The sequence below is a fragment of the Ruditapes philippinarum genome, unplaced genomic scaffold, assembly GCF_026571515.1.
Source record: "Ruditapes philippinarum isolate M1 unplaced genomic scaffold, ASM2657151v2 ctg5132_1_1_1_1, whole genome shotgun sequence".
Taxonomy (NCBI): Eukaryota; Metazoa; Mollusca; class Bivalvia; order Venerida; family Veneridae; genus Ruditapes; species Ruditapes philippinarum.
In genome coordinates, this window is record NW_026859547.1 from 29,800 (window position 1) to 101,888 (window position 72,089).

Here is a 72,089-nt window from a genome sequence, read left to right on the forward strand (position 1 = left end):
CTTAAAGATTATTGTCAAGTTAATATTAAGCAGACACTTGTTAGAAGAACGCTAAGTGCTTGTTTAACCTTCCTTAGAACCAATGCAATTAATATCTGAGAGATACGCCATATATGGTATTGCAATCTATTGTACTGGTTTAAAACACACAAACAAGAAGTTTTCCTGAAATGATTATTCTGTTTAACATGATATAATATTTTATAGCGTAGAACACGGATGCAGAATACTAATAATTGTGTATATATGGCTGGTAAGTTTATATATATTACAAAGTTAAGACAAGACTGTGTTTAAGTGCGTAAACGTATATATCAGTTGCCTATTTACTAACTACCTGCTATAGAAAGAATAATTCTGAAATACCGCCTGTATGAAAAACAGATATGTTAGTACATTTCTTTTGAGCGAATGGCGCATGCGCGATATCATTGCTAAACTGCTAAAATCCTTCTTAAAAAGCAGCATAATATTTAGTTCCTGAACATTTTATTCAAAATAGGCAAACTTTTCAATGTGAGTTTTAAAACATTTAACATTTTATATAAAACTTTTTCGAGTATCAGATATAAGGGTATGGAATTAAAGTAATATTTTCATAATTCATTTTATAAATTTTTATAAAACATTTAATCAGATATAGCTAATATCAGAAAAATGTTATATAAAATTCAAACAATACAAAAATCTTTTCTATCACAAGACGCGTCGATTTTATAAATGATTTCCTCAGATATTAAAGTGTCATTATGCTCACGATTTAGTAAATCTAATATATTGCAAATGATTGTTTGACTTATAGAAGATAATGGAGATTTTATATGGTACAAAATATAATGCCCGTTGGTGACATTGATTATTAGGTATTTTGTCACTGTAAAATATAGAAGTAAGCACAATAACTACAACATGTCAAGTTTATTTATAGTTTACCTGTCATTTGACCATCTACACTTGAATAGGCATAATGTCACTTTAACTTGGTTATCGTACTATTTCCAATACAACAGCAACGACATCTGTTAGCAGACGGCATCAACACGCACATTGTATATCGAACGTTTATTGGCTAAGAAGCTATACTTATAATCAGAAACATTGTATTTCATGTATTTAAAGAAAACCGATTTAGTAATGAAAGCGAATGGTACAGTGTTGTTGATATGTTTATAAGTGTTAAATATACTGGATAGGATTTTGAAAGATGGTGAGAATTGTTGAATGTTAAATTTTAACTAGGATAGACATATAAATATTAACAGAATAGTGCGAACAATGTGTGAATATAACGCAGAAAGGACGAACGTGTAAGCTAACTGTTGTTGTAATATTTAATGACTCGTTTGAAAAGGACTTCAATGTTTCATAATTGATAACTCAAAGAATTATTATAGGAAAAGAACTGAAAAATAATAAAGTTAGGCAAAAACGTTTGATAACAAATAATCGTGGCATCAACAAACATGAATGTGAAATGAATTTAACAGAAGCGCCACCTGGTGTTTCACAGACGTATAGCATAGCATTGTCAGTATTCAGTATTGTAGCACCTTTGATATTTATCTTGGTTATAATAATGCTTATTCTGTTTTTCTTTTCTCGTATTTTACGATTATAGCAAAAACTCTACAAAAGCGGACAAGTGTATTTCATAAAAATGTAATTGTGAAAGTGCAGATACGAGCATGAAAATTGTTACTTAATTCGGAATAGTGTGGATGATTTTATAGCAATGTCAACAAATTAAAATAATTCATTGGTTATGCTTACAAAAACGTGTTCTCAAAACACAAACAATACATGTCGCGAGATTGATACAAATTGTTAAACCTATTTTGAAATTAGCAAATAGATTGAAACTTTACTAGAAATAAAATAAATTATAGTTATTTTTTAAAAAAAAGAACTTAAATTTGCTGAAATCAAATGCCTTGTCGTCCTTATGGAAGAAAAAAAAAACACGATGGGAATATAGAAAAAACATATCAAAGAAATGGTTATAATGATACATGTACAGTCATGTTGATAACAAAAAATACAAATTGCGCGAAATCATTTCATATGTGTTCATTATTGTACAATAATAATAAAGAACTTCTTCATAATTAATAGGGATATTGCCATGTGGCAATCGTGGAAATACTATCATGGAACTTAACATTATAAATTATTTAACATTTTTGTGTTTAACCAGCTAAAAGCCAAATAAATTATTGACATATCCGGAGTATGGGTTGTTTCTTACATTGACATTTCTTGAAAAAAATGATTCTTGTTCTGACGAAAAAGAAATAGTTCTAAAACTTGGGGAAAAAGCAGTTTAAATTTAGAATAAACTTTTCATTTACGCTCTTTGTTGTTTATACGAAAATAACAAAGAATTCCCACATTGTAGTACGTAATTTAAAAAGTTTGTTCTTTCCGTGATCAATCTGTTAAAGGTTCAATTTCACGTTCTCTTAATTACGTTTTGCCGATCTTTTTATTTTTCTTAAAATATGTAATTCAAGTTTACGTCACAAAAGTGTTCACATTCAAAATTTTATAAGGCACATGAACCTAAAATTATTTTTTGTTGAGTATCCATTAAAGTTCACTATCAAATTTGAAATTTATTTAAAAATGGCAGTAAATGCTAATAAAAATTAGGTCCCTTTTCACTTAGTTTGATTGACTTTTGCTGAAAAACTACGTTACAAATATTCATTTCAAACGTGCAAAGATATTATTTTAACTATCAATGGCAAGCCAAAAGCGACCATACGCCGCTTTTCATGGAATGGCACTACTGTGTCACATTGAAGGTTCCATGATAACTGCCGTATGAAAACATCTGCAGATGTTTCTAAATTCAAAATTTCACCATTTTCGTGTTAAATGTTGAATTCTGCTTAAGCGGTGCTAGGGGGCAGTGGACGCGTAACTTGCACTTTCCAGTACCGTCCATGGAACACAAAAACTCAAACCTAGTCTGCCAACATTTTCAATTTTTGTTGTGTTGGACTTTCTTTAGGGATTCTTGTTTTTCTGTATTTTGCAGGATTTCTGCTCTCTTTTTTATTGTTGCATTTTGTTTTGTTTATCAAGCATTAAGTGCAGTGAAGCTTGTAGTTCGCGGAACACGTTTTTGGTTGATTTAGGTCTGTTTACATGTACATAAAATGTAAGATCTTGTTTTGTCAGACTGTAAGTATATTAGCGCTAAGCAGGGGCAAGTCGACAATTTTCGACGTTAGCTTTATTAGATTTATCAGCTTCATTTACATTCATTATTTCTGGAATAGTAAATTTGTCGATAAGACAATTTTTTGGTCTTCAGTTTTGAGAACTGAAAAAATAATATACATTCATTATAATGAGTCTACGGAATCAGCGTATTTCTTATAGTATAATATAAGTATATCTTACAGTATATTTTTGCTTGGTGAATAAATACAAGAACATTTTTACAATTCCAGCTAGTTTGTTATTCGAAGTTCGTAAACCATTATTAATAATATTAAATATAATTGATAAAAAAAAACTCAATGCTCTGAAAGACTTTTTCCGGTCATGTTGTAAAAAATAGCTCTGCTAATCTGATATCATTTAGCTGACAGGTCAATTAACAATATGTTAAACAAGATCAACAAGGAAAGGCGGCGTTCAATGGACGCAACATCCACATTACCCAGCAACAAGAACTAGTGGCAAGGAGTCCAGGCGGACACCAAACAAAAACAGGACAGGGAATAAGTCAGCACGGACAGTTTTAGAAACATCAATATGTGAAGAAGAATAAAAGTGAAACAGCGTTGAAGGCAACTAGATCGTCTATGTTATGGAATCAGCAAGCACCAGGTATAGTATATAGGAATCTTTCACAAGAGCAAACTGCACTTATCATGGGATCACTTTACTTTGAAGTTAACATAATTAGTGCAATATACGATTGTTACTTTAAAGTTGGTACGCTGTTTCATAAATGTTTCATATCCAAGACAGGATATTGTTACATGTTAGGCGCTATTGAGCGTTAAATACTTTGGCATTGACTGAAGGGCCTGCATTGATTTCTTCAGAAAATGGAGAAATGTTGAGGGAAAGAAATGAAAAACGAGTCTGTGAGATTTTTGACAGCACAAACATTTCAGTATCCATAGTAATAGTAATAAATATATACAAAGCAAATAAAACTAAATTTATAAATCTAAAATGAATACATGTAACAAACGTTTAAAATGGAATTAAACTACGTATAGCATTTAATTGTCAGAATTCAGATGTGCAATGATAACAACTATATAACTTTTAAGCATTATTGTAAAATTATACAGAATGATTATGTAATAGAAAGAGCATCGAAAGACGAGGCTATCTGATTTGTCGAGGGGACGTAGCCCCCGAGTATAAATCAGATTACCGGGTGTTTTTATGTTTTTTCTCCTTTGTATCATAGTCAAACATAAAAAAGCGCTTACTGGTACAAATGTGGTATGAATCCGGCTGTCATGGCTTAAAAGTAAGCAATGATTATAATACACTCTGGTAAATAACAAATCAATTCATCTGAGCTAAAGTCAGACAATAAATATACAAAATCAAAAAAAAAACACTACCAATTTGTTGCATGAGATGGAGCCGTTTATAGTCAAATCATAACGATCTGGGTATTACATCTTACAAACATAAGGATGGACAGCTAATGAAACACGTATACGTATACATTTGTTTTATTTCTACTAGAAAGAAAATAAATATTGAAAATACTTAAAGTGTAAACTGGCAAACAGTCGATGCGCGCAGGTATACACTAGGCGCACTAATATCTTTAAGTATCTGTAATGGGAAAGTCTAGGACGTAAAGTTAGAGTTAATTTTGTAATTTTTACCCACACGGAAGGAATAAGCGCATACAAATTTCAACACTTGTTCATGCAATACATGCAGTTATAATGCATATACACCCACAGGCACGAGTATCGGACCTGGAAAGAAAAATTATGACCAGTTTGATAATAAAATAGATAAATATAGAATCCCTAAAGAAAGCCCAACACGGCAAAATTGAAAATGTTGCAGGCTCGGTTTGATTGAGCCTGTTCATAAACGGTACTGGAAAGTGCAAATTACCGTCCACGCCCCCTAGCACCGGGGGCGTGGACCTGTGCACCTGTGTTCATCCTAAAAGTGTCAAAAACCAAAAAAAAATGTAAATAATGACCTCCTTTAAAAATATACTATAAGTTAAGAGAAGGCCGGAAACTCCAGATTCGAGCCTACGAGCAAGGGATTCATTTCCCGGGCCGCTGTGAAAACAATTGGCAAGACAAATAAAAAAAACCTTTATCACTATTTCACGTTTGTATTAAGCTTCAAAATGAGACCAACCCCAAGTCTCTAGCCCTACCCGTTCATGAAATATCTCTCAGGAAACGAGCGAATTCGTGCTAAAAATCCTTGGTAGACAGAATTGCGGCACAACGATTCGGTACGTAAACATAGACTAATACATGTATGCCAGCTGAGTACGGGTCAAAATCACTTGAATTTACTAAATAATATTACTAAATACATTAAGTTGGACCACACACAACCGTTATTAGCATCTGATACACGCAAAATTCGAATTTTAAACCTTTCCACGGTCTTTAGATTCCTTTCTACGCCATTGTCAATCAGCTGTTCGATATTTTGTAACGAGTCTTCTGATTGGCCAATAGCAACGAAAACCGCAACGTTTCACACAAGGATGCCTAATGGCGTAGAAAGCGATTGAAAGACCGTGAAAATGTTTGAAACTCGAATCTCGTGTGTATCAGATGCTACTGACAGTTGTGAGTGGTCTTATTCAATGAATTTAGTAATATTATTTAGTAAATTCAAGTGATTTTGACCCGTACTCAGCTGACAAACATGTATTAGTCTATGTTTACCTGTTTACGTACCGATTGTGCCTTAAAAAACAAAAGTGAAAGAAACATATATTTTGTATTACATCGTTAAACGTTACGGAAATACAATTTATGAACGCATGTACTGTATCGTCAAAAAACATGGCTAATCTATGTTATGATAAAGGCAATAACAGGATGTTGTGCAATTATCACACGGAACAGGTAACTATAATGGCCAATTCGTGATATGTCTTTTGCTTCATTCTATCTCGCGAAAAATGCAAAAACACAAGGGTTTTATAACACAGGCTTCATAACCTCTGATCCCCTTTCAAAATTCCATTTTATTTATTTCCGCCCATTGTTTTCTCGTTTAGGGCACACGCATTTTATTACTTGGGGACCATACGCCGCTTTTCATGGAATGGCACAGAAGTGTCACATTGAAGGTTCCATGATAACCGCCGTATGAACACATCTGCGGATGTTTCTAAATTAAAATTTTTACTATTTCACGTTTAAATGTTGAATTCTGCTTAAGCCGGTGCTAGGGGGCGTGGACGGTAACTTGCACTTTCCAGTACCGTCCATGAACAGGCTCAATCAAACCGAGCCTGCAACATTTTCAATTTTGCCATGTTGGGCTTTCTTTAGGGATTCTGTATTTATCTATTATTCTATAACAGTTTTAGAAAATACGAGACATGACGAAGATCAACCGATACCAATTTACACCCAAATAAATAAAGCCACATTCACTGCGAAAAATGTATGGATAAACTGATGTGTACGGAGTTCGGTACATCATAAATATACGGGTAGAAAAACGGGAATCATGAAATACAGAGATGTTATGGAAGTGCGTATATGGTTAATATACGGTGATCCGTACACTCGCTGAATGTGATATTGTGTGTCATTAAAGTATAACACTATATTAACAGTACTAATTGCCAGAAAAACTTACAAAAGCAAAAGAAGGTTCAGCTAATAAGCCTGTGAGTTACTTTTTGAAAATTATAAAAGGACTTTACAAAAAGAGGTTTTTGAAAATAAAGATAAAAGCATTACTTATGCATGAGCCTGAGGCTCTGATGTCTCTAAAACGTTACATTAAAATTATAATGAAATACATGTCCGTGCTTGAAGCAATACAAGTTGTATATGTTAAGATGTTTATCGTCCAGCCCACAACCAATGGGGTTTCAACTCGACCAGATAACATATTCTTTATTAAACGAACAACAACTTAAGAAGAACTAGGAACTCCACTAAATAAATTAGGATTGGTATTTCATCTCGAATGCTTTGGTTGATTTCTGTAAGTGTTTTTTTCTAATAATATGCCTTGAAGTTTCGGTAACAGTGTTATATTCTTGACATAAAGATATCATATTATATCAAGTTTGCGATAAGACTGGTTTGAACAATAGTCAGAACTATTGCCGACATGTTTATTTATTTTGTTGATTGTTTGTATGAATACGTAAATTTATGGGAATATGGAAAAAACATATCAAAGAAATGGTTATAATGATACATGTACAGTCATGTTGATAAAAAAATACAAAGTGCGCGAAATCATTTCTATGTGTTCATTATTGTACAATAATAAGAAAGAACTTCTTCATAATTAATAGGATATTGCATTGGCAATCGTGGAAATACTATCATGGAACTTAACATTATTAACTTATTTAACATTTTGTGTTTAACCAGCTAAAGCCAAATAAATTATGACATATCCGGAGTATGGGTTATTTCTTACATTACATTTCTGAATAAAAATGATTCTTGTTCTGACGAAAAGAAATAGTTCTAAACTTGGGGAAAAGAGTTTAAATTTAGAATAAACTTTTCATTTACGCTCTTTGTTGTTTATACGGAAAATAACAAAGAATTCCCACATTGTAGTACGTATTTAAAAGTTTGTTCTTCCGTGATCAATCTGTAAAGGTCAATTCACTTCTTTAATTACGTTTGCCGATCTTTTTATTTTTCTTAAAATATGTAATTCAAGTTTACGTCACAAAAGTGTTCACATTCAAAATTTTATAAGGCACATGAACCTAAAATTATTTTTTGTTGAGTATCCATTAAAGTTCACTATCAAATTTGAAATTTATTTAAAAATGGCAGTAAATGCTAATAAAAATTAGGTCCCTTTTCACTTAGTTTGATTGACTTTTGCTGAAAAACTACGTTACAAATATTCATTTCAAACGTGCAAAGATATTATTTTTACTATCAAGGGCAAGCCAAAAGCGACCATACGCCGCTTTTCATGGAATGACACTACTGTGTCACATTGAAGGTTCCATGATAACCGCCGTATGAAAACATCTGCGGATGTTTCTAAATTCAAAATTTCACCATTTTCGTGTTTAATGTTGAATTCTGCTTAAGCCGGTGCTAGGGGGGCGTGGACGGTAACTTGCGCTTTCCAGTACCGTCCATGAACAGGCTCAATCAAACCGAGTCTGCAACATTTTCAATTTTGTTGTGTTGGACTTTCTTTAGCGATTCTGTTTTTCTGTATTTTGCAGGATTCTGCTCTCTTTTTTATGTTGCATTTGTTTAGTTATCAATCACTAAGTGCAGTGAAGCCTGTAGTTCGCGGACACGTTTTGTTGATTTAGGTCTGTTACATGTAATAATAAAATGTAAGATCTTGTTTTGTCAGACTGAAGTATATTTGGTAGCAGGGGCAAGTCGACAATTTTCGACGTTAGCTTTATAGATTTATCAGCTTCATTTACATTCATTATTTCTAGAATAGTAAATTTGTCGATAAGACAATTTGGTCTTCAGTTTTGAGAACTGAAAAATAATATACATTCATTATAATGAGTCTACGAATCAAGCGTATTTCTTATAGTATAATATAAGTATATCTTACAGTATATTTTTGCTTGGTGAATAAATACAAGAACATTTTACAATTCCAGCTAGTTTTGTTATTCGAAGTTCGTAAACCATTATTAATAATATTAAATATAATTGATAAAAAAACTCAATGCTCTGAAAGACTTTTTCCGGTCATGTTGTAAAATAGCTCTGCTAATCTGATATCATTAAGCTGACAGGTCAATTAACAATATGTTAAACAAGATCAACAAGGAAAGGCGGCGTTCAATGGACGCAAAATCCACATGACCCAGCAACAAGAACTAGTGGCAAGGAGCCCAGGCGGACACCAAACAAAAACAGGACAGGGAATAAGTCAGCACGGACAGTTTTAGAAACATCAATATGTGAAGAAGAATAAAAGTGAAACAGCGTTGAAGGCAACTAGATCGTCTATGTTATGGAACCAGCAAGCACCAGGTATATTGTGTATAGGAATCTTTCACAAGAGCAAACTGCACTTATCATGGGATCACTTTACTTTGAAGTTAACATAATTAGTGCAATATACGATTGTTACTTTAAAGTTGGTACGCTGTTTCATAAATGTTTCATATCCAACACAGGATATGGTAACATGTTAGGCGCTATTGAGCGTTAAATACTTTGTCATGGACTGAAGGGCATTCATTGATTTCTTCAGAAAATGGAGAACTGTTGAGGGAAAGAAATGAAAAGCGAGTCTGTTAGGTTTTTGTTTGACTTGACAAACATTTCAGTATTAATAAAAATAGTAAATTAATAAATAAATATATACAAAGCAAATAAAACTTAATGTATAAATCTAAAATGAAGACATGTAACAAACGTAATAAACACGTCCCCTGTTGTCACAATATGAAACCCAAGAAAACATAACCAATGAAAGAGCATCTGAATGTGATATTTCTATCGCTATTCTGTTCTCTGTCGTCACAATAAGTAAACCCCAGATTAAAATGAGCCAAACAATGGGCATGCTCTGGAGTGCGGGTAACTATATAGCTGATACTAGAAAGAAAATAAATGTTGAAAATATTTAAAGTGTAAACTGGCAAACAGTCGATTCGCGCAGGTATACACACGGCGAACTAATATCTTAAAGTAACTGTAATAGGAAAATCTCGGACGTAAAGTTAGAGTTAATTTTGTAATTTTTACCCACACCGAAGTAATAAGCGCATACAAATTTCAACAATTCTTTATGCAATAAATGCAGTAATAATGCACATACACCTGGTGTTTGATATATTATTTCCTGGAATGAGCTTTTATCAGCAATAAACGTCTACTTTTAGCTTCTTTTAATTACTCATTCGTTGTAGTAGTTATGTCAATTAGAGAGTAGTCAAAAGCGTACGTAATGTTTGATAACTTTCTACTTTGCTATTTTGTGTCCTTTCTGAGAAAAGGAGAAACAGATATTTACTGTAAAATTTCAAAACAATTTCTCATTTGACAATAACCTTAGACATGCTTTGCTTCCATTACCGTTTGGAATTTAGTTTAAGTGATTTGTACTGCAGACAGTCGAATTATTGCATTATTTGAATTGTACCTCTTTTAAGACAAATCATTTAACTTTCAGAGCTACGTAATACTTTAACTTGCTCCAAAAAACATTATTTAACATTTATCGAACTTATGCTTAACCATGATTAGGTTCTGAGAAGACATTATGTGTCTTAACAAACGTAATAAACACGTCCCCTGTTGTCACAATATGAAACCCAAGAAAACATAACCAATGAAAGAGCATCTGAATGTGATATTTCTATCGCTATTCTGTTCTCTGTCAGATCTGCGGATGTTTCTAAATTCAAAATTTTACTATTTCATGTTTAAATGTTGAATTCTGCTTAAGCCGGTGCTAGGGGGCGTGGACGGTAACTTGCACTTTCCAGTACCGTCCATGAACAGGCTCAATCAAACCGAGCCTGCAACATTTTCAATTTTGCCGTGTTGGGCTTTCTTTAGGGATTCTGTATTTATCTATTTTAAAAACAAAAATGATAGACACATATCATTTGTATTTACATCGTTATGATATAGGCAATAATAGGATGTTGTGCAATTATCACACGGAACAGGTAACTATAATGGCAAATTCGTGATATGTCCTTTGCTTCATTTTATCGCGCGGAAAATGCGAAAGCACAATGGTACTATAATATTTTTAGAAAATACGTTGACATGACGAAGATCAGACCAATACTAATTAACATCCAAATAAATAAAAACACATTTACTGCGGAAAATGAATGGGTATACGGAAGTGAACGGAGTTCCGTATATCATTAATATATACATGTAGAAATACGGGAAACGTGAAATACGGAGATGTACGGAACCACATAATATACAAGTTCGTATATGGCTGATATACGGTAATCCGTAAACTCGAAAAATACAGGACTTTGTTGTACGAAATCCGTATTTTACTAAAATAAGTAATTTAATAACAGGTTCCTATATAACTAAAATATGAAAACCGGTATTCTTGCAAATACGGATTCTATATGTAGAAATAGCGATCTGAATTGCCCATTTCTTATAAGAGGAAATCTAACATTTGTCAGGATAACAAAAAATAGTAAATTAAAGCTTAAACTCGATGTATATTTGCTGGTTTTATTTACATGCTAAAATACATCGTTTAATGTCCTTGTTTACAAACATGGCAAATATTACCTTCATAACCTTTAAATATTCATAGTTTTAGAGCATGATAGATTCGCATCACCTGCATAATGTTGCGCTGAATGTGATATTGTTTGTCATAAAAGTAAAACGCTATATAACACTACTAATTGTCAATAAAAAACTAATAATAAAACAAAAGAAGGTTCAGGTAATAAGCCAGTAAGTTACTTTTTTGGAAAGTATAATAGGGCATCACAAAGGCATTTCAAGCATAAAACCCCGAGGTTTTGAGGATCTAAAAGGTTTTTAAAAAAATAAAAATTCATTTTTCCAGAAGAAAAAACAAATTTTTTTATGTTAAAATTTAATCGCCCCACCCAACCACTTGGGTTTTGACTGGACAAGAAAAAAGTTTTTTATTTAAAACGAAAAAAACTAAAAATTTAAAAAAAAACAAGGGAAAAAAACTTAAAGGGGGGGATTGTTATTCTCGGAAAAGCTTGGGGGTTTTTAAAGGTTTTTTTCCCAAAAATATCTTTTAATTTTTGGGAAAAGTGTTTATTTTTTTCACTGACTTTGGATGCCCTTTTCCGTCGCCCCTCGTCGTGCTCCTTTCTCGTCAAATTTTTTAAAATAAACAACTCCCTCTTGAAAAACCCAAAGACTGCACATCAACCAAACTTTTCAGAAAGATTCCCTTGGGGGGTCCCCTTTTAAAGTTTTCAAATGGTTCCCCCGGGCGTTGCATATGAGTCACAGGGCCCGAAAAAGGGTTTTAAAAAACAAAATTTAAAAAAACTTTCTTTTCTGGAAAAAACAAAGGGCCCGGGGTTTTATTTTTTTGGTATTTAAATCTTTTGGGTTCCCCTACCAAATTTTTCCCAAAATTTTCCCTAGTGGGGGCAAAAAGGGCCCCCCCCCGGGGGGCATAGGTTTTTTTTTCCTTAAAATTAATATAAAAACTAAAAAAAAACTTTTCCTTTATTTTTCAAAAGGGTCAGAAAATTTGAATTGACATGAAACTTTTTAAGACCCCTATTTTAAAATTTGTTCAAATAAGGCTCTAGGGGCAAAATTTGGGCCCCCCCCCGGGGGTAAATTTATTTTCCCTTAAAATAACCCTATAGTGGAAAAATTTTAAAAATTTTTTTGGTCTGAAAGTTAAAAGGGCCCAGAACTTTAAAATTGGGCCATGACATTGAAGGGCCCAAAACCAAAATTGGTACAAATTTTGTCCCTAGTGTCAAAATTGGCCTTGGTTGGGGTTTTTTGGTGCCCCGGGGGTCATAGGTTTTTTCTAATATGTCTATAGTTAAAAACATAAAAAAAAAATCTTCTTCTCTGAATTGGCAAAGGCCCTACAGGTAAGATATTTGGCACGAAACATTGTGTGGTAGACCTCTACCAAGATGGTTCAAAATAATGGCCCTCGGGTCAAAATTGGCCCCGCCCTCGGGGTCATTGATTTTCATTATATGCATATAGTGAAAACTTGAAAAATCTTCTGGTCTGAAAGTAAATGGCCTAGAGCTTTGATATTTGGTCTATGGTATCATCTATAGGTCTAAACCAAAGTTGTTCAAATTTTGTTCCTAGAATTAAAATCAGCCCCGCCCTGGGGGTCATTGATTTTCCCTATATGTAATATAGTATAAACTTTAAAATATCTTTCTTTCAAAGAACCCAAAGAGCTAGAGCTAAGATATTTAGCATGAAACATCTTCTAATGGGTGTCTACCAAGTTTGTTCAAATAAAAGCCCTGGGGTCAAAATTGGCCCCGCCCCAGGGGGTCCATTGATTTTCCCTATATGCATATAGTAAAAACTTAAAAAAAATTTCTTTTAAAGAATGCAAAGAGCTAGAGCTAAGATATTTAGCATGAAACATGTTCTAATGGATGTCTACCATGTTCGTTCAAATAAGAGCCCCTGGGGTCAAAATTGGCCCCGCCCCGGGGGTCATTCATTAGCTCGACTTTTTTTTTTAGATATATACATAATTATATATATACATACATATATATATATACATATTATATATATATATGTATATATATATATTATATATATATATATATATATATATATATATATATATACATTAAAAATCTTCTTTTAAAAAAACCCAATAAGCTAGACCTTAGAATGTTCAGCATGAAAACATCTTTCTAATGGTGTCAAACAAGTTTTTCAAATAAAAGCCCTGGGGTTTAAACTGGCCCGCTCCGGGGGCCTATATACAGGTGAGGCGACTTTGGGCCATCATGGCCCTCTTGTTGATATAATAGATATCATTTTATATAAAGTATGCGATAAGACTGGTTAGAACAATAGTCAGAACTTTTTGCAGACCCAAATTTTATTTATTTTGTTGATTGTTTGTTATGAATACGTAAATTAAGATATCCATGTCGCCTGATTTATCCCTGCGTAATATTGCTTTTTATACATAATTTTGTAAAACTCCTGTGTCATGGTGTATATTATTAAAACACTACTGTATATTTGGTTTCCCAAAAAAAAAATTTTGCAATTTGGTTTTTGGCGAAATTTTTTTTGCCCCTTTTTCTTAAGTACTTTTTACCAAAATCCCAAATCAGAAAAGAATTTAAACGTGACTTAAAACTTTAAACCCCGGGGTTTAATTTTATTGCTCGAGAATGGAAAAGGCCGAAAATTTAAAGTTCAAGAAAACCTTTTAAATTTTCAATTTTCCAAAATTTTCATTTTTATTCGCTGAAAATTGGGAAATTTGGTTAAAAGGGGGGAACCCAAACCGAGACATGGCCCCCTTACTATTGATGCCCCCAAGGCGAAAATCGCCCTTTAAACCTTTCGTAACTTGCTACGGTTTTTTTCCCTTCTTTAATTAAGGCGCTTTTCCCAAAACCCTAAAATTTGTAACTTCCCCCCTACTCGAACATTTTTACCCAAAATAATTCCCCGAGGTGCTCAAACCCGGGTTCCCTTTTTTCCCCCTGACACGACAGGGCCAAAGGGAGTACGTTAAAAATTTTTTTCTGTTTTGAAACTGCGACATATCCTTTCCATGAGGGCCTTTCATTTTCATCATCAAAAATTGCAGGGGCTGCCTTTTAAGGGAAATGCGAATTTTGGTTTTAAAGTAACCCGAACATTTAATTACCTTGCACAACAATGAAATTTTTTTTCCCTGCCCCTTTTAAAGCCCCCCAAACCCTAAAAACCCCCCTTTCCCCCTCTCCCCCTGAAAGAGGGCAATTATTTAGCAAAACCTTTCCCCCCTTCTTCTAAAAAATCGAATTCGCCGTTCATAATGATTTTGGTTAAACCTAGATCTTTCCCAGAATAGAAAACCCGAGCCCCCCTGCTGGCCCCCAAAAGGAAAAAAATCGTTGTCCCACTTTCAAAAAGGGCAGCCCGATGACTTTCTGTTAAACACTTGCCCCCCATAGGGGCCCCCTTGGGCGAAAGGGTTCCCCGGGTTTCCCAGGGGGCGCAAAACGTCATTTTTCGATAAACCCTACTAAACCTTTCAACTTTTCGGGGTTGAAAAAGACTCAAAGGTGCGCAAAAGTAATAACCCGCCCTTGAAGGGTTTTTAACCCCTCGGGTCTAAATGGGTCACGACGATCGCTACCCCCACCTTTTGGGGGGTAAGCGGGCCAAAACCCAAAAAATTTTGTTTCGGAAACCGAACGCTCACGAGTTTGGGGATTTTCGCCAACGGGCAAGCAGGGTTTTTTTGAATTCGCTGAAATTTTGGGGGTTTAGTCAGGATGTTAAATGACAAAATTTAAAATAAATTTTTTTTCCCCCAATTGTTTGGATAAGGGGTTTTTCAAAACATTTTTTTGACCTTTCCCTTTGCCCGGGAAAGCATGCAAAACATGTAAGGGATGTTGCCCCTATAAAGCGAAAAATTCCCGGGGGCACGGGAAGGTTTTTATTGGATCCCATTTTTAGTGGGACTTAGGATAAAAAATGTTTAAAATTTTTCAAAAAAAAGCTGCTATTTTTTTTTAAAATTCAACAGTTAAAAATCAACAAATTTTTTTGGAACCCAGTAATTTTTTGGATAAATTAATTTTTTTGGAAAATTTATTTTAAAAAAAACCATAACAAAAACGGGAAAGGTGAACAAAACATTTCATTAAAAAAAGCTTTGGGCAATTTTTACTTAAAATTGGTTTTTCCGAATTTTGTTAAAAAATTTTTAAAAACGGGCAACCAAAGAACCGCCAAAGACAATAAAACAGAGGAAAAGCGTTGATTTTTCTAATGTGTTACTAATTGATTGACGTCATAGTTGCGTGACATCCTTTTTCATAATTATATATAACATTGTAGTCTTACGATAATATTTTTCTATCTTCTAAGTATTTTGTTCATCCGAGAAAATAGTATTTAGGTATAAAACATTATGCACTGAGGCAGAAATATATGACTTTTTTATATAAATAAATATGTGTGTTACTTTGTTTGTGAAAACAAGTTCTTCTAACACAGCAAGTCATACTGTTAAATGTTTTGACATTGAAATTAACATGTTTTGAGATTTTGTGAATATCTTTGTATAAATGTTATTTTATCTTCTACGGAAAGGAGACCACACACTTCCAACGATTGATAAATTTTGTTTTGATTAAGTCCCTTAGATTATAATTACGTTTTTCACTTTGTTTCGGTTTAGTTATTCATGTAATATTTATAGATACATATCGGCATGATTTAATAGTTCTTTGTATATTAAATTTTATATAATAATTTCAAATCTCATCTGTATTTGTACAACTTTTTAACCGGATTTTTCTGAAAATGTTTGATAGCAGATGAAAGAAGTTAAACAAGAAAATTGTAAAATATTTGAATTTATGAAGTTGAACTGAAGTACAACAGTTTTAATTGTCTATTATTTTGTTATCTTGTCTTACGATTTCCAACGATGACTTTCGAGTGTTTCATGAGGAAGCTCCCCATTAATTGTATGGATGGTCGGTGGTTCTACATAAGTGCGCGGCAATGCCTAAACTAATTACAGAAGAGATTCCTCAAGATTTTTTCTCCCAGCAGTAAAGCTTTATGACCTTTACAATGTCTACGTAACTGCAAATCTACCCCCAAAACAGGGTCATATGTCTTTTATTACATTCATAAAATTCTTCATGTAATAATCAAGAGTCGAGAAATGGTTGTACACGTGTTCAAGCGCGCAAAATGATTTCAAATCTGATGAAATGAGGACCGTGTCATGAAAAAATGATATTGCAGTATTTATTTTCATGAAATATAAATAATTATTTCAATACTTTAGCTGTGTTTAACTTTTTTGCGCATCGTACATATATTTCGTCAGGTTGTAAAACCGTAAAAAGATAAGCATGGCGCTTAATCTTACCCGTAGCAGACTGACTTTTATTCGTAAAGCCTAAAGCAACAATCGTAAAGAAATGGAAGGAGGTGAAAATGAATGCATACCTGACAAAAAGCCAAAATGCTATTTGTTTTACGACATTTTCAATAATTCAAATTGAAATGACTAAGAGCCAAATATTTTAACTAGTATATGATTCTGTTTTCAAAATATGTACAAAGCAGTGTAGCAGTTAAAAACTCATATCAATGTGTGTTCATGAAGTTCCGCTTCTATTCATATATATTCTAGCTATGAATGTCTTGTGCTGTCCTTCTGTTGAGAATGCACAATTTTTATATTCATATCAAGTTCAACCAGAATCAGTTTATATTAATAATTCCATGTATAAGAAGGAACTACAATTATCGTTTTTGCATTTTTACCATAAAAATGGTCTATGGCCCGTAGAAATATTCAGAAACTTAATGTTTGCCTACTGTGATCAGAGGTGTTTATCGCAAAGTACGATATTGTATGTTTTTCAAAGCAATTATTTTACACAAGAAAAAATACTACCAACTGAACAACAATATGTCTTCAATGTCATATGATTGTACTTATAGGAAATATTTAATTCCATTGAATGAAATTTCAATTATGGTTCTAATAATATTGCAAAATTGTAATTGTACAAAAATCTCATATTTCGATAATAAAAATCTCATAATTATCAAACTTAATGAAAGAAATCGAAATGGCGTTTTGAACGTTCATATTTCAACAGGTTTGCTTCCGAGTCCGTTTTTTTTCGCCATTGGGATCAACCTTCTTTTGAAACTAACACGTGATTTGAGCTATATAAGCTATATAAAATTTCACACTTATTACTTTGAAATACGATGTCGGATCATAGGTGTACCTACTAACGTTTTTCACAAAATTATTATCCTTTAACGTTTCGAGGGATTTAAACGCTGTTTATCAATTTTCGGTTTACTCCATAAATCATATATTTATCCTCATATTTTCACGGGAGTACCGAATACCGAAAGATTCGTACCATTGGATAGGCAAACACCTTTTAATGCTTTTGACAATGGTTTCAACTGGTTCAGTTGTGAACATACTCAAACACCTGTTAATTGTTGTATTTTTAATAGTAATCTTAGTTTTTTTTAATAATGTCAGTTTAATTACCTTTTAATTAAATGTATGTTTATTTAGAGCACTTCATTGAGTGAAAACAATCATAACAGTGACAGCAGTTATTGCAATGACAGTCCCCCCGACCACTTCCTGTCCCATGAGCAAAAAATCCTATCACAAAAACAGCTAGGCATAATAATCCCAAACCCATCATGAAAAAACTGCTATGTTCTGAGAATTTGCAGCATCTTGGATTCGCTTCGTTACCACAACATCCAAATGTGCATTCAGTGTGCTCTGTATTTGTTGGTCTACATGACCTTGTGTTTTCTTTGTTTTGTGATGATCCTGCAAAACAAAAAATGTATTTTTAAGATTCAAATATATTAAACAAGGATAAAGCTAAAGGCGTTGGCTGTACTTAACACCTTTTCATTTGCCTATTTATTGAATTTACATTAGTCAGTAGAGACTGTAAAATCATTTTGTGGCCAGGGGGTTTGGAACTTTAGTCCCTCGCTACCCCAAAAAGAAAGGAAGCCTAAGGAGGTATTCCCTTCAAACAATTATAAAAAAACCAATAAAAAAAAAAATGGCTGAAAAAGCAAAATATTGAAGGGGCATCTTATATAGTCGGTTAGCCTTTTTACTTTGACCCCAAAGGAGAAGAAATTATCCTCATCCAAATTTGAAACGTCTTAGCCAGATATTTTACTTCTGTAAGAAAGACACCAGTCACTTAATCACCATTACCATTTATAAATGTTGAATTCTGCTTAAGCCTGTCCTAGGGGACGTGGATAAAATCTTTCACTTTCTTGTACTGTCCTTGAAAATGCTCAATGAAACCGATTGTAAGTTTGTAGTTTTTAGATTTTCTTGGATTCTTTCTCTCTCTTTTTAACATAAGTGTTAGACTTATTAATTATATCACACACAATGAGAAGATCATCCAAAGTATCATCATGCTTAATATCAAAGAAATTAGTGAATAAAAAAAGCTGAATGAGTTGAGTGTAAAAACCTATTTTAAGCATCTGTGGCATTAACCTTAACCAATGTGACAAAAGTTTAAGGACCATCCGATGTATTTTTCTCATAGAAATTTAAGACATCGCGATTGGCCAAGAAACAAAGGCCATTAATTATAAAACAAAAATAGAAAGCATGATTCAGTATCATAAAGGTGCATAATTCTGTACCAATACGAATTCGTGTTGTCTGTTTGTCAACCTTTTAGACACCGTTGTATTTAAATGAAAACTAGACTTATCACTAAAGGTGATTAATACCCCTCAACAGCGACCTTGACTTTTTGAAAAGTAAGTAGTCTGAAGCAAAATTTGAAGTATATAATTTATGAAGTGTCAACTGTGTACAAATAATTATTTCGATTAGTTGCAATTCCATCCAGGGTCTTTATAAAAGCTTGCTTTATACTTATTCTGATGATATTCTAGGATGTCTCATCCCTAATGCTCGCTAATTTTTCTATTTTTAGTTACAGTGACTTTTACCTTGAGCAACGGAGGTCGAAAAGTTATTTTCATTATATTATAAGCTTGCTTTACACGACGTTTGATAACAATTACTCATTCTTATCTATTGTTATAGTCTGGAACACATTTTTCTATTTAAAGTAACATTGACCTTGACCCCAGTGGGCCAAGTGCAACCCAAACGGAATCTTTATATTAGCTTGTTATAAATAAAGTTTGAGATACAATATTTCATTCATAACTATTATTATTGACTGGGGACCAGTTTTCTACTTTTAGAAATGGTTTCCTTCACCTTGACCCTAGGGGTCGAAAGGAAATAACAACCGGGGTCTTCACATAAGCTTGTTATATACCAAGTCTGATTTTAATATCTTATTCCAAACTTAAGATATTGTACGGAAACAGTTTTTCTATTTTAGTAACAGTGACTCAATATAATGTTCCTTACGATTTCATTTCCATGTTTCCTTAGATACGATATGCAAATAAACCATTTTTTAGTTCGGCCGAGTATTTTTAGAAAGATAATTTTCGTTTTGCTGCTTTGCCAATTTGCATGGTCATAGTGATTAAGTATTATGTTTAGAACTACTACTGTGTAAAGTTTTGAAAGTTAAATAAAAAGAGAGTGTGACACGTATCGCAAGCATGCTCGTAAATAATTATTTGATCGATATTAAACTTATGTTCGCCCGTTCGAAAGAAGTGGAAAAGAATTTTGTTTCTGAACTCAAAATAGAATTAATAAAGACTGTTTGGGCTTCTTAATGCTGTTCGCTTTGTTGTCATTCTGCTTAATTGAAATGTATATTCGGAAAATATTTTCAGCAGGTAAATAAACTGGTAAATTGTACAGATGTATATCAAATTAAACAAAATTTTTGTAAAGGGTGTCAAAAGCCGAGTTCTCAAATACAGTGACGTCAAACAACTCAGTCCTCAATACTACCATCATTCTCTTATCAGCCAGCGTGCAGTGATAAATCGGTGAAATCACTTGACTTGTAATCTGGACATTGTGGGTTCGATTCCCGGGATGACCAACTGAAATAATTAAAATCTTTCGGACGAGACTTTAAAGCGAGGTCCTGTGTATGAGTGCTTAAGCACTTGGATAGGTAAAGAAGAAGAAGATTGTTTGGTGTCCTGATTTACTGATCTTGTTGTTCATATTTTTTTCTGAAATTGGAGCATTTTGCTATCTGTAACTTGCGCTGTCCTCTAAGATCTAAAACGACTAATACTTTCTGGAGGACTCGCCTGTACGGGCAACCGATGGAGAGTATACAGGAAACTCCCAAATTAACACACATATATTTTATCAGTTTCACACACCGTCAGAGGTTTTCTTAAAGTTTTTCAAATTTTCATTTACAATCTTTTATGGAAAACATTTTTGATTCCAGAGTGTAATATTACTTCTTTAAAACAGCAGAAAGTAAATTAAAAGGGGTGGGAAGAAAATCAGAAAGGATAGCATTAAACCATTCGAATAACCGTACGACATGTACGACAGGCGACCGATATTCGAGGTTACCTGTTACCCGAGTACACGCCCTTTACCGATTGTTGCAAAATAGGTCAGATAACGAAAGGGGCAATTTCGACTTTTATCGTACAGGTAGTCTTGGCGAATACCTTAAGAATATCGACCGCTGTCGGGAAAGAGGATGCCAAGAATTTCCGCCCGAGTGACCGGGGAGTTTAACCTTTTTCGGAAACCGTCCGAATACCTAAAAGGGGCCACATTGGAAAATGACCCCCCACTTCGTCCCGGACATGATTGAAAATTTTTTCTCTCCGATCTCCAAATTAAAACCGGGGGTCCCCAAACGATTTCCCCCTATTGCCGGGGGGCCCCGCCTTGTTTATGGGGACGGTAAAAAAAGGTGGCTGGAAAACGGAATATTTTAAAATATTTGGGCAAAGTGGTTTAAAGTGTTAAAAAGGGTTTTTTATAGTTGATACTTGGGGTTACTTATAAAAATTTTTGGGAAAAATTTTCTTTAGGTATAACTCAACTTTCATTAGCGGGGCTTTTATTTAGTATACGGTATTTTCTTCCGGTTTTGATTGGGCCCCTTCACAGTACAAAGGATACCCTGAAAACCTTTTACACCCAAATTTACCGGGGGGGGATTCGAACCCCAAAAACGATGAGGGGCAAGTGATTCTAGGTCCGCGATGTCCAAGAAGCATGGAATTCAAACGAATAACAGATAGTCTATATTAAACAAAATCGTGATTCCTGTCATTTTTTTTAATTCATATGTAAGTGTTGTGTTTTTCTTGATATACATCTTAATAAGTTTATATACTTTCTTGTTTGTTGTTTTGCTTTGTCTGGTTTCATGCAATTCTAATAAATTAAATAAAAGGATTTAACATTTTACAAGCGTCCGACAGTCAAATTTTGATGTTTCATATTATGCGTTTTTGTTAAACCGTGTACAGAGAGCATTGTTAAGAAAAACTTCATTCTGACTTGTTTTTCTAAAATAATTAGGGTCTGTATTACACGCCTGGTAAATGATAGAGCTACCTCTTTCGGAGGTATACGGTAAATTGCTCTATCGCTACTTCCAAACTAGTGCATGTCGCTAGAATCAGCTGTCAAAAAAGGTAAAGTGTTTTCTTTATTATATCTTTTGTAAACATCACATCAAATATTGAAATTATAAGAATGCGATTCCATGTAAATTTGATTAAATTTTCTAGGAAGCGTAAAGTTGATAATTTTTGTTTGGATTTTCCTAGTCAGCGAGTTAAGCGTTGAAATGGAATTTTTTATCATGAAAGAGATGAATTATCCTCCTATTTTAATTTAAACAGAGATCTAGATTAAAATCGAATACGTTTCATGTAGATATTAGGTCTAGAATACAAATAATTTTTTTATCGGAACAAAATAATAGTTATTAAGGAAAAAATATGATATTTATTCTGCGAGACAGCTCTGATGTGAAGGAGGTAGCTCTATCATTTACCAGGCGTGTATTAATATCAGTCTCAAGAAAACCTCATTTAGATATAATTTGCGTTAACATTTTACAATTGTCAGACAGTCAAATTCTGAAGTTTTATATCATACGTTTTTGTTAAACTATGTTCAACATAATTTTAACAGAAGCTTGATTTTTAAAAATATCAGGGTCTGTATTAACATCGGTTTCAAGAAAACCTTGTTAATATATAATTTGCTCATATAATGGTTGAATAGATTCATTGCAAATATTTATTGAAATAGTGTTATTAGGTACTGAACATGTCTTATGTGCATGAAAGAATGCACAAACTATGCTTTTGAAGCTGCATTCCACATCAAGTTCGTGTGAAGGGAACGTTGACAGTATTCTTAAAACGACACTAGGTACTCATATTTGTTGATTTAAATTTGTAGAGTTGAAAAGTAAACGCATTCTTTGTATGAACTCGAACTATATTTTTTTTTTTAATATTTTAAGCATTATTTTCTTATATCAAACTTTAAGCATAATATCTATATCATTATTTTCTTTAATTATGTGTTGTTCAAATTAGAAAGAAATATTTAATTGAATTGAATTTAGATATGAAGCAAAATACAATAAATATAAATTTCTTACTGCCGTCACAGAAACAGAGGAGCATAAAACAAATCCATATTGTAAATAAACTTTCCGACATGGTGTACACTTGAAAAAGCTACACCACTATTTAACGAAATACTTATATAGGTTTTCCGATTAATGTTACGCACCTTTTTTCCTACCGGAAGGAAATTAAAGCATTTAAATGTATAGACTTTTAATACGCTTCAATGATATCGTAATAAAATCTAGAAACAAATGATAATCCCTCGATCTTTATGACTGAACTGTAATGTTCAAAAAAAAAAAAAATATGTTATGATTGTAAACTTTGGTTGTTACTCGTTTAAGAAGCTGTTTTAAAAATTAATTCTGCCATTTTCATTAGGTAATTTTTAAGACATACCGCTTTTCCATTTTTTTTTAAAATAATACGCCTCAAAGTGTCATTCAGCTCATTGTGACAGTGTTAAACTTATTAAATAAGTATATTTGAAAACGTTGACTATTTAAAGGTAGATGAAGAAACATTCACACATGTTAAAGATAAAATATAAAAGCTGTCACATTATTTACTTATTATTATAACGACTGCCCACTTTATTTCATAAATTTAATAATACGATATTTTCCATAAGATATTAAATGTGGGTCAAAATGGTTGATTACTCAGGCAAATTATTTTTTTTTAATTGAAAACATTTATTTTTATTTTTATCTTTTCCATTCAATTGAAAAAAAAAATGATAAAAAATGAAAGATAAGCAAACATGTATTCTCAAAGGTTTGCCATTCAGATTCAAAGTGTTGGACACCACCTGCAGGAGTCATATTTCGCAAAGTAATTTTTCCCAATCGGGACTTTATCTATTTTGTTATAAATTGCCCAAGTATATTGTAAAGGGGAAATATTTAACAGCGTTTGTATTGAGACCTTAAAGGCAAAATGACTTACACGATAAAGGGGTTAATTTTCAGTACTATAAGAATAAAAGATACGATCAGATAAAAATAGGTTAGACCTATAGTATATTTTACCTACTAGTATTTCGTAATCGATATCCGTTCTGAATATCTACATATATACGCGTAACATTTAATTGTCCAATGTATTCAAATTGAATGAAAATATCAACAGGTACACAAATAAAGAAATATATTGAATACTTTAAAAAAACGAACAATATACTTCTAACGCTTAACACATGTAATTTTACTAACATACTGTCAAATGAATTGTACTAAAACAGAACTTGAGGCAACTGTTGCTTATATCAGGCCTTCTGTTTAGGTTCAGTGCTATGAATTTTTGCAACGGCATATCAAAATAAGCTACGAAATACACACACGTCAAAAATGATATTTATCAAACTTACTGTTTTCTAATTATTTCAAATAATACGTATGCTCTCTGTATTGCGCAGTTTTCTGATATCTCTGAGGATTTGTAGAGTTGTATCATTTCAATATTTGTCCCGTCTTAAAAGCGAAATTATATAAAAAGAAATATAGCTCCCTACAAAGTATTGGTTTCCTAAATCACAAAGGGTACATAATGGCCTTTTTATTGCTCACCTGATTGCATTCTACACTGTTTCTATGGTGCTGAGGAATTCCATTAAGAATCAATTGTTGCGATGACCAATGAAAAATTAGTGATTGCTACTGAAGTTGCTGGTTGCTATGGGAAATAAGTCGTTGATGTTAAATCCCGTCACTTGGGTAATATATTTGAATGAACATGACTCTGTTTAAACTTATACAATTTGTGTAAAGGTAAACACGGCACATTTTATGACTACCTAAGCTCTAGACACTGTCGACTTAAATTATTTTTCTGCATAAGTCACTATCATCAATTTAAGATGATTATAATATATAACAGTCCATTTTGACACAAGGGCAATAATTGGATCACACTAAGTTAAAGATCCTAAGTGGTTAACCACACTAAGTGAAATTATATACATGTATATGTACATAATTGTGCAAATAAAGCAATTTTCAGACATCGAAGTATATCTAAAAACGTACTACAAATATTTTTGCATATTACATGTATTTATTAAAATATGTGCATGTATTTCTTATTGTAAAATTTGACTTAAACTTTATAAACAATACATTTCTAATTACCTCCCTTTATTTACATGAAATGTTAAATTCGGTAATATCTTTATAAATAATGATTTTTGGAACCTACAATATTGATAAATCTTAATTTGATCATCATATTTATGATTTAAAACCCTGAACAATTGTGTTACATGATCTTTAAGGTCTACTTGACAGTTTTCTATGTCATAGAAAAAAGCTTTAGCCTTTGATGTTTTAGAGAAAAGGTCATATTTTTATAGCCTAATTATATACATACAAGCAAATTGTATAATTACTTGGACAGGCTAAATTTTATTTTAAAGGCTATAATTTGCTAGTTGTGTAGAAGTAAATGTTTCACCATGATAAAACCATAGAAGGTGGTTTAAAGTTTTAATAGGATAAAAACCAATGACTTTAGGGGCGGGATAATTATGAACGCAGAGCTATTATTTGAAAAATGTTTTCCAGAGCTTATTAGATGATTATACTCAAAAAGAATATCAGCTCTACACATTGCACTTTCAGAGAATATTTTATTAAGATTTTATTTTAAAAAATCTACTTTTGCATTTCAGACCCAATATGTTAAAATGATTTCCATGACATTTGAGCCTAAAGAGTTACATCTTCAGTAGAATGTTAACGAAGTTTTTTTTATAATCTATACACTGTGACTTAGTAACAACCTTTAATTAGATTACACATATTAGAACCTGTGTAAGATATCATAGAAGCAATATTTCTTCTTTTATATTGTGATACCATCATCAAGGCATGAACTTAATAAATCTTTGTTCAGGTACAGTATATGGCCCGGATACAGCCCTGTCCGAAAATGTGGCATGCGATCTGTCGGTAACAAAAGAAACATTATATTGATATACATTTATTCTACTTAAATATAAAAGATACAGATTTTATTCATCCATTACAAATCACTGCAGATACACGGGGGTGTACGTATATGGTGTAAGCATTTGAAGATCCTGATTTATCTGGCTAAAATGCATTGTTCTTCGTATGACTTGCAGTAGCCTTAATTGATTATTGTTGAAGTTTCTGCATTCTGTTTGAAAAATAACGCCTTCCGGGCTACAATTAAATTTTACAATCAACGACATATAATAATATGAATAAAGATTTATTTTAGAAATGATTGCTTTGAGCAATGTACGATAATTCGACCATAGAAGATTTTATCGTGCAATTGCGGAACTGCGACCAACCAGTTTCTAGGATTTCAGAAGAACTTTCCTGTATTTCAAGCAACGTATGACAAATAAGCGCGAGCGCTCTTTTTGCGCATTACTTTAAGATAAACTTACGCTACAGTACTATCTCTTGAATAATTTCATCTTTTTGTCCACGTTTTTATCAGATTTTTTTCTATATAAACAAAGAAGGCCCGAAGCGTGCATTATTCTACAACAATGCACTCGCCGTTCTTATTATCTCCCTGTGTATTTTTACATTGAGGGCGCCATTTTGTTTGAAAAATCTTATAAATAAAAAAAAATATTTGTCGAATTTTGTTGTGAAAACTATCTAGAATGAAAAAAAATGGTCTAACTTAGAAAATGAATCCGAACACCAATATCTTTAATTCAGTCGTTAACGCTGTACAGACGTTTAAAGTGTTGTTTACGTGACGTCACAATGTAGCGCCGAACAGCACGTGCAAAACAATCAAAATCAAGTACGCTATTTTAACGTCGCAGACGAGTTAAGTTTTACATTTATTTCACTTTTAATAATTTGTATTTCGCTTGGAAAATTATAGAATGAAATAAAATAAACAAACAAAGTTTTATCAACGTTTTCAAAATTCGTAACAAATTTAACCGCCAAACATAAAGTCCATCTTTATAATAATAATTATATTTTTTCTTGACGTGTTAGAATGGAAATAGATATTAATTCTTCGTTCAAATGCTTTGTAATTAATCACTCAGGCCTCTCGGCCTTCGTGATTATATTACTACGCTTTTGAACTCAAACCGTGCATTATTCTACAACAATGTACCCAGAATTGATATCTATTTCCTAAATCTATAATATCCCACAGTAAAACATTGGTCTAAACATACCGCTATACTTTAAAAATATTATATCAGACATAAATGGAGCAAAACCTTACTATAAAATATGAAATAAAAACAACTCAAAGCCCACAAGTACCGAATAATGGACAAAGTTGCAATGGTTTCAAACAAAAGTTTTACACATGATTATTTGAACCAATCATCTTTTATACAAAATTAAGTATAAAAGAAAGTCCTTTATGTTCTTTTGTAGTAATGATGTTGAAAGAATTGGGCATCTATTTTGGATGTGTCCCATTGTCAAAGAATTTAGAATTTATAAATGAATTTCTTAAAATAAATGAAGAATTTTTTTTATCTGTGGGTATAAAAGAAATGATGTTTGGCTATAATGCAAAAGATAATCGCAACAAAACTTATTTTAGTTTACTTTGAAATGAATGTTTGTCATTGTAAAATGTTTGATCTTTCTTTATTAATGATTGCAGCCAAAAGCTTTATAACACAAAAGCTCAAGACAAATAAAGAGGTAGCAATCATAAATAATAGATTACAAAATATTGGTAAAATTTTGAGTCTTTTAGAAAATGTATGTCTTTATTTTAAAAAGAAAAACGTCAGCTGAGAAAATCTTATTTCTACACTGAAAAGTATTGTTTTGAGTTTATGTAATTAAGAAATAATTCAAGCCAAAATAGCATGCATTGGACTTTATATAATGTTGATGCTTTTGAAACTATTTGTTATAAATACAGTTATGAGTGCGAGTGTGAATGCATTGTCGTCCTCGTCTCTTTTTATTGTTGATGTTATTTTTTGTGTGATTTTTTCCCCTTTGTTTTTTTTTTTTTGTAAGTGTTGTTTTTCTTTTCTTTCACTACATTGGTTTCACATCTTGTATACCCGTTCCTATGGATTTTTTTAAACCACTGTAGGATGTGCTTCGACCCACAAATGGTTATATGACGCAGCGAATAAATTGGGTTACCCCATGTGGGGCCTGAAAAAAAAACACAAAAAAACAATCACGGACTGTAGCTTTAGACTCGAGGTAACCGAAAGCAATTATTAGCTAGAAATAATAATAAAGAAACAACAAATAAATATATTAAAGTTATACATGTTTCCTCTAGAGTATTAAGCTTTTTTTCAGTTTTAGTTATGTGACCTAGTTATTGACCAAGATAACCTATATTTGAACCTTATCTAAATGATCGTAGAAACCTTGCTGACAAATGTCAAAGATATTTAAGCTGCAAAACTTAGTCCCTGAGTGCTAATATGATTTTTTTATGTTTTGACTGTGTAGCCATATGACTAATATTTACACTGAGGCAAGTTAATCATTATTTCTACAAAATATTAAGAATAATTATGCCGTGTCCAACATTCTTCAAGGATCAAACATTGAACATCTCTGATTGTGAGTCCGTAGCGACGTTCGATTGGTCTCCATATGAAGTTTCTCCTTTGATAAAGATAAGAAAAGCTCACATTTTGTTTGAAGATTCATTTTGTTAAAATATTTAGATCTAGTATAGTAATAGTTCATGGTAATTTAAAAGCGTAACATGTATAACTGTATTTTTTACTTGGTAGGATACTCTTACTGTTATAAACAAAATTATGGTTTATTCATAAATTTACTACAGTGTCGGCATAATGAATCTTACCGCTCAACGTTATGTTACCAAACAACGAACAACGGTAAATTGTTTACAAATAAAATCAAATTTTGAATATAATTACATTATGATAGCTACATTGGCACATTAGTAGTTTTTTACAAATTCAATATTAGCATGACTAAAAATGTGTCAATGTATCAAGCAATTAAAAAGTCGATTTCCGAAATTGAAATTATATAATCTTTCCAATCTTGAAAATAGAAACACTCGCAGATGTATTTATACAGTGGTGATTTTGGGACCTTGTATTAGCAGCAAAACAATGAAAAGCTAACTTGCTCAAAATCTAGGTCAGTTGATATCAATACTCAATTTTGCATCGGATACAGTTTTTACGTCAATATCTAGGTCAACTGAGAAATAAACTGATGTGCATTTCAAGGTAAATAATCACAAGAAAACCTCATTATAATTTATAGTACTTTCAAATTTAATCATGTATGTCACAGGTCGAAATCCAAGTTTACTTAATTTATATCAATTTAAAAATATGTATCCTGAATTCTGCACATTTTTATTCAATTTTAATGCTTTTTTTATATAACATATAAGGCACAAAACTAACACAAAGTCAACATTTGATAACAGTAAAACACTAAAATGTATGACACTTGGTCGAAATGTCGGCCAATTGGTATCAAATCAAATTTGCATGTTCAACTGGCATGTTAAAGTGTGCATATTGTCCAAATTATATGGCTTGTATGATTTCCTTTATTGAACTGCTAATAAGACTGCACTCTCATGTTGGTATCATTTACTCATCTTGTTTTCCGATTTACCAAATAAAAAATGTTACGATTTAATACAAATACAGAAATTGTATCAGAAAAAAACACTTTGAAACACTTAACTTCTCTGAAATAACATGACACATATGTAATGCTGACTATTGTAAATAAATACAAACTCAGTTTGTCAAAGACGTGCTTAATTGTTGTTTATATAATAGTGACATTTTCTTCATCATTTAAAACAAGAATTATTCTTCATACAGTCGTGACAATGGCAACAACCATTGTCACCATTTTGTTCGCTAGAGCTCCCTTTGTCTTTTTCGCCTCCAGATACAGCAATGATAAGACTTATACTCAAAACAGCTAAACAGATTACTCCAAAAGCTATCAGGGAAGGAGTGACATCCTGTGAAAATGTACAACATCTAGAAATTCCACTATCTTTACAGCATCCAAATGCACACTCCTCGAGTCGCTCTTTATCTTGACTTTTACATGAATACTGGTTGACATTGATTGAAGACGATCCTAGACATCAAATAAAGTTAAGAGAAATTGATTGTGAGAAATTTGAGCTCGTCAATAACATTTCATTTTATTTTGTAATTTTTGTTTGATTCTTAAAAATACAATAACTTACTTAGGAGTTTCATTTTGTTACTGCTTTCATGTTTAAAATGATAAGGCATGTTTCGTTTGAATAAACATGTTATATTCTATACATTTTTATGTTGTATTACATCTAGGTACCGCTAAAGCCGGACTGCATTAATGTTTTAAAATTGAAGAACAACAATGTATGCAATGAAAACAACACGAAGTACATGTATCACAGATGAAATCATTTAAATTGTGTTCTCCAAAATATTTTTATCTTAGGCCAGAAAGTTAACTTACTGTAGCCGTACCTTATTTAATAACGTCATTAGATGACCGAGAGACATACAGTACATAAAGGTGCAATACACCATGGGGAATATTTTTTCAATCTATGCTTCAAAGAAAATTGTTTTCATTCAAAATACAGAAAATAAGAATCCCTAAAGAAAGCTCTAATCGGCAAATTGGAAATTGCTACAGACTCGGTTTGATTGAGACTGTTCATGGCTACCGTCAACACCCTAGCACCGGCTTAAGCCGAATTCAACATTTCAACACGAAATGGTACAATTTTGAATTTAGAAACATCAGCAGATGTGTTCATATGACTTTTATCATAGAACATTCAATGTGACACTTCCGTGCCAAAAAAGCGGCGTATGGTCCGCAAGTACGGTAATAGAACGCGTATGCCCTAAACGAGAAAACAATGGACTGAACTAAATAAAATGGAATTTGGAATTGAGAGAGAGAGAGAGAGAGAGGGAGATCGTGCGTGCTTATGCGTGCGCACGCGTGTGTGTCATCTTTTTAACGGAATGGTCTGTTTTAGCTACATAGGCCATATGTCATCTTTTGCTTTTTTGCCATGAAAAAAGAGTGTGTAATTTAACATTTTGAATAAAAGGAAAAGTACTGCTTTCAGGATTCCATCATATCTTTTCAAACTCAACGCTGTTATTTACGAATACTATTAAACATCTATCATGCCCTCATCTAACATCATAAAAAAGGTTTTTATTAATTTTGAGATTTTTTTTGTGCCTTAAACGCACGTGAATCTTATGTTGTTCTCCTGTCCCGTTTTTAAAGTTTGAATATTGTTATCTATGATGTTAAGACATCACATATCTACAAAATTTAATGTTTATAACACCATTGTAACTACGATTTATTTAAACTCTCTTTTAATTATACAATTAAATTTTGTGTAATACGGTGTGCATGGAATTGTCAACTTGTTTATTTAAATCATGAAAATTAACCAAGTCCTCACCAAAATTGTTAAGGAAATTAACGTTTTTTCGTTTCAATGTTAATTTTTAAAATACTGCCGCTAAATAACTCTAACAGTGACAACGAGTTTGTAATATGTATTTCACAATCAATCATATTTATTTACAAACGTTTTTGTGCAAATTGTATATTCATTCGTTAATATATATAAACATGAAGAAAATCAATTTTAAGGTACAGGTATTTAATGACTGTAGAAAATATAACACTTACTGACAACACCGCAGCAGAAGAAAAGCATTAGAAAACCAAACGATATAATCCGGCGTTTCACCATGTTGTCAATCTGAAGAGATTTGCTAACCTTATACGTCAAGAATTACTCATAAGCGATTTTTTTCGTTCAATTGGAAAACCTAAATTTGAAAAAAAAATCGGATATTATTTTTCCCGCTTAAAATGTCTTTAAAAACGTTCATGCGTTGGTTAATTCATTATTCGTTTAGAAGTAGCGTCTGTCTGAGGGAGAATAAAATTAGGACAAAAAACGTCATTGTGTAAAAGGGCTGTTTCATTAATAATTCATAATTGCAGTCAAATTTAGTCTTTGCGTGAGGCGGATAAATAGGTTCGAAGTACAGTAAGCTATGGCGGTAATTGGATTTCTTTTCAAAGCTAAACAATTGATTTATGCTTACATTGACCTTTTATTCGATTAACGTTAGATGGTAACTTAATAAAACTGAACCACGACCGTTACTATACTCTCTTTTGTTAACAAATATGTGAATTTTTATCGTAAGCTATCCATTTATCTGATTTAATACAAAAGGTCAGTATGGGAGCTATGCGTTGGTCTCCTACACGCATTGGTACATAATTTAAAACGCACAAGGCAGGGTATTCTGATAATTAGATACACATAAAATAAAATAATCATGAATGAATGACGGAACATTGACTTATGAATTGTTCTGTTATTGAAAGAACAAAATACCAAACTATGACTGGTATATGGGGTGATGCATTTGGAGAAAAGCCCAATTTTACAATTACAAAAGCAAACACATTCAACACTGTTTTAATAAAAATTATAAAGATTAAGTTAAAACGAAACTTAGTCTTGCAGAAGACAGTTAAATGTATATGTCAGAGATGAAATAAGTTATAATTGCTCATTGTACATTTTTATCCCCCACCGAAAGGCGTCCGTCCGTCATTTTTGTCCGAAGCATATCTCAAAAAGTATTTAAGGTATCATCCAGAAACTTCATAGGTGGATAGATCATATTGAGGAGCTCCACCCTGCATAATTTTGAGTTATTGCCCTTTGTTATTTTTCAAACTTTATTTTTGTCCAGAGCATACCTCAAAAAGCCTTTGAGATATCAACATGAAACTTCATAGATGGATAGATCTCACTCAGGAGGTGTGCAGTGAACAAGAATGATAACTCTAGATGATAGAGCAAAATTGTAATAAAAATGTATAACATAAAATATAAACATTAAGAATATAAAACATTAACATAAATACATATTGTATGTTTACAAAGCTAAAATTCCATTCCATTTGGCAAGCTGTATCGCATTAAGTGAAAAACCTCGAAGAATGCTAAGCGACTTTCTAGGGAATTATGAATTATTTAATATGTTAATAGGTAAGGTCAAGTTTATCGATTAACTGAAGAAATATATTGTCATTAAGGAGATAAAGTTTGGTTTCGTCAAAATAGCTTTGGCATGTATACCTTAAGGTTATTTCAATAGGAGACAATTCACTATGGTACAGATTGTACTTCTGCTGAATGAATCCAAATATTCAAATGTGTTTTAGAATTGTGCTTTTATTGAAGGTGTTATGCGATTCACGCATGTCTGCCAACTACCTGTTGTATATATTTTTACCACGAAGGCCGTTGTGGCCGAACTGATATATGTTTTTACAACAAAACAACAAGAAGATATTATTTCGATTCAAACATAACAAAATAGGTTGTTTTGTTTTCAAACAATTATTCAAGAATGAAACAAAATTTCTTACTACTTTATTTGTGCATACAGCAAACATGTTAGGTGCATGTTATTAAGATAAACTTTAATGTAAATAATGATAACATATTGCACCAGAATTTACTGAAATAGAATGGATTTGTTGAAACTGCATAATATTTTATTATGTTGTTCATGAAACTAAATTATATATTTAGCGATTTAGAAACTGCTTTCTGTTGCATACGGACTTTATAACATTGTATTTATATACATTCTTGAGGTATGTCTACAATGCCATACATGTCAAAGTAATGTAGGCGTTTCAAGTAATAATACAGTCTTTCTGAATAAGGGCTAGACATCTGCTTTGCAAAATCGCCATTGTAAGGAAAATGTAAACGTCATCTGTATTAACAGTAAAAGTCATCTGTATTGGATAGTACTTTAAAAACAATGAACTTTCATATTACTAAACAATGGCACTTACTTTGTTTGATAAGCCGTCACCTCTCCTTACAATGTATAGTGAATGTATATTATTTTTCAGACGAATATTCTAGACTAGCATGGATTATTTAATCTTGCGTAATACCGAAGACTTTGACATATATGTCACAGGCAACTTTTATACGCAACTTTTGAAACATGTAATATGATCATGCAATATCATTGATTAAATTTTTATTAACAACTGGATTTTCCAGAATTGTCTTTTTTATGTATAAATATGTTCGAGAAAACCCGATTCAATATATGTTATACTATACATGACGATTTGATAGTGTATATATACGGTGTTCCGTTTGGACAATAGTGATTTTTTATTCCTCCCTTACCTGTTATGCACGATTGTACGGTGGTGAAAATGCGATAGTACGATGACACGATGATAAAAAAACGATGGTACGATGGTGAAAACACGATGGTACTGTGGTGAAATCGCGATTTCGCGATGGTACGATGGTGAAAAAGTGATATTATATCACGTTTTCACCATCGTACCATCGAGTCATCGCGCTCTCCACCATCGCGCTGTCACAATCGTACCATCAAAATGGTGTAATCTTGAGCCAAAGATCAAAAGGTGTCATGCCAGAGGGCTCATCAGTTTTTTTTATAAAGTTATATAGGGAAATCTTCTTGACTGTCAAAATCCTAAAGGCCTAGAGCCTTGACATTTTGTACGTCACTTGATCTAGTGGTCTTCTTTAAAGATTGTTCAAATAATGCACCTAGGGTTAAAAGGGGCTCCGCCATGAGGGTTATTCAAATTTTCTAAATTCTTTTAGTCAAAAACAACAAGGCCTACAGCTTTGATATTTGGCATGTAACATCATCTAGTGGTCCTCTACACAGATTGTTCGAATTTTGGCACTTGGATCAAAAGGAGCCCTGTCAGCAGGATTATCGATTTAAATGTTATATAAAAAAATCCTCTTGTCAAAAACCACAAGGCCTTCACCTTTAGTATGTAACCTTAGGGTCATAAATAGTATTGTGTGCCCTTTATGAAACATAATTTCACTTTCAGAACTATGTTATACTCTTAATGCTCTGTAAACATTATTTTAACTTTATCGAACTTATGTTTGTCTTCATTTGTCTGAGGCATAATGTGCCTTAAAACGAATGACATAGCTTTTGTTTTGCACCCATTAACATACACTTTAAACCGTTTGGAACGTACACTAAACGTACTGTACAGGGTTGTTCTTTCAAAACGATGGCAAATCTATGTAGTATAAGCAATAAAGATCTCTTGCTGACTGTTTGTCATGTTTATTTATTTGTTGTTTACAGTGCATATGTGTACGTAAATATAGTATCTTGATGTACTCGCTTTTATTACTATATAGCTCCATAATATGCCTGTACCATATTGTATGTGATTGAGACATTATATGTAATCTTTTATAAGTTATATGCTGGATTTTAAATTCATAGGACTTAATACCATGACAATAACAACTGGAAGATTTAAAAAAAAACATTGTATAGCAAGACAGCGTTGATACCACTTAATTGTTTTGCTGACCCAGATATGACAATTTAGAAGCAATCTGTCACATTTAAGTAGGAATTTTGAGCTGAATATATCGTTTTGTACGACGATAATGACTAATTGTTAATAAAAAATATGCATATATTAACATCTGAACCTCTGTCATTTTCATCATATCATTTTTGGACAATCTGTGTTAAGAAAAATTTTGAACAATTAAGCACAATGGCAACCACTGCAACTTACTAAGGACAATAAGCCGCAGGAAATACGTTTATTTCTCTAATGTGTTTCTAAGTGATCAACGTCATGGTTGCGTGACATCATTTTACATAATGGTATGTAACACTCTATTCTAACGACAATGTTTTACTATCTTTTAAATATTTATCATCCGAGAAAAAAGTGATTTAGTAGTAGAAGGTATGCACTGACGCAGAAATATATGATAACATATCTTTATTATAAATAAAGATTACGTGAATGTTTTCGTATCATAAATTCTTCAGGGAAAGTTCAAGGGTCAGGCCATGAAGATGTTGCGCACTTGTTAAAGCAAGCAAGCAATATTGTTTTAAATCTGACCAAATGAAGACCATGTCATGAAAAAAATATATTCATGTTTGTTTTTTCTAAGAATATAAACAATTTATTAAATAATTTACCTGAGGCCAGTTTTTTTGCGCATCGTATTTAAAGTTGTGTGATGACTTTTATTCCTCTGGACTAAGGGCTTACGCCAAAGCATCAATGGTAAGGACATGGAAGAATCGGTAATAAATGCATTTGTGATCGACAAATTTATGACGTGAACTGTTTGCGACATCAAAATTTGGCACAATTCGTTTTCGAGGATCTTTCAGTATTTTTGGTCTTGCAAGTACTTTTTAAATGTGTCGACACTGATTTGTATACCAAACGATACCCTAAGGGGCTTACAAGTATACGACGGACGGCAATAACCCCAGGAACAAAATGGCATTGGAGGCAACTGTTTTAACAAGTATGTAGTTTCGTTTTCAAAATATAAACAAAACATTGTTTAAAGAGTATTCATGAATGTCCTAGCCTATTCGTATATTTTCTAGTTATGGCATAAATTATAATATTCGGGATCTTAATGTGTGCGTAATGAGATTAGAAAATTGTATCCAAGGTAGGTCTTGAATTTGTTTTTAAAGGAATTATTTTCGTTCAAGTTGGAAAAAAATATAATCAAAAGAACATGTCATATGGTTGTATTTAAAATGAATCGTTTGATTGACATGAATTAAAATTTCAATAATTTAGCAATATATTAATTGTACAAAATCTCATGCAATCAAAAAATCAATACAATCAAATACTACAAAATCCTTCGAGTTATATCGATATATAGCAGAAAGCCTCCAGAAGATAATTGAACAAAACATCAACCTTTGTACTTCTTCTTCGCATTTCCGCCATTAGGTTTGGTCGGAATTCTTCCATCAAGGTTATTCCTTGTACCACAAGATGATATAATCCGTGACACGAGACCAACGATATTCGGGATAGGATCAAATGTAAAGTGATATGAATAAAGCGTTTTCCCGTTAATATTTGTCGTTATTTGTGATACTTAAATGATTTTGATTTTTTTTTTATTATATTTACTTCGTATATAATGTTCACTATACTTATTTTAAAAATACTTGAAGGCGACTTGTGCTCTATCAACTTTAACACTTTCTGACTTTGAAATACGATCTCGGATCACCGGTTTACCGAATCCAGAAATATTCGTACTATTGGATGGCGAAAATCTTCTTATGTATTTACAAATGGTATCGTATGTATAATCCTTTAATTTGTAGACACTTATGTCTAGCTTTAGTCTGATTCAGTTGTGTAGATACTCAAACACCTGGTAATTGTTTTATTTTTAATAGTAAGCTTTGTTTTTATCTTGGTGTCATTTTACATTTTCATTTAATGAATGTTTATGGACAACAACAACATATACTTGCTTTAATAGAGTGACAACAATTGTAACAGTTACAGCAGTGATTGCAGTGAGCTTCCCTTCCACTTCCTGCTCCATAAGCAAAAAATCCTATCACAAGAGCAGCTAGGCATAGTAATCCCAAACCCGTTATGACAAAACTGCTATGTTCTGAAAATTTGCAGCATCTTGCAGCATTCCCTTCGTTACCACAACATCCAAATGTACATACAGTTTGCTCTGTATCTTTTGGTCTGCATGACTTCGTGTTTCCACTGTTTTGTGATGACCCTGCAAAACAAATAAAAATGGCCTAATAAGATTCAAAATATTAAACAAGAATATCGCTTAAAGCTGCTCTACGAACCTACTCATTTGCCTATTTATTTGTTTGTTTGTTTGGTTGGGTTTTACGTCACATCGACACAGTATAGGGCATTTGGCACGAACGGGCACCTGTGTAGAACCACCGACGTCCCGTAGGCTATCACATTATTAAATAGAAGCTGTAAGACTAAATATGTAACAGTCTGTTTATGCATCAGTAGCATGAACTCATGTCATACCTCACTACACCTAAAGTACGAGGATGGATCAAAATGTTCTTGATCCGTTGTACTTTCGGTAGCAAGAGAACCCAACTATTGGTCTTACTTTTCCATATAATCGCCTTCTACTTCAATGCACTTTGTTTACCTGTGCTCCAAATTGTTTAACCATTCAAAATAGAACTCTCTACTTTGGTCCTCAAAGAACTCATTAACTGCTTTCACGACATTTTCATTGCCTTCAAAACTTCATGACGGCTCTGATTCCATCTTTTTCCATTTAGTCTAAATGACACACCCCTCTACTGATCAATGTATGTTTTATGTTACTTAATCTGTGTAAAACCGCGTTTTACTCGGTCAGTAATCGTCAATAAGATATCGGTATCGAGGTATCATGTGTAAATGTCAGTGTAGTGGCTAGAAGTATATCGGGCCGAGAATTTTTGGGTCATACCTCGTGCCTACCTACCATATATTGAAAACACAAGTTCATAAATAAAGGTGGAAAAAGCAAAATTGTAAAATTCTTTCTTCTCAGTCTGGTTATTTTGACTTTGACCCAAATAACAACTTCTCTTCCTCAAATCTTAACAGCCTCACCAAGATATTTACCTTCTGTATTAGAAAGACAACAGTCAAATATTAAACGTTGTACAGGCAAATGTATAAAAATCATTTTAGTTCCGGTAACAGTGGATATAAATAAATTTGAAATAGCATAGTTTCAATGTTTAAATATTTAATCCCGAGGACGTTGACAGAAGATTGCACTTTCTTGTACTTCCATGAATAGTTTCAATCAAACTGTTTTTTTTTAAGTTTGAGGTTTTTAGATTTTTTGTGATTCTTTATCTCTCTTTTTAACATTAATGTCAGACTGACCAATTATATCACAAAGAATTAGCATGCTTTATGTCAAAGAAATTAGTGAATATACAAAAGCTGAATGAGCTAAGTGTCAAAACCTATTTAAAGCATCGGCGGTCATAACTTTAACCATTGTGGCCAAAGAGCATCCGATGTGTGCTTTCTTTCCTCATTAAAATTTAAGACATCGGCCAATAAATAAAGGTAATTTATTATAATTAAAAGTTTAAAAAGCATTGTTAGCATCCTAAACGGTGATTCTTCAAAATTCAATCGAGGTATCATAATCAATCTTACACAACACGCATCGTCGAACACATTGCACAATTTTGTACTCAATGAAATGTCTGTTTGCCAACCTTTAAATCAAAGCTGTATTCAAATAATCATAAAGTTTCCGCTTCTATTTTCAGATTGTTTGCTGCCTTGCCAATTTGTACGGTCATAGTGATTAAGTATAATTATATCTTGAAATCTAAATACTACTTTATTACATTTATAAAGTTTATAAAAAAAGAGTTTCACATTTAGCGCTAACATGCTCTTAAATCATTACTTAATCGATATTAAACTTATTTTTGAAAGAAGTGGAAATAGTTTTGATTCTGATAAAGATTGTTTGAGCGATTACCAGCCCGATTAAATTTTAATATTTTAAATTCTGTTTGCTTTAATATCATTCTACTCATTGACAATATCTTACTTTGTATTTATTTCTTTATTCTACATTTTTACATAAAATAGTAGAATATTAATCAACAAATCATCTTTTATAACTTTATAAAATAGTATTTCGTGATAACAATTATATGCACATGGCCTTGTTTTTATAACAGTCCACGCATGTTTAAATGAACATGACATCAGTCACATACTCACATAGTTTCGTGATCAAATATTTTGGCAAATTGGCTTCGAAACGGTGCATATTTTCAACTATCGGAAATTATCAGGTAGTTTACGTTCGAAAATTAGAATAAAAAGGAGTTAACATTTTCCAACCGTTCGACAGTCAAATTTTGCTGTTTAATATCATGTGTTTTTGTTAAACCGTGTACAGAGCGTAATGTTCAGAAAAGCTTCATTCTGATTCTCGTTTAGCTATATATATTTTTTTTTTAAAAATCAGGGTTTGTATTAAATGGAGACACAAGCAAAATTTTCATTTCTTCTTTTTGAATGTTTCATTCATTATTCTGTAAATGTCCTCAAAATGAATACACTAGGCAGTCAAAGGAACAAAACTTTTCTCCTTATAAAGAATAAAATGGCGGTGTCCTAACTTGACCCACATGGGTCAGGTTAGAGTGTTTAGATTTAAAATATTTGACACAGTGAACTCTAGAAAGTTAACGAACATGACAAATGATTGGCTTTGACTTGTTTCAATCATACAGTATCCACAATATCTGTTTTTTTTTAACTTCCTGGATTTATTCAAGTCACATGACTTGTTTTAAAACTATTTAGTGATTATGCCGGTGTTTAAATTTCGTTCAACATATGTAACTATATTTACGCTTCAACCCAAAAATATACAAAATTCATACAAAAATCCAAGCTGGGACTTTATAGAAATGTCATTTAGTGTAATTTGAGTACATGAGATCATTTATATATATTTTTGTAATATATTTGTCATTGCATGAGCATTCCTTTAATACAAGTTTCAAGAAACTCTTGTTAAGATTATTATTTGCTCATATAAGAGTTAAATAGTTTCATCGCAGTGATTTATTGAAATAATGTTATTTGTCACTGAACATGTCTTATGTGCAACATATGTTTGGGAAGCTTATATTCCCAAAATTTTCAAGTTCGTGCGCTTTGTTTAACAAAATGAACACAGTCATTTTTTAACGTACTCATATTTTGTTGATTTATAATTTGTAGAGTTTAAAAAGTAAAATGTATATTTGTATGTACAAACAAAGATGGTTATTCTACTTTTTAAAAAGGTGTGTAGCAGTATTTTCAAATATCACAAATTAAGCATAATATCTATATACTTATTTTCTTTAATTATGTGTTGTTCAAATTAGAAAGGAATTTTTAATTGATTTGAATTTAAATACGTAGCAAAATATAATAAATATAATATTCTTACTGGCATTACAGAAACAGATTAACATAATAAAAATCCATATTGTAAATAAAGATACCGCCATGATGTACACTTTAAATAGCTACTACACTATTGAATGAAATACTTATACGATGTTTTAATTCACGTATTTCTCGTAACCAGAAGAAAATTAAAGCATAAAGCATGGAAAAGTTTAAACTTTGTAAACGCTTCAGTATAAAGTGATATCGTAATAAAACCTGAAAAGAATGCTGTCCGAATAAATGTTATTTGAATTATAATATTCAAAATGAAATAAAATATTTAATGTATGTAATTTTCTTTTGGTTGTACCTCGTACAAGAAGATTTTGTCAAACGAATCCTGCCATTATCAAATAATAATGTTAAATTTTCAGGTTTCCTGATTTTTCCAGATTGTTTGATACAAGTTAAAATGTGTTTGTTTGTTTGGATTTTTACGGCACGTCAACACATAACTGGCCATATCGTGCCGAGTTAAAATGTGGGAAGCATGCAAGTTAAAATGTGGGAAGCATGCAAATTGAATAGTATTCAATGATTTGCCTCAAAGTGTGTTGTAAAGCTCATTTTGACAGTGTCAAACTTATTAAATACGTTGTATATTTCAAAACGTTGACTATCTAAGGGCAAATTATATTCATTTTATTTTCATCTTTTCCATTCAGTTGAAAAAAAGAAATGAGAAAATATGGCAGATACGCAAACATCTAATCTTAAAGTTTAATATTAAGATTTAAATTTGTGTACACCTGCAAAAGCCTTATTCGAAAAGCAATTGATTCAAATCGTGACTTTATTTTGTTATAAATTGGCTAAGTATATTATATAACGAATATGTAAAGAGAAGATAATTAATATAAATTGTTTAATAATCAAGTATTAATATTCAGTACTGTTTGAATAAAAGATTAGATCAGATAAAGAAATGAAGTCCTATGGAATTTTACCTACTGCGTTGTCGGTATCTGACATTTTACACGCTACATTTCATTAATTACTCCATTGTATTCAAATTCAATAAAAAGAATCAACAGGTACAGCAATAAAATATTATTAACACTTTGAAAAAACAAAGAACAATAGACTTCTAAAGTTTAACAGATGCAATTGTTTTACTGATGAAACAAATTGTCAAGTGAAATGCACAAAAACAGAACTTGAAGCAATTTAGTTGTTTTAGCCCTTCTGGTTAAGTTAAGTGCTATGAATATTTGTGACGTATACGCATATTAATGTGCTACGACATACACAAACGTCAAAATGTGTTTTTTATCAAACTTACATCCGAGTCTGCAATTTTCATGTAATTTTGTTGTGAATCCTGCTGCTTCTCAGGGATCACTTTGTTTCCAGATTATTATTTTACTGTTTCTAATTATTTTAAATAATACGTGTAAGCTCTCTGTATTGAATAATTTTTAGATCTCTTTGAGGATAAATTATAATTATAATTTACCTAAATTAAACTTTACCTTTCATAATCAGCATACCAATAATTTAAAATAAAGATAGCATTTTGAGTTGATATTAACAATTATGGTTTTGTGCCTTCAGTAAACTTCAGACCTGTAGATTTCTCTCATATCAATATTTGTCCCGTCTTTAAAGCCGAATTAGATGAAAAAGAAATATAGCTTCCTATAAGGTACTGGTTTCCAAAATAACAAAAGGAACAAAATGGCCCTTTTATCGCTCAACTGACTGTATTCTACACTGTTTGCTATGGTGCTGTGTAAGTCACTTTTTGCCATTGAAAGTCAATGGTTCAGATGAAATTCACTAGTTGTTATGGAAGATAATGATTACAATGGAAAATCAATGATTTCTATTGAAGTTACTTGTTGCTTTTGAAAATCAGTCGTTGCTGTTGAATCCATGACCACCCCGGAACTTGGCCAATAAATTTGAATGAACTTGACTATGTACACTTAAATAATTTGTGTGGAGATCAACACGGCAATTTGATTTGACAATTATCTGAGCTCTAAACACTGTAGACTTAAATTATTTTCCTTTATGATTTAAATAATAAATTTAGTATATAATATATAACAGTTATTATATATAATAATCTGGACACACAAAGTAAAGGTCCACTAAATAATGTTTCAAGCCATAAAAACACTGTAGCCCTAAATATTTTTAGAATGTGCGCATAATTGTTTATCGCGTAATTGTATATATAGAATCAAAACGCATAATCAGCGGGACAGGGTCAATTTTGTCAGAAAGGCTATGATTTGAACATTTTGTTAAGGTAAATATCTAACATAAATCCATTGCATTAATATAACGAAAACCCATGATCACTAGCGAGGGACAATTTCGACCACAGGGCTATTATTTGAAAACAGTTTTGCAGAGTTTTATTAGATGATTATACTCAAAAAGAATTTAAGCTCTATGCCATCCACTTTCAGAGACGATTTAATTAAGATTTTACTTTACAAATCTCCTTTCAGCATTTCAGACCCAGATGTTAAATGGAGCAGGACATTTAAATAATAAGTTTCAGTAGAGCGTTTTAGAACGTCCCAATAAAATTTCATCAAATTTGGCCGATTAAACGAAAAATCTTCATGAAATCGTTTCACGCAGACGCAATGACGTACATACGCCTTGACGGACGATGTTCTCCAGAAAAATTGTGATCATAAGAAATCACATGATCGTGGGTACTTTGCGCTCCGGTGAGCAAAATACCTTGTTAGGCAAGACGATTCGTAGAATTGTTCAAGCACCTGTTAAAATGTAACCTTCACTGCCTTTCTACGAAAAGCGGCGTATGGTCCCAAACTAAATAAATTCGCGTGCCCTTAATTATAAAACAATGGCGAAACTGAATTAAATGAAATTTGAAAGAGAAAATCTTAATATTACAGACAAGCTGTCGAAAGGCAAATTTAAAAAGTAGGCAGCATATTATAAAGGGATGTTGATAGCACTAGAAACCAAGAAGGACATCATGGCACATATATCTCACATAATAAAGGCTATAAATAAAAAGGTGCAATAAATATTGTCAACTTTGAATAACAGAACAGATATAATGGCAAAATCTTCAATTCATATTACATATATAGAGATTGTAAATCAACTTTTCCATATTTAGGCTCTATGGCCTTAATCGAACATGCACATATTAAAATGTTAATTAGAACTCAACAAAATTTGTGACAAATTTCCATGATATTTTGGCCGAAAGAGTTAGGTCTTCAGTTGGGTGTAAAGGAGGGTTTTCTATAATCTGCTCACTTTAACATCACTTAGCTAGATGGCCAATATTCGTACTTGATCTAGATATCATAGAATATTGTAAACAAGATCAACAAGGAAAGGCGGCGTTCAATGAACGCAACCCCCATATGACCCAGCAACAAGAACCAATTGCAAGGAGCCCAGACGGACCCCAAAGAAAAACAGGACAGGGCAAAGACAGAGCAAAGCCATCTTCCTGCCTTATATTGCGATACCATCATCAAGGCAGGTTCTACTTAATAAATCTTTGGTCAGGTACAATATATGGTCCAGATAGAGCTCTGTCCGAATATGTGGCATGCGAGGTGTTGGTCACATTATATTGTAATTACTTTATTATATCTAAAGAAATAATTTGGCTTTTATGAATTGCTCATTAGAGCACACTATTCGTAGTTTGTCCTATATTTGTCTTGTTTGCCGATGCACCAAATTAAATACGTTTCGATTCAATAGACATAAAGTAATTTTTTGGACAAATATAATATTAAACTCTAAACTACATTATAATAATATGACAAATATGTAATATTGAATATTGTGAATAGATGCAAACTCAGCTTGACAACAAGGTGACTCATTTGTATTATTGTGACATTGTGTCTTCTTATTTAAAGCATGCAGTCGTGACAATCGCAACAATCATTTCCACCATTTTGTTTTTGTTCGTTACCAAATTAAAATTGTTACGATTTAATAGAAATACAGAAATCTTATCAGATAAAAAAACACTTTCAACACTTAACTTCTCTGAAATAACATGACAAAATGTTATGCTGACTATTGTGAATTAATACAAACTCAGTTTGTCAACTAGGTGCCTAATTGTTGTTTATATATTTGCGACAATTTTCTTCATCATTTAAAACAAGAATTATCCTTTAAACAGTCGTGACAATGGCAACAACCATGGCCACCATTTTGTTTGCTAGAGCTCCCTTTGTCCTTTTCGCCTCCAGATACAGCAATGATAAGACTTATACTTAAAACAGCTAAACAGATTACTCCAAAAGCTATCAGGGAAGGAGTGACATCCTGTGAAAATGTACAACATCTAGAAATTCCACTATCTTCACAGCATCCAAATGTACACTCCTCAAGTCGCTCTTTATCTTGACTTTTACATGAATACTGGTTGACATTGATTGAAGACGATCCTAGACATCAAATAAAAGTTAAGAGATATTGTGAGACATTTGAGCTCATCAATAACATTTCATTTAATTTTGTAATTCTTGTGTGATGCTTAAAAATACAATAACGTAGTTCTTGCACTTAGGATCTCTATATCGATAAATCGATTTCGGATGAATAAATCAGTAAGTTATTCATCTAATTCGTGTATAAAATCATTTTGTTACTGCGTTCATGTTTAAAATGATAAGGCATGTTTCGTTTGAATAAATATATTTTTTAAATTTCTATGTTGTATTACATCCAGGTACCGCTAAAGCCGGACTGCATTAATGTTTTAAAATTGATGAACAACAATGTATGCAATGAAAACAACACTAAGTACATGTATCACAGATGAAATCATTTAAATTGTGTTCTCCAAAATATCTTAGGCCAGAAAGTTATCTTACTGTAGCCGTATCTTATTTATTAATGTTATTAGAGAGACATACAGTACATATGGGTGCAATACACTATCGAGAACTTTTCAATCTATGCTTCAATCAAAATTGTTTTCATTTAAAATACAGAAAATAAGAATCCCTAAAGAAAGCTTAAAACGGCAAATTGGAAATTGCTACAGACTCGGTTTGATTGAGACTGTTCGTGGACGGTACGGTAAAGTGCAAGCTACCGTCAACACCCTAGCACCGGCTTAAGCCGAATTCAACATTTTAACATTTTAAATGGTACAATTTTAAATTTAGAAACATCAGCAGATGTGTTCATACGGCTTTTATCATAGAAACTTCAATAAGACACTTTCGTGCCATTCCATACAAGCGGCGTATGGTCCCCAAGTAATAGAAAGTGTATGCCCTAAACGAGATAACAATGGGCTGAACTAAATAAAATGGATTTTGGAAAGGGAGTTAGAGGTTTTGAAGCCTGCATATCACAGATAAGACGTCAAACGACAAAATTCAAAAGCAGGCAACATATCCTTAAGTAGGAATACTGCCAACTAGAAAATGCCAAATAGATAAAACTAAAAATACCACAAACACAACAATAATATCGTGCTGAACGTAAGTATAACATATCTGATTTAAGACTTAATGAACCCAAAAATGAATTAATTTCAAATTTAACTGAACGTGTGCGCGCGCGTGTGTGTGTGTGTGCGCTCGCGCGTGTGCGTGCGTGTGTGTGTGTGAGAGAGAGAGAGAGCGCGTGTGTGCGTGTACGTGCGTGCGCGCGCGTGTGTGTGTCATCTTTTTAACGGATTTGTCTGTTTTTGCTACATTGGTCATATGCAATCTTTTCCTTTTTTTTGCCATGAATAAAGATTGTGTAATTTACCATTTTGAATAAAAATCAAAATACTGCTGTCATGATGTCGTGATATGTTTTTCACATTCAACACTGTTTTTAAGAGAAAAACAACTATCCTGGCTTTCATCTTAAAAAAGGTTATTTCTAATTTCTGACTTTTTTTTCCTTAAATGCACGTGATATTATGTTGTACTCTAGTCCCATCTTTAACAAAAAAAATTGAATATTGTTATCTATGATATTAGGTCATAACATATCTACAAAATTTTAATGTTTATAACATCATTGTAACTGCCAGTAATTTAAACTCTCTTTTACCTTTAAAATTAAATTTCGTGTAATACGGTTTGCATAAAATTGTCAACCTTTTTATTCACATCATGACAATTAACCTTGGCGAACAAAGAAATCCTGTCGAGATTTGTCAAGGAAATTTAAGTTTTCGTTTAAAGTTAAAACACTGCCGATAAATAATCCTGTATCAACGAATTTGTAAAATGTATTTCACAATCATGTTTATTTACAAACGTTCTTGTGCAAAATTTGTATATTTTTTACATTAATATATACTAGTATATTCCTACAGTATATAAACATGGTGAAAGTCAATTTTATGGGTACATGTATTAAATAACTGTAGAAAAAAATAACACTTACGGACAGCACCGCAGCAGAAGAAAATCATTAGGCAACCAAATATTAAAATCCGGCTTTTCGCCATTTTTTTTTCAAACTGAAGTGATTTGGTAATCTAATACGTAAGAAATTTCTTTTAAGTGATATTTTACGTTCAAAGGAACGATCTGAATTTGAAAAAATTCGGATATTCTATTCCGCCTTAACTGTCTTAAAAAACCTTTTGTCTATTTAGACGTAGCGATTGTCTGAGAGGCAAAAAAACAACAAAAAACACAATGTGTAAAGGTTGTGGCATTAAATTGCAGCCAACGTTAGTCCTTGCGTGATTGGAAGAGGCGTATAAATAGGTTTGAAGTACTGTTATCAATTTCTTTTCAAAGTTAAACAATTGATTAATCCCTATTTTGACCTTTTATTTGATTGACATTAGATGTTAAGTTTAATTGAATTTAACCACAATCATTGACATGTTCTCTTCTGTTAACGAATATATTGTGGTGAATTTCTCATAGTAAACTGTCCACTAATCTGATTAAATAGAATTAAATAGGTCAGGGTTGGGAACTTTGCATTGGATTCTTACAACGTTTTGATAGATTACTTGAAACGCACAAGATAGGATAGTCATGTAATTAGTTACAAAGAAATTGTTAAACTAATCAATCGCTAATGACTATGCATTACCTTCTGCATTGTACAGGGTAATTAAGTCAAAACGAAACTTAGTCTTGCAGAACACAATTAAATGCATTATATTGTATCTACTAGTTAATATTAAGGCACGTCTAATAGTCAATACTGCCAGTCCAATATAATAATGCAACAAGAAGATTATATTTTCGCAGGTGTTATACGGACTGAATTCTTTATTTTTAAACGTATTAAAACGTATACTTCTTTAAATTTTATTGTAAAACAATGGTGTCAGAGGCAATTTTACTTCAATTTGCTGTTTCCTTATCTGTAGCTTTCCGTTTTAAAAAGGTAACATATCCATAATTTTGTGTTCATAATAATACAATTAATGTCATATAAAATACACGATATCATGCACGCATGATATCAACTCAATAATGTAAAGAAAGTACTGTGAAAGTACTGTGATTAAATTTCTTTTTTAAATGATCCCTATATAATGACCTTTTATTTCGTTAACATTAGGTTTAAAGTTAACAATAATCATAATTTGACATGTTCTCCAAATATGCTGTGGTGAAATTCTTCTCGTAAACTATCTACGAGTCTGATAATAAGAATAAAACAGGTCATGTGAGAGATTTACATTGATCGCATTAACACGCACAAAGTAGGGTATTCATATAATTAGCTACAAAAATTGTAAAATAATCAATCGTTAATAACATAACTGATCATTGCCTTATACAATGAACAGAATAATTTATGGTTATTGAAACAATAAGATACCAAACGATGACTCCTACAACGGGTCATGCATTTGGAGAAAATCCTAATGTTACAATTACAAAAGCAATTTCGTTCGGGACATAACTTGAGGACTATAAAGGTATCAACTTTGTAGGTAGATATATCTCAATGAGTATACATGCAGTGCATAAAAACAGTAACCCTCCTGTTAATGCCCTATATCCACTTCAATAATTTGAACTTTGTCCAAGACATAACTTGAAAAATATAAAAGGTATCGACTCGAAACTTTGTAGCAATATACATCTGAATGTGAAGAAGTGCAGTACAGATGAACTGTAACCCCGTCCTTATTTTAGAATTATTTCCATTTCTTCAAATTTACAGTTTGAACTTTGTCCAGCATAAACTATAAAAAGGGTATCAGCTAGAAACTTGAAGTTTGGATTCTGTTTTTCTCTATTTTGTACGTATCTAAAAGTCATGTACATATAAAGAACCTTATCCCTCCTTCCCTTTGTCTAGGAATATAAAAGGTATCAACTTGAAACATTTAAGGTAGATTGATCTCACAGTGTAAAAATGCAGTGCATTACAAGCCTTACCCTCCCTATTGAGTTATTGCCCTTGTTTTCATTTTTATACTTCGAATTTTTTTCGGAACTTAACTTGAGGGTTATAAAGTTATGTACATAAAAATGTGTAAGTATATGGATATTACGGAGTAGACGTACAGTGCATAAAAAACAGTCACCCTCTCTACATTTTTCTTTAAATCAACTATAAGGTCCGTGACAAAACTTGAGAACTTTGAAAGGTATCGACTTGTAACTGTGTAAATATATACATCTAAATGAGCAGAAGTGTACTGCAGAAGAACGTAACCGCCATCCTTCCTTATCTGGAGTTATTGCCCTTTGACCAATTTTACTCTTTGAATTTTGTACTGGACTTAACTTGATAACTACAAAGAGTATCAACTTGAAACTTTGTAGGTAGATAGACCTGACAGAGTAGATCATACAAACTCTAACCCTCCTTGCCTAATTTTGGATTTATTGCCCATTTTTTTACACTTAAATCATTGCCCAGAACTATAAAAAAACGTAAAAGTGCTGAAATCTCAGTGAGACCTTAAAATTCCATATTTAAACCTTTATTTATCTTATTGATGTAAGACAATTAATTAAATCAAACAAGAAAGAATATATAAATCCCTATTTGCACAATTTTCAACTAAGAAGCAAGTTTTTTCACAAGTTCATGCCGGAGGTATTCGGCACTTATTATTTAATAAGCTCTGTTTTTACTTAGTGTACATCAGGTAAAATTGACATTGCGTCCGTGATTAAATGGGCTCGATCCCCTTAATGGGCTTTGGATTTTTTATGTTATAAAGCTATCCGGCCAGCTTACGGAACGTCGGTGGTTCTACTCAAATGCAAATCTGACCCTGAAAAAATGCACGAAGGGGAACATGAGTTTTTCATCCATCAGGAAAGCTTGGAAGTCGTCATATGTTCACTGCTGTTTTTGGTACGATCTTAAACCAATACAAAATAGTAGTTAATAAAAATAAATAAGTTCAAGTGTGATAAATGACAAATATGTATAACATATTATAAAAAGGACGGTGTTATAGGACTGTATAACGCGAAGTCTCCCCTTTACTACAAATAACGTAACACTTACATATATTTCGCCTGGTAGCGCTGCACAATAGCTACGAGAGACCATTTGTTTGTTTTTGGTTTTACGTCACATCGACACAGTATAGGTCATATCGCGACGTTCCAGCTTTACTGGTGGAGGAAGACCTCAGATGCCCTTCCGTGCATTATTTCAGGCACGAACGGGCACCTGAGTAGAACCACCGACGTTCCGTAAGCTAGCTGGATAGCTTCCTCACATGAAAGAATCCAAAGTCCCTGTCGGGGAGAGACCAAAGATATCAAAATACTTTATATGCAACGGGTCACTTAAATTTCAAATCATGTATTCAGTGTAATTTCTTTCAAGTAATTTCATTTTCATATTGTAAACTTATGCAAAATATCAACCAAATGTTGCAAGAAAAGTAATTTTATTTCTTTTTTATTTCTATATCAATCATTTTAAATATGTTAACGTTATAATCAGTTATTTTACTCCAATTTAAGAAATATTTAAAAAGATTATTTTTATCTGCTAAATTTCAATTATCTATTACCAACATAGAAATACAAAAATAATTTATCTTTTATTGCTTACCCTTAGAAGAGTGTATTCTCATGTTTACTTATAACACTAACTTGAGTAGTCTGGTACTTTACGAAAAATGTTTCAAATAATACAGGCGGTTGTGTCATAGAAATTAAATTACCGCGAGACTCTACCTACCTGCAAGGAAGCGTATCTCCGTTATATACTTGATAGGAGTCGATAAGGGAAACAGTATATTTGACATGAACATACTCCTCATATGGCACAGAAAGAATGCCTAAATTACAAAACGGTTAGCAATTAAGGTTAAATTGAGCCTGTATATAAACGACACTGATAAATGAGATCTTTCTGACGTAGTTCTACTTGACACAAGAGCAAGAAGGAAGGGTGGCATTCAATAAAGGCTTCACACACACACGACCCAGTAATACAGGAGTATAGCAGGGCACCAAATTGCCGGAAAGTTAAAGAAATGTCTAAGGAGAACAGCACCTTCTATTTTATTTAATTTTGAAAACAAATGAAAGGAATTGAAAGAATCCAGGTATCTAAAAAGAACATATTACAATTAACATTTTACATTCAAGTTTCATTCCGACAAATTTCGTGACGTTTATACCAGTGCTTAACAAGAGCCACCGCCGGGCGGGGGCAATGCTCGACTTTTTACTTTTTCTAAACGCAAACATAGAAAGGTTTGAACATATCTTAACGTTTCCTTTTTATAAATTTAGTTGGTCTGTCTTGTCACATTAGTTTTGTTTATCTATTTTGTATATATATATATGAATAGAAACACGCAATTCTATAAATAGAAACATTACGCAATTTTAAAAATAGAAACATGACGCAATTTCTAAAAATAGAAACATGACGCAATTTCTAAAAATAGAAACATGACGCAATTCTAAAAATAGAAACATGACGCAATTCTAAAAATAGAAACATGATGCAGGCAATTCTAAAAATAGAGACATGACGCAATTCTATAAATAGAATGACGCAATTCTATAAATAGAAACATGACGCAATTTCTATCAATAGAAACATGACGCAATTTCTATAAATAGAAATATGACGCAATTTCTATAAATAGAAACATGACGCAGTTTCTATAAATAGAAACATGACACAAATCTATAAATAGAAACATGACGCAATTCTATAAATAGAAACATGACGCAATTCTATAAATAGAAACATGACGCAATTCTATAAATAGAGTTGTTGTTGTTGTTGATGATGATGATGATAATAGATATGTATTAAATATGTATATATATATATATATATATACTCACACACACACACACACACCAATAAATATATAATTATGGTCATTTTAATGCACAAATCTGAGAAAATTCAGTAATTTAACCTTCAAGGTCAAAGTCATTAAAGAGCCCAAGCAAATTTGGGTTTGATAAACAACAAGGTCTGGTCCTTAAGAATACTCTGTTATAATATGAAGTTGATCCCTTCAATAATAGCAAAGTTACAGTCAGTTACCGCCAAAACAATGAAAATTTCAATAATTTGACCTTCAAAGACAATGTCATTAATGAGTGAAGGTCAAGGTCTTTATGTATATTTTTAACAGTTATCTTTGAAGATTATTATGTTCAAGTTTCAAGACAATCCATTCAAAAATAACAAAGTTACAGCCAATAATAGCCAAAAAAATGGGTCAAAGACAGAAAAGGCCGGGTTGCATTTGTACACCAAATATCATGAGGCTGTGATGTTACGAAACAAAATTTCCATTGACCCATTAATGTCGAAAATTTAATTCAGTAGGTAAACAGGAAGTGGATGAGCGACAGACCTGAAATCAAATCCCACAGTATGGGACCATGTGTCAATGCTGTATGCCAAATATCAAGAGGCTGTGATAAGTAGTTGCTGAGAAAACTGTTACGAAAATTTCCTACCATTGACCATTAATGTCGAAAAATCTAACTAATTTAACTAAGTGGATAAATAGGAAGTGGATGAGCGACAGACCTGAAATCGAATCCCACGGTATGGGACCATGTGTCAATGCTGTATGCCAAATACCAAGAGGCTGTGATAAGTAGTTGCTGAGAAAACTGTTACGAAAATATTTTCCCCGACCGCCCGCCCGCCGCCCGACATTCACCATACTATAACCCGGATTTGCACCAGTGCAACCCGGCCAGGGACCATGTGTCAATGCTGCATGCCAAATATCAAGAGGCTGTGATAAGTAGTTGCTGAGAAAACTGTTACGAAAATTTCCTACCATTGACCATTAATGTGGAAAAATCTAACTAATTCAACTTAGTGGATAAACAGGAAGTGGATAAGCGACAGACCTAAAATCAAATCCTACAGTATGGGACCATGTGTCAATGCTGTATGCCAAATATCAAGAGGCTGTGATAAGTAGTTGCTGAGAAAACTGTTACGAAAATTTCCTACCATTGACAATTAATGTCGAAAAATTTAACTAATTTAACTAAGTGGATAAACAGGAAGTGGATGAGCGACAGACCTGAAATCAAATCCCACGGTATGGAACCATGTGTTAATGTTGTATGCCAAATATCAAGAGGCTGTGATAAGTAGTTGCTGAGAAAACTGTTACGAAAATATTTTCCCCGCCCCCGACCGACCGCCGCCCGACCGACCGCCCGCCGCCCGACATTCACCATACTATAACCCGGATTTGCACCAGTGCAACCCGGCCAAAAATGAATATTTCAATAATTTGACCTTCAAAGTCAAGGTCATTTATGAGTGAAGGTCAAGGTCTGTCTAGTCATTTTTAAGGGATATCCCTAAAGATAATTATGTTCAAGTTTGAAGACAATCCATTCAAAAATAACAAAGTTACAGCCAATAATAGCCAAAAAAAATGAAAATTTCAATATTTTGACCTTCAAAGTCAAGGTCATTTATGAGTGAAGGTCAAGGTCTGGCTGGTTATTTTTAAGGGATATCCTTGAAGATTATTATGTTCAAGTTTGAAGACAATCCATTCAAAAATAACAATGTTACAGCCAATAACAGCATGAACAAGCAAAAGTTGGACTTTTAACCTTGAAGGTCAAGGTCATTTATGAATGAAGGTCAAGGTTAGTGTGGTCTACTGAAAGGTCTTGTCCTAAGGGTTGTTGTGGCCAAGTATGAAGACAATACACCAAGAAATAAAAAAGTTATGATCCAGGTACAAGTTTGCGGACGGCAACGGCAACGCCGACCCGACTATAACAATACCTCTACTTATTTTTTTTTTAAAAAAAAAAAAAAGTCGAGCTAAAAAGGCCAAAAGTCATTCATAAGCTTCCAACATTTTTTATCACAATAGGGCCTATTATTCAGCATTTCCTAAAAAAAACTATTCCAGAGAATAGAGCATTATTTTATATAAAAGAAGATAGATTTTGACACATATATATCTTGACTCAATTGATTCAAGTATCAAATTGAATCGGACAGCTGTTAAGATAATTTTTTCCATTTGATAAGCAATATCTCTTAAGGTCTAAAATCTCACAAAATGGTAGCTTTCCGGGGGAATTATGAATTGTCAACTATGTGTATAGATAAGGTTAAGATAATGGATGAATAATATTGTCATGAGCGAGATAAAGTTAGTTTTTGTCAAAATAGCTTTGTCATGGACGCCTTTAGCTTACTTCAATAGGAGACAATTTTACATGAGTACAGATTTTACTTATTGGATGATGCTGACTGAAGCCAAATATTCAAACACGTTTAAAGGAATTGTGATTTTATTGAAGATGCGATGCAATTAGAAACGGGTGTAACTTTGACATAAGTTATGGACTTATCTTTTTAGTAAAAAGTAAGTGCCAGGTTACTCCTTTTCGTGTTTTGGTTTGCAACGTTCATATTCAGTTTGTATAACTATATCTGCTTTTTTTCGTCAGATATAAAACACATTTTGTAATATATTACTCAAAAAGTCAACCACAAATGCACTAAATTAATAGTGTTTTGGTGTTCGACTATTAAAACAATGTAAAATACAACTTATGATAATTAAGTAAGACAATCCCGTAATATAATACCAATTTGTCACTTAGAATACTAAAAATATTTCATTCATCAAAGTTATAGTAAAGAACAGAACACATTTAAGTAAAAAGCAATGTACGTAAACACTCTTCACTTCATTATTTAATAATAAAATGATTTTCTTCACGCATGTCTGTATATATTTAAATATACAATATTAAGTTATAATAATAACTTTATCCAAATTGTTAAAATATGAATTAAAAAATAAAAAAAGACACTACAGTATGCCTTGATTAAAAATTCTAAGGAAGAAAGGACGGATAAACTTTTGTTCAGATTCGGATTGTCACGAAATTATTTTAGTAAAAGTTGGATTTATGTACTTGAATGGCTATGATATTGATGTAAACGCACAGTACAATGGTTGTGAAGGTGTAATTATGTTATGTGTAAACATCTTAATTTAAAATTAGCTGGAATGGATATAAGCACATTTACAACAACAACAACTAATACCGGTGTCGCAAATGATGGCTTTGACGTTTTTCTTTATCAGATCATTCGTCTGCTGTCACCTATTTTATTCGTTGCCATGGTATTGGTGATATTATTGTTAATAATTCTCAATCTAAACTTGCGTTCTATGACATAATTAACAATATAGAGAAAAAATCTATACTAGGATCAATCAAATAATGTTTTTCTTAAACTGTTTTAAAACAACATGTGTGTGTTGTTGTTACGGTGCCCAGTTTTGCTCTCGCATCATATTATGGAATAACAACAAAACACGTACATGCCAGTTTTTTATAATGATATTTCACGAGGAAAGTTGCCTCTTACATATTCTGGAGGGGAACAAAACACGAAATTTTAATGTTGCGGTGTATGGATTTATGGATATGTCATATTTGTAAGTAGTGCTGACGATCTTTCAAGATGATCGATAAAAGACTTAACGTTTCGCTATTAAAGGGACTCAACTATGTTACATGACGGGACTGGGATTAACGATCGTCTTGATGTAGATCTAGACCAATCACTTGCGAAATTTTAGATAATTTGATCACTCCATTTGGCCAGATGTAAAAAATAACCCAAACTTTAAAAGCGCTCAACCGCGTTTCATTCAAATCGGGAGAAGAATAGCACAAAACACCGATTTTCATTGATGTTTTTGTTATATTTGTTTATTATCTTTAGAAATTGATATGTATTTCTGTTTTATGTGCCGCAGCTGATGTATTAAGTAGTTCAAATTTCATGTTCTTAGTCTTTTGGACCTCAGTGAAGCTCCTTTAACGCTTTTTTTTAAATCTGATTTATTTTCTATTAGATATGCCAGACTGGAGAAAAATTGTAACAATAACGATAAAACTGAAACTTTTTGGAAAGTTGCCGACGCTAGAATAAGGATATACATGATAAATATATCAATTAGTAACTTGCATAAAACTCCTCATATGATAAATGGATGTTTATTAAGTTACATCTATAATTTTCCGCTGTTTTGACAATATACTTAACACTTAACGTGTCAACGTAATAATTAATATACACCTCATATAAGTTGATATATCTTTGTACACTACATTTTTAACTGTGGTTTAGGAAATTAATGTTTACAAAACATTTGGAATCTTTTAGCCACTCGTGTTGATTTTATGTTTGTAACAGAAGTGTACCATAAAGGAGGAAATCGTTGTGTGTTTTTCAGTATTTTTATTATATATTAATTATGTGAATAAAATATGTGACATTTTGAGAGAGAATTGATTCATAAATAAATTGTTCATCGAGCAAAAAGGACATGGGAAGCACTATTTTTTTTTCTTCTCTTACTATCATTTGGTAGTGAAATATTTTATAATTTCATTACCCTTTTTTGTTATATCAAACAACGATCAGTTTTGTTATGTGATTAATGCGGTGTTATAAGTGAGTTATAACTTATAAGTTATCGTTAATACGGATGTGACCACAGTGCTTCTTTTAATTCATGTTTGTGTACCTTATTAAGTCCTTGCTGGACAATGAGCAGAATATTAAACACGGAATCCTTCATTTACTGGTGACACTTTATTTTTTATGAAAACCTTGAGTTTGAATTTTTTTGTATACGAGATTAACATACCTGAAGATACGATTGGCTGATATACGGTTTACATCACAGTATCGTTGCTGCGATCTTCAAATACAATTATTGATGACGTCATACGCATTAGCTGTGACGTTTTGCATACAGGTTACAATAAATAACAAGACTTATTTAAACTTCCGTTTTGATTTTTATTTCATTTTAGCATATTTAACCATTTTCGTCGCTTTCGAGAAATTTCAAGATTCTTCATTTTTGTGATTGGATATGCATTGTATTTGTGTGAAGATTATTATTCACGTTTCATCTGCAGAAGGCTGGCAGGTACAATTTGAATGTCATCCGTGTTCTCTACAGTTGATAGGGACCATAACCAATGATTTATTGATGGTGTCACCTTAACAATAAAGACATTTTTCCCATCATTTCCATTTGTTGGTACAAAAAATGAGAGTATCTAACTTTCAAGTAATTAGGCATGGGCAATAAAATATAACGAAAACAAGTATATCTGTATATTTGTATTTTTTAAAAATATGTGAATAGATAAAATATCAAAAATAGAATACTCCACAATAGGGACCATATTGATAAGACAAATATTCAGCAAAATACATAAAAAGAAAAATTATTTAACATGAAATTTATTTAAAATTGATTAAAGGAATAAATAAGATTTCATTCGGTTAAAACATATTCTTTTAAACTATATACATGTGTTAATAAAGATGATGTTAAAGATTTTTGTATAAAATTATTTTACAATCTTATTGTCATTTAAAGTAAAGCATAATGATTATTATGTATTCAAATATCAAACAAAATTAATATATACATAGAGATTTTTCCAATTCTTGTTTAAAGTGTATATATAAAATTCACCATTATAAAAATCATACTAAAGTATCTAATCTGATACAGAATAGATAACTCTAACATTGCCCCAAACAAACTAAATTGGTTACGTTGCAGGGTCTGTTTAATTGAGCCTGTCCATGGACAGTACATGCCGCCTAGCACTAAACATGATAATGTTAATATAGGTATAATGTATTTAGACACACAGGTAGATCTATATCTGTTCATACAGTCAGAGAAAGAATTTAAAAAAGAAAGAGTTATCTCATAATTGTAAGACCTATCCGTGTATATTACATTTTATGAAATATAACATAAAGTAATCGCTCAAATTACTCTTATTATCCTACGAAAAACATGTATCTGGTTTTGTTTGATAAATATCAAAGACACACCATGGCAAAAGCGTAACTATTAAAGCTGCATCCCCAGATCAGCCAAACTATTTCAAGAAAATCAACAGTGAGAAAATTGTACTAAGATTTAAAGACAAGTTAAACTATTCACTATCCAAGCAATCATTACCTTGATGTATGCAATTAATGACTGATTTTTTGCAGTGTTAATCACTTTATTTTTACTGCGTGACTATTACTATCAGTAAGTGCTATTTTTCTTATTCTGATCTAGTTTTGATAATATTTGTAGATTTTAGTGTCGTTTGCAATGGGTTGATTACTTTATTATTGTTTGTTCTTGATCACTTTAAACTATTTTACTGTTTAATAAATTCTAAAAAATAATGAAAATTAGCATAAATCTGGAGACAAACCATCAAACTGCTCTATGTTATTATATATTTGTTTCACCTTTACAAGAGATTTTGTTGATATATAATATTACTTTTTTGTCTTGATCGATATTATATGCTGAATATGTACCATTTATATACAAATATATAAACACGTATTTAATCTGCCCTTTAATTGTCACAGCAGATATTGGATAGATTGGTGACATTTTCCTTGTTATTTTACATTTAAATGTCACTTTGCTGCCTCTACTCCCTAATGAGACATATATTGTATGAAGCCACCTGATCTTTTTTATATTTTATTGCCAAATTATGGTAAAATGAACGGTCACTGGCATCAAAATTTCACACGAATGAACTGGTCATCTTGTTTATCAGTTTCATCCATCTCAAACGCTTTGTTTGAATAACTTTTAGAATTAAATTGTACGTCATTTGGTGATACCACACTGTAAGATTTATCGCCTGCTCCTGTTGAAATAAAAATAAGTTCTTTATCAATTCAGGTTCTTTATACATTGTAATTTTAGTAACTGGTAAGCGTAAATATATCGAGGTTATTTTTTATCCTTTAACTACGGGATTTATATTCATCGAGTGGTATGAAAATAAGTATTTCCAGAGACGGAAGCACTGTGTGATATATATGATAAGTTCATACATGTATCACGAGATGAAAATAAATCCCGAATTGATAGAAAATCTTGAATTTCCTGTTTTATTATACACATTTATGACCTGCCATATACATTCGAAAGGCGTTCCCCGCTAATTGTGTGTATTGTCTGAATTTAGAAAAAATTAGTCCGGCAAGATAACAGTGAACATATGGAAAATATGTTTCAATACAGTGAAGAATAAATCGATGCTGTGAAAATGCGGAAAAATGAAAATTTTCATTTTATTTCATCGATATTTCTCAATATTTTATTTATAAGTTTACAATAAATAGTTCATATCTTCGATACATCAATGTATTTTTCAAGATTTCCATAATGTTTGAAAAAAGTAAGATTATTTGAACAAAATTCAAAATAAGACATAAACCATTATTGAAGTTCTACAGTTTTTTTTTTATAAAAATATGACTTTATAGATGTTTCTTTTAATTACTTATTCTTACCATGTGAGGCAACACTTCCATCTTCACTAGCCGACAATGATATGTTATCAGGTGAAACTAGAGATGTCTTTGAAGCTGCTTGGAATGCACTGTCTAAACGTTGGAATGTTCCGGCAAGATCTTCCGACTTCACCTGAGGCCAAGACGAGTCCCTTTGCATTTCCTCTTCTAGGGGCTCATACCTAATTATAATGTAAGAGCAATTACAAACCATTAATATTTCTTAAGCATATGGTATCAGCATAAATAAAATGAAATTTCTCGAAACTTCTAATTATCATGATAAATAGTTTGCAATTAAATCTTCACACCGTAAAACCTTTGCAAGTGTAAAGTACGAAAACCAAGATCAACAATGAGGAATGACATTGAGTATCAGTTTACTTGTCTCAATATATTTGCTGCGTACAACCTTAGGTAGCCAATCTAAGGTTTGGAAATTTGCATTGATATTAGTTTGTATAACTCTTAAATACCGAGCTTGTTTAGATAAGTAAACAGCAACCTACATGCTTAACTGTATACTTAAATATCTTTTTAGTACTATTTTCGTCAGACTTTGAAATCACATAGCCGTCTAGCGATTGTCAAGCTTAATATGTCGTTAGGAACCCCATGTGGCTATCTGTGTAAAACCACTGACATTTTGTTAGTTGTCTGAAAAATTTCCTCATTAAAAATAATCTGATACATTGCTGACAATCTCACCTACAGTGGTAAGTGACAAGTTAGTCGGTGACCTTAACCATTACTCTTCTACTATTGTTTTTGAAATAAAAAAAATATTTCAAAGTGTCTTTTTTGTCCTTTTTTTCTGATATGTATCTGCAGTCGGTTCACTTAGCCGGCTATACCCGTGTAACTAACCAATAAATAGTAAACGGCTTTAACAATACTGTATGGCACTATAATGTTAAATCATTATTTTGTGTTGATAAATTTTACAAAACCTTACCCGGGTTTTGCACCAGGCAAACAAGCGTCTACCTTATTCTGTAGCGTAATTGTCACAAAACGACTATCTAGAACAAACGTCTGAAAGAACATGAGAAAAAGAAATAAAACATGGAACGGTTTTTCATGCTTTTGATTGTGTTTTTATATTACAGTAAACTTCACTTATAGCGAACACGGTTATAGCGAACTTCCGGTTATAGGGAACAATTTATTTTGGCCCGAATTTTGCCCTTCTTTATTTAATATGAAAATATATGGTTAAAACGACATGGTTATAAGGAATAATCGCTTATAAGGAACTCATTTCTTAGTCCCAATTTAGTTAATAGTACAGAAAATTACACTTACGAACTCCAAAATATTGGCTATTCGTAAATAGATCCCGCATTTTCAACTTTCGTTTTCATTCGCACGGATGAAAACTCGGGCGAATGTACCGTTTATCGTTGTATGTGCATGTACTTCAATACATCTATTTAAATGAATTTGTATAGTTTTCTATTTAGGATATTTTTAGCATGACCTCTTTTCACCAAGGTAAAACGGTTATTTTTTTTTCTTTAATAGTTTTGCTCGAGTAAAATAATGATAATAATTTATAATCGGTTTTCAACATAATCATGCATGCTTGTAAGCATGATCCATTGTAAACTGCAAAGTACGTTTGATTTAAATGAAAAGAAATCTATATCTTACATTCGTAAAAGTCATCCTTAAATTATAATAGAAGATATTCAATATAAAAGGAAGGAAAGATCGAAAAGCTTGTTTATTCTCAATCATGGAAAGAAAACGAAAAGAGTTTAGAAACAAAATCTTATATTTTATGTGAAATTGAGATAGGGAGTAAAACTAAAACTGAAATAGCAATGATTTTCAAATTCCAAAAAGTACGCGTTTTAAAATATAAATAAATGACTAATATTTCTTTTTCTTAATCAAATGCTCTTCAAAAATGGCGGACAATGGTAAACAATCAGTTCGTTATATGTAAATGTGTTCGCTATAAAAACTCTTGATACAAGGAACTCCAAATATAAGGAACAGGTTTTGAATGTCCTAGTGAGTTCGCTATAAGCGGAGTTTACTGTATTTTCAGGTACATCTTAGCCATCCTAAATGGTCTCGTGCATTTGTCAAATTCGTATATTCATTATAATGCATTTAATGTCAAAACAATTGAAAATATATAGCACAGATTTGTTAAGTCCTCTAAACGGTTACCTATTGCGTATCATAACCATGTTAAACGTAATTTCGATCTCAATCACCAACTTGGTGTAAATGCGAAACAAGCTAGTCTTAGTGTACTTGGTCTAATAACTGATTTAAATGTTTCATGTTTTCTTTTATTATTCAAGCCCGATATGCAAATACTACTGCGCATGAATTTAAAATCATTTGATTTAAGATAGTTGAAGGTCAACATTGAAACAAATATATAAGCTACACGTATTACTCCCTCACCACGCTAAATGTAATAACTGACCTTCTGTCTTTAATCTGGAAGAGAACATTCACCATTTAAAGAAGATTTCAGAAATATTTAAATACTGAATAGCAAACAGTGCAGACCATGATCAAACGGGACATATGTGCCGGATTAACATGGACTCCACTGGTCACATAGGTTAATACGGTTGCGGTCGGCCAGTCGGTTAAAGGGGATACATGTAAAAGGACGCATTTATAACAAAAGTACTACTAGTATTAGTTATTGACGTCTTACCTCTAACAACAAACAAACTATAAGATTAGCTACAGCAGCACCCAGAAAGATGAATCTGTATGGTATACTGGGTATAACTTCTATCTGAAATATAAATTACATATTTTATTATTCACATGCACGCTAAAGTGCAATATGGGCACTGTTTGGTCATTACAACCATGCAGTCAGTCCTTGACACTATATTCTGGATTGTCCAGTGTTAATATTACAACCCCTGAGCTTAAATGTTAGAAATGAATAGTTCAAAACGCAAATTGGTACCAATCCATTACATTATTTAAGTGAGTTCGTTAAGAATATCAAAGAAACCGGAAGAAACGTCATTGAAATCATACTTTGTACATTGAGGAACATACAATGTAAATAATTTACCAACTTCAAAGTTCATGTAGAATAATAACATGATTTTAATTTTTAGATAATTAAATTTAGATTAAAGGTTTATTTGAAATATATATTTTCCAACGTTCCTTTGCAAATTATGTTAATGTAAACTCGCCATTTTATATCATGGACTATATGAAAGTTATCAATGGCATGTACTAATATTCATGGCTTTCTTATACAAATGCTCAAAACGTTTCGAAGAAATATATAATATAAAAAAACCTCAAAAAATTCCGCCACTCCGTCAGTCGGGTAAATATTCAACCAGACAGTTATACCAAAGCAGACGAGAAGGTTTAATAAAAAGTACACTGAAACAAGGAAATATAAACAGAATTTAAAGCATGGCATACGTTTATCTTAAAATTGTATGATGGCCCTTAAAAAGTTCTTACGATGATTTGACATAGTACAAATAGATATTTAAGTAACTTGTGATACTTAATTGCTGCTGTGTGGATGTCTTATTAAACTAAGTATTTTATATAAATCATCGCAAATTTAGTAAGAGCAACATATTTTAATCAATTAAAATAATGAGTAACAACATAAAAACTTTAAGTCGAAGCATATTACTTCGTACCATAAGTTCTGATGCATGCCTATATCTCGGTGCAATCTGGCAAGTCTTAATGTTGTTCGCGGATCAACTTAGAATGTTTATGAAAACTTTCAAAATAAATGAAGCTAAACAAGTTCGTTTATTTATAAAAAAGAAATCAGCAGATCAAAGGTAAAAAACTATAATCTACCAATAGAATTAATCTGAACTTCAATCATTAAATAACCTATTACACGATTAACAGTTTTTTCGTGTGTGAATTCATACTTACTATTAGAATATATAGGTTGCCTATATGGTTTTCCTTTCGAGAAGATAATTGCTAGGATGATATACTGGTAGGCGGAACTATAAAACACAGCGGAATTCTCGTAACTTTGATAATCGTAGTCGTCCTCGGGGTCATCTACCCATGGTGTAAACCTGACATATATTAGTTCATATTTGAAATACATGTTGAAGTGCATCAATGTTAATCAAATGGTTATATTGGGGTATACGTCGCAAGGTGTTGCTTCTAAATTATGAGTGAAGGTTGAAAACAAAAGCAAATTATCATAGACACAAAGGCCTTTTTTACATCAATACATGTGTGGAATGTTGCCATATGACTGTCACAGTTTACCCGGTTGTCCTTTAGACCAGACTCTAGAAACAATTAGTAGGTCATTGATATTTCCGAGCTTTTAGCTCAATAGCGAAAGCATTGGATTTGTAGTCCAGAGTTCTTTCATTCCATTCTCGAGCGAGGTGAAATTTCAACGTGACCATTGATCACTAGTAGTCATTCGTCTCTCACCGATAATTCATAAAGCATGTTAGATTAGTTCTCGGTCACTTGCGACGAAATTGGTTACTGGTTAGTTATCCAGGAGAAGTGGACAGACTGTCTAGAAATGACCAAAGACATCAATTGGAAAAAAGACAAACAAGCAATGACATGTTCATACTTGTTTATACTGATAAGCATCACTACATTAATAATTATAGATATTTTCACGTACATATTTCTCATATCACATGCTGTAATTTAATTATTTGAGTAAGTTGCATATTGATGAAAACGGACATGTATTAACATATTGTATTTACCATTCTGCCTCTTTGATATAGAAGAAAAAGAAGACCTGCACGGCCACCATGATCAACATCTGTAAAACTAGAGAGAAAACCGGAGACAGACAGAGTAAACTGACCAACGGAGGCTGTGGATGAACTTTCTGGTACGCTGCTGTATAGCCGACTAAAAATAGCAGAAGTTATGTGGGTTATAAATGAATGTTGTTTGGATGATTATCCTAACATTTTATTAAGCAAAAGTTTTTTTTTTGTTGTTGTTGTTTTTTTTGGTATTATAAATGAAAAACTTTAGTCCAAGTAGCGAAATTTTCGGAATTTCTTTTAGAGCCTGAATGTTGCTACACTTGGCGGGAAAGGCAATTTCATATTACAGTTTGATTTGGTACACATGTATTAATATGTTTGAAAATGCTCATATTGTTTAAAGTTGTGAACCTGAAATTCATTTTGTTGAAATGATAGATGAGCTAGATAAGAAGGAAAACAACTTACATGAAATACTCAGTGTGGTTAAGAGAAACAAGTCTATATACAGAAACTGAAAGTCTGTGATGTTGACACCAACCTAGGAAGGCAAAAGAATAAGAAGAAAACATTATAACTTTACATTATTTTAAATGCCCTTTGCAGTTTTATGAAAACTAGCTGGCTATCTCATTTTAACGTGGTTACCTGCTCGCCAATTTGCGATAATAGCCCGAAGGAAATTATTGATTTGAGGGTCATTATCAGCAGAAAGTTTTAACATCTTTATTACCTATGCCGGATATACGTCGTTTGGATATCGCTGCTAATCTTGGTTGTCGTCTTTTCTTAGAAACATGCACTTATCAGTGTAAACAAATATCTGTAATTCAGTTTAACCCACTGATTAACTAAGAAAACAGGATAACACAAAATAAAGATGAGAAAATTTATAGCCTGATAATACATAGTCACTGGTTGACCTGATATATAGAGAGGACCGAAAATGTTTGTGATACTGTTAGACATACTGTTTGACATTTAAGAGCATTACTTTGTGAGATTATTCTGTAAACATAGATAGAATCAAATAGAGAAAAACAAAATCCCTAAAGAAAGCCCAAAACATTTTTATTCCTGGTTAAAAAATCGTTGTTTTTGTTTTTTTGTTATTTGTTCAATGAAAACCTGTAAAACAAATTGTAAATGTAGATAAGTGTACAAAAATATAAAAATGTAGACAATATGTAGTATTAAGTTTCCTATACATACCCAGTACAGAATCAGTACAGATGTAAACTGTGTGAGACTGTAACATGCCATGTACTTAAATATACCAAAACTTGTCATCAACGCTGCACGCCCCTCTCTGAAATTGTTATATTGTACAATAATTATTAATAACGTCATTGGAAACGTCATATAAAATGATCACATCTGAACTTATATCTAACATGGTAATTCAAAAAATAGACGCATTCTGAGATAAAGTAAGGTAAGTGAATTATATTTACAGAATTTTGGTCTGTTACCGCGTAAAGAAATAAGAAATACTATGGTAAGTAGCATACTTTAAAAGACTATCAGTCTTGGTCAACTTGGTAAAACATATTTTATTTATATATACATCATGTTTATTATCAATATCTGATATTTTGTTATGACATAGCTTATGAATTATCAGTCCGGCAAATACCGGCAATAGATGGCAAAAAGTCTGTTTATTTACCGGAAGTCAAGGTGTTTACAAAAGGATTTAGCTCAATACAGGATTGGAGCAGTACCTCTAGACGCTTGCAGAAATCATGATCACAAAATAGACAAATATCGTTTTTTTCGCCGAATTTTACATTTTTCCTTGATTATCGTACTTGATTCGGTGTGAAAAGATGAATTAGACCTGTTAAAGTTCATTCCGTTGGGTAAAAAGACAAGATTTTAGCATTTTATCATTCAAGCGCCTTGTCCGGTATATACCGGAATACGGTATTTAGTGTGGTGCTCCAATCCTTTTTTTAGTCACAGCCTTTACAAAAAGGGGTTAAGGCTGAAAATGAATTGCGGTGACAAACAGTAATTTAAGGCAACATTATGTAGTATTTTACTGCTGCTTGTATGTGAAACATAGTTGACAGCATTATGAATTATATAAAGTATTGTTTTGTCAACATTTGTAAAGGCTATCAGGCCTCGACACTAACTTTTTAAGCAGGTGGTATGCCGGACCACTAGATTTGAAATTTAGGTGGTCCTTCAAGACCTAAGGTGGTCAATTGTTATTATTATCGTATTTTACTGCAAATTTAGAAAAAAATATGCTGAAAATTGTTGACAATTTATTAAAGATATATTATTAACATTTAAATAAAACTACGGTAGCGTATCAGGGTCAACAGTTGGTGAGATGTTTTGCGCTAAGTCGACTTATTTTTATTCGCATTGATAAGATGTTTTTGCATTTCTCAATAAAATTTATGGACAAAGATGAGAAGCTTTTAGGCATTGCAACTGAATTTTTCTCGATATGCTTGAAGCTTTTGTCTCTTCGACAAAAATCCTGTCGAAACTTCTTGATTACACGAATTTGCTGAAATATTGATTAAGACGCAAAGACGTTACTCGCATACTTCTATGTATTACGTATTAATCATAACGTCTTCAAGGAATGTTCTTGGTCAAAACAAGAAGAAACAAGTTAATATGACGTTAAACTTTTAGATAAGTGGAGGCCCTGATAAGCTTCCGTAATTTCTCCCTCAACACTAGTTAGGGAATAGTGAAACCATTTGTGTCTGATATTTTCTTACTGTTATTCAAATATCCATTGCTGATACATGGTACATCTTATAATCATGATAATTATCTTTTATAAATAAACATTTTTAGTAAAACTAGATCGAATATATAGAGGATATCAAAAGAGTGTAGTTAAATACTAAATTTATTGAACGAGTTGAATAAAATCATATTATGCGAGCGTCTGGCGAGCATAATTTGTTTTATTCAACGAGTTCAATAAATTTAGTATTGAATCTACACGAATATAATATTCTATTTATCACATATATAATATAAGAACGTTAAACTGTTAAAATGAGTAATTTTTCAATGACGCACCCATAGTGTAACGCTAACATTAGCGACTTTCACGCTATATTTCTATATAGCGCAAATGACGTCACGTTATTACACTAGTGTAATACCGTTTTTATTAAATGGCGTTATTACACTCCTGCGTCGCGGTTTATGTGATAAATTATCTTATTCTTGTTTTTGAAAACAAGGAAATATCTAAAGGATAAAAATTACCAACATTATATATAATTATAGTTTAGCTTATTTTTCTCAAATATTTATTCTGAATACAGAATTTTTACCTCCCTGTTGCTTGTTGGTTTTTATTTCATTTTGACATTGATTTCTTTTTACCTTTTAAAGTATTTTTACCCTGGAAACAATGGATCTCTTATCGTTATAAAAGATAAGAAACAAAGAATTAGTTTTTCCATTTCCTTTCTTTTGCTGCCATGATTAAAGTATTTGAAATTTTAGTTCATCCGATATCCCAAACAATATCAAAATTATCGATGACTTAAAAACTTCTTTAACTAATCAGATATTAATGAGCCATAAACATGAACATGGGACAAATGATTTTGAACAAAAGGTTTATAACATGTTTTTTGTCCAAATCGCCATACTTGCACCAACCAGAAAATTCAAGTGGTCCGACGGACCAGTGGCTTTTAAAATTAGGTGGTCCTTGCCAAAATCAGGTGGTCTCGGACCATGGCTATATTGTTTTATGCAATAAATTTGAGACTCATCAAACATAATGTTAATAAGGTATTCAAAATGTTGAAATAACTTAAAAGAGTGATATTTGTTTTTGACTTTTACTTGATACAATACCTTGGCATCTGAGAACGAATCTTTTTTAAAATTATGAAGATTGATTCGAGAAAGGCTTTGATATTTGTTTAAAATGCATTGTCTTAATAAAAACTCATTGATTTGCTTACCTTATTGTAGTGGGAACACATGAAATGTCTGGTGTTTTAGATGTGAAAGGTGAAGCAACAGACGCCTCCGCTTCAGACAGAGAGATTCCAGCGTGGGCTGTCTTCAACGCACCACAATCATTGGCCCCGTCTCCACACATTCCTACGTAATATCTGAATATAGATGACACCATGTAAACAATAAACATTTATTTACCCATTTACTTGTTGATTTAATGGATGATGGATTTGCCTTTCTTTGGAGCATTCAATTTCTTAAGGATTTCTGTTACATGATACAAAAATAACATTGAGGAACAAACGGTGACGAGTCTGGTAACATGAACGGATGTGTCCAGATTCTACAGAAACGGATATGCAGGTTGATTCGGCTATATCCTAATGGCAAAAGCTAATCACTTTTGATCTCAGCAGATTAAGGGTTACCGTTCACTGAAAATTGCTCATTCAATCCTTTATATTTCTGGGTTTTTTTTGTTTGCTTGTTTGTTTGTTTTTTTATAAAGCTTTTTGTCATTTTCATAAGGTACAGTTAACTTAATATTTGGAAGAATCCAGGTTTTTTTATCATTGATAAAGAAATTCCTAAAAGTACAAAGAAGGCACGTTCACATTGTTTTAGTGAAGCAATTTACTTTTATTATATAAAATAACAGAGTTAAGACTTGTATCATATAGCTCAAGTAAGTCGCAATTAAAATGTCTGTATAAGTAAACTTTACCCTAAATCTTGTAACTGTTCAACAAGCTGAGCCTTCTGATCAGGTGACATTCTGGCGAATATTGTCCCTCGAACTACAATCTAGAACAGATGGAACATCAAAAAATAGTACATTAATCCTTTCCGGGCTACACATTTAGGTGGATTTGTATTTCTTTCAATAAAGATATAACCATTCATCATTATCCCCTTACCAAATATTTGTTTGGCTTAGCGATGATTTCACACATGTGCACCCGTCAAATAGGAAATATACATTTCAATTACCTATTTTGTGCTGTTGATCTAACTCCAAATGTACATTTTCTGAAGGATACCAATTATTTTACCACTTTTTATATATTTTTTTATAAAAAAATATATATTAAATAAGATACACACATTTACGGGTTATTTGTAAGAAAGTGAACAAGTTACCTTCTGTATTAGATCGGGATAGTACTGTCTAAGTACAGACCATGATTTCCCAGTCACCGCGAAATGATACCGCTCTTTCTTGCCTACTTCTACATCTAAAGATTTACCATTCTATTCAAACAAATAGACAGAAACAAATAGAAATGTTATTTTCATCTCTTACATAATCTATTTATATTTTCAGCGACGGACATTTTTTTATTTAACTATATAAACACACTGAATTATTTAACTTAATGACATTAGAATTGACTTATACATGTATTTGAATAGGAATGAACCAAACAATCGACAGTAAATCCATTCTAACATTATTACACGGAACATAAAGTGATAGCTAATGAGAATTGAGAACTCTGTACATTGTAACATCTTTTTTCATTGGACAATTACAAAGTAAATATTATCTATATACACGGACGCACTAAACAAATTTAAAACATTGTGTATGTATTTATCATACATAAAAAAACATATTAAGTAGATCTACCTGACTTCCTTGGAACGTTTGACTTTTTTCTTTCGATAATACTTCCTGCTCTTCTTGTGTCTCAGTATAGACATATTCCACGTGCGGGGCAGATACCTCGTTACCATACTGGTCAGTTTGCACGGGAAACGCCTGCACGAGTACGATAAGTTCAGTTGGTTTAACAAAACCACATTCCCGAGCAACACTTAACGCAGTCAACATATTGTCTCCTGAAAGGCACACACCGGTTAATACAAGTCCCAATAGACCGACAAAGAAAATGCCGGACGAAAAGTTATAAAAATGCCACCAAAGATGGTTTAAATAATATCAATAACCACAAAGTTAAATGAAAAAACAAACAAAGGAAAATATTTAATAAAATACTATGTTTTAACTGGAATGCAATGGATGTTCTTTTTTCTATTTTTTTTATGAATAAACTCATAAATATAAATATATGAAATATTGTTATTGACGGTATGTACTCATTTGTACATTTGTAACAAAAGTATGTATAGTATATATTATCACACAATTATTGTAATAAACATCATAATAAGAAGTGTACATGTTTTGATACCGTTTGCATTTTTTTATATATTTTATAACAAATATGTTAATATATGTCTCATACACATGTCTACCTGTTAAATAACTAATAATTTATACATTCGAATACCATACTAATAGTCTTTCAGTTTCGTTTCGGTAAGACTGTTTTAAGTATTAATATAATACGATATGATATGATATAATATGATATATGGTATGATATAATATCATATATGATATGATATAATATGATATGACATGAAATGAATTATGATATGATATATGGTATGATATAAAATGATACATAAACCGATACTGTATGATATGACATTTAATATGATAATTATATGATACGATACGATATGATTCTATAGATGATACGATACGATTCGATACGATAGAATGCGATGCGATACGATACGATACGATACGATACGATACGATACAATACAATACAAAATACAATACAATACAATACAATATAATATAATATACTATACTAAATTATGTAATGAACATTAATTATGTTTGTTGTGACACTACTTCATAGTTAGATATTGGTAAGCTATATAATTTTCATTCGGGTAACTTAACAATTACCATAATTGAGGACTTGTAAATAATAAAATCATTTTAACAGAAATTGAGAACGTGAGTGAAACACAAAACATAAATAAATATTTTCATATTACTACGTTCTTACGAATAAGTTTTCATTATGACCTTCTCCTGTAAAGTCATAGTTGTATTGTGGTAATGATTTATACATTAACATAATTATACTGTTCGTTACCCTGTAAATATGCTTTCATTATGACATGGTGGGCTTATAAGCCTTGTTTGATTACAATTTGTCTGTTTGTCTGTTTATCTGTCTATATGTTTTCATTTATAAAAAGATAAATATTTCTTACTGAAAAAAATAAGTATTTTTCAATAAAATTGTATATTTAAAGGCCCATTACGCCTTTTACGTCAAATAAATGATTTATTTTTAGTTCTCAAAAGATTTTTCTTTATTTTTTTGGTGTCCTGTTTTTCGTTTATTTATTTTTCAACAGGTAGTAAGTCATTTGCCAATTACTTGAACTATCTTTTGCTTCTGTTGCTTTCTGGCAAACAGCAAGTTAATAGTGATAAGGTTTGTTGTTAGAAGTCAAAATACTTCTTTGTTTACATTTTGCTAATTCTATGAAAAATTATTCAAATTTAGCGCTGCTTTCTTAAGGAGATAAGCATGCCAAGATGCTCTCAAATCATTTTCTACATGTTATATAACACATATTTTACGACAAATTACTACACGTCCAGTGCTAGTTTCTTCAGTATTTAAACATACAACATGCTGTAATTTCAAATTTGAAACATTATTAAACATATTTGACATTTCTCAAGAATTAAAAAATATGGACTTTAATGCATAATGAACCTTTAAGAATGAAATAATCTTTCCTGATGCATAATGTGCCTTTAATGTAACGCTTTAGAAAAGAACATGTTTCTTAACGCAAAGGACATTTGAACCGCGTCATGACAAAACCAACATAGAGCGTTAGCGACCAGCATGGATCCAGACCAGCCTGCGCATCCGCAC

At 32.0% G+C, this 72,089-nt stretch overlaps 2 protein-coding genes and 1 long non-coding RNA gene across 3 annotated transcripts in view; all 3 read right to left on the reverse strand.

Moving 5' to 3' along the window:
- Positions 1–29,189: 29,189 nt before the first annotated feature.
- On the reverse strand, positions 29,190–31,873 carry LOC132756908 (uncharacterized). The gene is made up of 2 exons (XM_060748050.1): positions 31,634–31,873; positions 29,190–30,052 (listed from the first exon to the last, which is right to left on the reverse strand). The coding sequence occupies exons 1-2, from the start codon at positions 31,695–31,697 to the stop codon at positions 29,754–29,756; spliced, it is 363 nt and encodes a 120-aa protein (XP_060604033.1). The 5' UTR covers positions 31,698–31,873; the 3' UTR covers positions 29,190–29,753.
- Positions 31,874–44,781: 12,908 nt separating this feature from the next.
- Positions 44,782–47,509, reverse strand: LOC132756906 (uncharacterized). The gene is made up of 2 exons (XR_009629387.1): positions 47,213–47,509; positions 44,782–45,261 (listed from the first exon to the last, which is right to left on the reverse strand). It is a non-coding gene; the product is annotated as an uncharacterized LOC132756906 (long non-coding RNA).
- A 10,041-nt stretch (positions 47,510–57,550) lies between these two features.
- The window catches only part of LOC132756907 (polyamine-transporting ATPase 13A3-like), a gene marked incomplete at its 5' end in the record, with an annotated part of 16,309 nt that continues 1,770 nt past the window's right edge, over positions 57,551–72,089 (reverse strand). The window contains 13 exon segments of the mRNA XM_060748049.1: positions 57,551–58,974; positions 59,627–59,808; positions 60,582–60,661; positions 62,313–62,396; positions 62,925–63,013; positions 63,536–63,687; positions 64,357–64,507; positions 64,837–64,909; positions 65,581–65,677; positions 68,331–68,483; positions 69,053–69,132; positions 69,469–69,579; positions 69,959–70,170. Coding sequence (XP_060604032.1) covers positions 58,841–58,974; positions 59,627–59,808; positions 60,582–60,661; positions 62,313–62,396; positions 62,925–63,013; positions 63,536–63,687; positions 64,357–64,507; positions 64,837–64,909; positions 65,581–65,677; positions 68,331–68,483; positions 69,053–69,132; positions 69,469–69,579; positions 69,959–70,170 — 1,598 coding nt within the window.

Excerpts from the sequence above, each read along its gene's own strand:
- LOC132756908 (XM_060748050.1), bottom strand. The coding sequence starts at position 31,697 with ATGGTGAAACGCCGGATTATATCGTTTGGTTTTCTAATGCTTTTCTTC. Across the intron at positions 30,053-31,633 it reads CTTCTGCTGCGGTGTTGTCA|GATCGTCTTCAATCAATGTC; the intron begins GTAAGTGTTATA and ends TTTGATGTCTAG.